The sequence below is a fragment of the Schistocerca nitens genome, chromosome 1, assembly GCF_023898315.1.
Source record: "Schistocerca nitens isolate TAMUIC-IGC-003100 chromosome 1, iqSchNite1.1, whole genome shotgun sequence".
Taxonomy (NCBI): Eukaryota; Metazoa; Arthropoda; class Insecta; order Orthoptera; family Acrididae; genus Schistocerca; species Schistocerca nitens.
Window position 1 is genome coordinate 655782405 of NC_064614.1, and position 72089 is coordinate 655854493.

The window sequence follows — 72089 nt, forward strand, 5'->3', positions numbered from 1 at the left end:
TGGTTGTGGAGGCTTTTGAAATGTGGTTACATTAATGTGAGTGGAACATTGCCACGAAAATACTAGTTCATCCTTTTAGAGGTTTCCAGTTCACTCAAGATTTATTGTTGCAACAGTGAGTATGGAGTACAGCAAATGATTAACCTTGGAGAACAGTATCAAGGGATTTTGAGATATCTGGTATCGAGCCAGGTTGAAACACTCATATTAGTATGTGGTTTGGCATCCTGGGGCGGAATTCCAGGCGCTGACTCTGACATCTAGTCGACCACACAGATATCGAATACTGCCTAGGCATACGCTATGCCACGCCTGTCCGATCTGTTCACGTAGTTCTGTTAGAGTTGTTTCTTGACGAGTCACATCAATGACTTCTCGTTCCATTCATATCAACACACGACTTTCCAGTTGTAAGGAAAAAGACGGGTTTCACAACATTCCGCACGTACCGAGTGCAAGTTAACGTCCGCTCCAGAAACAACAAAGGTGAACGAGAGCTGCAGATCATTCCACCCCAGAACTTAAGGCCAGGGTTGGGGCCTGTCTCTTGGACTAACGCATCCAAGAGACAGTGTTTACCAGTGCTATGTGCTACGCACAAACGACTATCACTTGCGTGCAGGCTGAATCTGATTTCATCGCTGATGCAATTGCTTCTTCCAAATGGTACTCTGATGGTAACAGTCGAACCGTGCACGTTGATGCTGTGGCACAAGTGGAAGAAGGGTTAGAGGTGTGCGTGCCGGTAGTCCCACTGCTAATAACCGGTTCTCAACAGTACACAGTGACACGTCTGGGTTCACAAGCCCTCTTATCTGTGCTGTGGTAACGGCTGCCATGCAATATGACTACCCTGGCGTGTGTCTGTACTATGTATACGTCCACAACCTCGTCTAAAGGTGTGAGAACGTTCGTGTGACTACTGATACCAGAATAGTTGCACAATCCGAAAGGACCATCCCACCATACTGAAGGCCAGCATTTGACCCCTTAGTTGAGCAGTTCTAGGCGCTTCAGTGTGGAACCGCGCTTCTGCTACGGTCGCAGGCTCGAATCCTGCCTCAGGCATGGATGTGTGTGCTGTCCTTAGGTTAGTTAGGTTTAAGTAGTTCAAGGCTAGGGGACTGATGACCTCAGATGTTAAGTCTCATAATGCGTAGAGCCATTTGAACGTTTTTTTTTTTTTTTTTTTTTTTTTTTGCATCTCTGTGGCATGTTTGCCTACTTACTTGACACATTTGCAGCACCCTGACACTTCTGGCTGTGAGCGTTCATTATTGGAGGGTAGACACAGATGGTGCTCAGGTTGATATGCCACTGCTCTATCTGCTGGCGGACAGCGTTGAAACCATTGTCAGTAAATCCACTATCTCTGATGTGACATATGCCATCATCGGATCGAAACTGACGTCGACTGGCAGTTTATTTACCGAAGGGGGTCGGAGAGAGCCTGTAACGTTGTCGTCCTTTCTGATTAATCAGAGGTTCTTGCATTTCCCTATGCCCCAGGTCAAAAACAATGTTTGCGTCCACACCTTGGATAACTTGAATCAAGTGTGTAGAGGATGTGCAGAGGGCTGGTGTCTATTCACATAAATAAGGAAAGCTAATAGCGTGTGGACGGCCCTGTGTGTCGGCAGGCGGGGCTCGCCGTCGTGATGGCGGTGAGGGCCCGCGGCTGAGCGCGGCGGCCATGGTGGCGGCGAGGCCCGCAGGGGGCAGCGGCCCGGGCTGAGCATGCGGCGCGCGGCCGCCGCCTCCGCCTCCGCCCCCGCGCCCGCGGCCCCCGCCGGCCCGCCCCCGCCGCCGCCGCCGCCCCCGCCGCCTCCGCTGCTGCCGCTGGTGCTGCTGCTGCTGGCGTTCGCCGCCGCGACGCTGGTGCCGGCGGCGGGCGCGGCGCCGCCCCCCAAGTACAGCACGCGCGTCGTGCGCACCAAGTACGGGCCGGTGCGCGGCCTGGTGCTGCAGCAGACGGTGGAGGCCTTCCTGGGCGTGCCGTACGCGTCGCCGCCCGTGGGCGCGCTGCGCTACATGCCGCCGCTGACGCCGTCGCCGTGGAGACACACGCGCCTCGCCGACGCGCTGTCGCCCGTCTGCCCGCAGCGCACGCCCGACATCTCCAACCGCAGCGACGCGCTGCTGCGCTTCCCGCGCGGCCGCCTGCGCCAGCTCGAGCTGCTGCTGCCGCTGCTCGCCAACCAGAGCGAGGACTGCCTCTACCTCAACCTCTACGTGCCGCGAGCCGGTGAGTAGCCGGCACCTCTTACACTCTGCATCCCACCCACGGATGGGACACCAAGTAGCGTGAGGTAGTAAATAAACCAACTCAAAAGAATGGAAACGCATGTCTTTGACAATGGTTAATACTGAATACCAATACACCCATCTGTGCAAATGTTTGACTCCTACCAAAACCAAAGTACAGTTCGTCATGAACATAGCACACTACGGAAAAGAAAACTGACCTATTCAACATCTTCCGTACCTATTTTAATCTGCTCTTTCTACGTGTCTCATCTGTAACGATAACTGGGTACTGGCGTACTTGGTTGTTTGTACTGGGACGAGCAATGAATACTACAATTACATCCTCCAATAACACGCTTCTCAATATCTCCAAGCTCTCGCAGTTAAAACAAAATAGTTAAGTTATACAGAATAAAATGTTATCTGTTTTACAGTCACATCCAGCCATAAAGCTTTCGATACCTTTTTTCAACTGCAGATATCGAGCGAGAGCAAAGACAAATGCCTGACACTTATGAGAAGGCGGGAGCGACATTAAATAATATATGTTAAAAATGACGAGTTACAATATCATATTCAGGCCAATACTTGTTGACAGCAACCGTATGTGTCTAACACTAGCTAGGCGTGTTCCATGCGGAGAGCAGGTAGTAACTGTAGTAGCGTTAGACACATACGGTTGCTCTCGACAAGTATGGGCCTGAAGATGATGTATCAACATCGAAACTAGTCGCCTGTAAAACCAACACCTTAATACAGCTGGAGGAATTTCGTCATTGTTTAACATATATTATACTAGCCGACGTTCCAAATCGTCCATTTCAATTATGGATATACGAAGACATTAAATAATGTTCCTGGCGCATAGCGTCACTCCCCCATTGATCCGCCGCTACTCAACTCGCCTTCCAGCATATGCGTTACTAGTCCTAAGCAGATGGTACAGACAGCCGTTAAAAGCTCTAAATGATGAGCCTTGATGGCCAAGAAGATTATCTTTAAGGATTCCACAGCCGAAGACTCCCAGGTAAGGCATATAGCTATTTAAAATATTCCAAAAGGGGTAAACGTTCTGTTTAAATGATTTTCAAAAACATATAACTGATACTAATTTTATGTTACAATAACGTATTGAATATTTGATTCACGACACAGTGATTAAACAAAGTGAATGTGGAGAACAAATTCTAGCAGAAGGCACATCCATTAACTACAAAATCCTAACGCAACCAGAGCAAGAAAAAGTCAAAATTACTCACCGCTTTAATAACTAATCTTAAACAAATGTATCGCTTAGAAAGAACTTTTGTTTTACGTAAGAGTTCATTTCCGACAATTCCCAAATGCTTAAGTCAACGAAAGAATGATTGAGTGAAACACTGCCTGCGAGTCAAGGCACACACAAAGAAAGCAATCACGAGCTTTTATCGGCCGCAGAATACAAGGTGTTTATAAGTAACCTAGACAAAACAAGCAAAGTTTTAAACGTGGCTGCTTGGTTCAGTGACCATTTCTAAATTAAAACTGAAACAAATGAGCCCTCGGTCACAATTATTTTTAGTCTTATTGAGCAGGTTTCAACACTCTTAGAAGTGTTGCATCCTGGTCAATAAGACTAAAAATAATTGTGACCAAGGGCTCATTTGTTTCAATTCTATAGAAAACCAATCTTTACGTGTCGAAAAGATACGTTTGATACAGCACTGAACGCAATATTTCTTCAATCGTTCTACAACTGTTCAGCATACCTACCTTTTGTAACACGACTTATGTCCCATCTGCCCATTTGCTGCCAAGTCCTATGATGTAAGTCTTGATGTACGGTGACAAGTGCTTGTATTACCCGCTGTCACAACTCTTCGACGTTTCCCGTAAGTGGAGGAACAAACAATCTGTCTTTAATGTCTCGTTAATTTTCCCGGTCTACAAATGTAAGACTGCCGACCTTGTTCAATGTCTGTATCAGAGATTGCTGACAGACGCTGACAAAGCGTCCTTTACGGCATACATCTAGTTTCGATGAAACGATTGTACTAATTAATAACAGTTCGTTTTTGGGGTGGTTTCCTGCGATATTTAATGCTGAATTGTCTCTCAAATGTAGTAGCGGATCTGGATTCATGAGACCATGGACAATACTACGCACGCTCTGCACCGTTATACGACTTCATGGTGGTAGAAAACCATTCAGCAGCCAAGATCGCATAAAATATTTCATTATTTATGACAACCGGTTTCAACAGACTACACTGTCGTCTTCAGGTCTTAAAATCTTTTTTGTTAAACATGTTCATTTTACGCTGAAACACACGCACAAGACGTCAAGAGAATAAAAATGGACACCTGTAAAACGTCTGCCATCGCTAAAATATATATAAAGAATACTCCTTGTGTAAAAGGCTATATTCATACACACATTGTTCACAAGTGCCTCTTACATCATATAAACACGGCACATAACAGCACGTCTGTTTATATATGCTATGTAAACAGATGTGCTATTGTGTACCGTGTTTACACGATGTAAAATGCAACTGTGATCAACATATATATGGACATGCCCTTCCGAACAAAGTGTTTTGTATACAAATACTATGTAAACAGATGTGCTATTGTGTACCATGCATGGTGTAACAAGCACCTGTGAGCAATATGTATATGGACATGGCCTTTTGCACAAGGCGTTTTACGTTTTTTCATATTTTAGCCATGACAGATCCCTTACAAGTGGTGATTTTTATCCACATACACCTTGTGAGTGAGGTTCAGCCTAAAATGAACATGTTTCACAACAAAGATTCTAAGACCTGAAGATGACGGTATAGTCTTTTGAAACCGATTGTCTTAAATAAAGAAATATTTTAAGCGACCTTGGTTTTTTACAGTTAAAATAGATCGCCCTTCAGTATTATCAGAATGAGAAAATTAAACCCACTTAATGATTACTGATGGAATAACTCACTTACATGTGCCACCTTGCAGGAACGTCGGGAACTAAAAGTGTTAGGTGGGAATAATCTCTAGCATATACTGCATTCAGTGACTTATGAGACATTTATGTGAAGTATTTACCCTTTCGACAGCGAAAGGTTACTTTTGCATAAATAATTTATAAACACCCTGTGTTCAGCACAAGTACTGGAAGCGTTATACAGATGCTCCACTAGTACGAATACGAAATGCAATACTCATGGATTCGAGACAAAGACTCAAATATCCACACAAAACAAATCGATAAAAACTCCTTCGTAAGATATGTGGCACAACTTTAAATAACATAATACAAGCATTGATCAAGAGTTGGGGCAGCTCAAATTTTTTTTTTTTTTTTTTAATTTCGCTGGGGACCACGTGGCACCCGGAAGACAACATCATGCAATAATTGACCTTGGAAACACCAAGTAAAAACAATAAACAATACCAGAAGATATTTTTAAAAGTAAAAAATAGAACTCAGTGTTTTAACTCCTCTTTGGCACAAGCTAACCAGCACTGGCACTACGATGTAACTGCGTTCACCACGACCAGCTCGAATGCCCTGGATCTCAGAACAAGTGTGTTAAAACGATTCAACTTCCGCTTGCCCGCACAGACCGTTGTCCCACGCTGTTTAGTTCAAAATGGCTCTGAGCACTATGGGACTTAACATCTATGGTCATCAGTCCCCTAGAACTTAGAACTACTTAAACCTAACCAACCTAAGGACAGCACACAACACCCAGTCATCACGAGGCAGAGAAAATCCCTGACCCCGGTCCCACACTGTTTAGTTCAAAATCCAACAGACAGAACCTCTCTAAGATGGCGGTGCAGACCTCACGTGTCTCAAAACGTGACATTCCTTGGCGAGCATTTCCATTAGTTGGAATATTTTCGACAACAGTTGGGCCCCAGTTTACGACGTGATTGCAAGACGAAGCCGCAAGAGCTTTGACCCAATTTCTACACGAATATGATGCTCTCAGTTTTAGTTCACAAGGCTTGATAATATTATTGGAAACTAGCTGATCTCTCATGTTGGAAAGGTTTTCACTGTGATTGCAGATAAGTGATATCAGTCACTTTATTTCCGTAAAGTAGTTTTCGAGCGTTTTAATATCACCCATCGCGTCGATTAGAGGTAGCGGTTAAACCAGTGGGGGTTATATTTATTTAGGATACAGCTGGGTAAAAACAATGAAAACACGCAGCTACGTATTTCCAGAGTCACGCTTTCATCAGGTGGCTGTGCATTCTTTAATATTAAACATATGCACCCTAACATGCGGAACGGCAGTCACCAAACAAAACCATTAATACAGAGAACACTATTCTTACACAATACCCACGAAGTAAAATGATTAGCATGTTAAATTATCGTCTTACATTGATCTTAACGTTTGTCCTCTCAGGTACATCAGTCTTCTGTACTGATAAATACCGCAGGATACCATTGCGAGAGAACTAGGTATGATTTACTAGACGGTTAAGTTTATTATATAACGTGTTGCGGTTATAAATGCAGATGTTTTTATGTGTCGTACCTTAATATATCAACACATCCTGTGTTGGCTGTTTTTCTCTGCATTGCACAGTCTTCCCATAAACACAACTTTACGACCTGATGTTTTCTGCACAGTCATAAATACACCAGTAACTACACCTGTCAGTATGGACTTTGGGTTTTGTATCCACGCATACACACTTCAGCACCTGACCAGCTGCCCAAGAGAAGATACGCGTTAATGGCTTGCTCCTGCAACATGTACTTGCAGATATTAACTTGCTGGTCCTAAAGATATAATTATTAGTGTGAAAACGAAGTAAATACTGAAGTAATCTTGCGCCTATAGAAATATCTGCACCTGTACCAGTTACATCCTGCATATATACGAGGACTTTTCAATAGTGATCATAATGTTTTTTTTGTTTTTTTTTGTTTTTTTTTGAGAAATTACCTTTACTACCCATCCCGTGAAATGTTCCATATTCCAAGAAGTGTTCGTAAAGTTTCTTGTCTATTCTCTCTAACACAGACAACAACGGTGTTGTTTACTTCCGTAAGAGAAGTCCACCTTCCTTTGAAACTGACTGTTTTTGCTCTTGAAACAATTTAAATCATCTTCGAGCTGTGCTGTAGGGAAGACTCTCCACAGACCTCCCGTAACATTGCATAGGCCTCAACTGAAGACTTGTAACAAAAGCAGAATTTCGAAGCCGCATATTGTTCATCGCACGTCAGCTCCATTCTTGCGGCAGGCGATACTGAACAGCTTCGCTGTCTCTCACAGGCGTGGACCAGTGATGACAGCAGTGAAACTATTACGAAGTATGTACTACACTTTAGGCTAGTAGTAAATTATTAAATTCCAGCGCGAGAAACTATGGGGCCAAAAAAAAAAAAAAAAGGATGTTCTTTCTTGAACAGCCCTAGTATATCCAAGAATGTTATATTAGATTTTCAGGTATATGTCTTAACTCGTGGCACACTTTGAAATGCTCCGCTCGACAGTATCGTAGTACGTCACTAGAGGACCCAAAACAACATGGCGCAGCGCATGGATAAACTGGAGTATCGTGGGGTAATTCAAAAATGGTTCAAATGGCTCTGAGCACTATGGGACTCAACTGCAGAGGTCATTAGTCCCCTAGAACTTAGAACTAGTTAAACCTAACTAACCTAAGGACATCACAAACATCCATGCCCGAGGCAGGATTCGAACCTGCGACCGTAGCGGTCTTGCGGTTCCAGACTGCAGCGCCTTTAACCGCACGGCCACTTCGGCCGGCGTGGGGTAATTCGTTTTCGGCAACAGCGGAAATGTGGCATTAGTGTCAAATTTATCAGGATTCGAAAAATGGGATGGAGACTTGACGAACTTCCAGCATGCTGGATCAGCTGTGGGTCAGCAACTTTTGTTAATAAGTAAAACGAAAAACCACTCCAAAGTTGCAAATTTAATATTCATTCGATGACTAGTTTCGGACCGAGACCCATTTTCAAATCGTCGTAATATGGTCAAAAATGGTACGAGGCGTGATTTTTAAGTCGGTACCGTTTTGAAATTAAAAAAGACGTACGAAGATGTCTCAACAATTTTATTTTTACATGAAAGCCTGTACCTTAAACTACTTTTCTACATTATTTCCGTCTATATTGAGGCACTTGTCATAACGTTGTACAGCCCCGATCTTGCACCCAGTGACTACCATCTCCTCCTGCACTTGAAGAAACACCTGGGCGGTCAGCGTCTTCAAGACGATGAGGAAGTCAAATCAGTGGTGATGCAGTGGTTAACAAGTCAGGCGGCAGACTTCTATGAGGAGGGTATTCAAAAACTGGTACAGCGTTATGACAAATGCCTCAATATTGACGGAAATTATGTAGAAAAGTATATTAAGTCTCAGGCTTTCATGTAAAAATAAAACTATTGAGATATCTTAGTACGTCTTTTTTTAATTTCAAAACGGTACTTACTTAAAAAACACGCCTCTTATTCCCGAAGACATGAAAAACCATGACCAAAACTCAGTATACGCTGTAACTGTTCGTTGCACATCTTCGGAAATACCATTTTTGATTATGTTACGATGATTTGAAAATAGGTCTCGGTCCGAAACTAAACATCGAGTGAGTAAAAAAACTAAAATTTGCAACTTTTTCGTTGATATCATTCTTGACTTGTCTCCTTAATTCATTTATTATAGCTCCTGGCAGCATAGTACATTTGGACATCGGCGTTGTGTTAGGAAGGAATCTTCCCATTCGCGATGGGCGAGTAGCGGCTTGATGCGCCGGGCAGGCCTGCAGCTTGTAATTTGGGGCCACGTCCCTGGACAGCAAGGAGGCGAACGCCCGGCCTCCGCATCAAAAATTCATCACCGCCAGCCGCAATGTGTGTCCGGGGGGATGCGCAGTCCAATCAACACCAAAGCCGCAGCGCCTAAATCAGCCCGACGTGTGCGCTGCTGCACCGTGCTGTACCGGACGGCGTCCGATAAATGTGCCATCGTTTCTGAGCTTATTAATTCCAAAACAATGTTGTTGGTAAACTTTTAACGAACTCCAAGTGCTGCTGTATGTGGAGAAAAGAAGTTACGAATTTTACGACTTCATCATCAGGTTCCAAAGTCTACTGTGAGAAACAATAGATGTTGTGTTACCTAGATGTGGAACAAGGAACAGACCGCCATGAAATCCACATCGTAGCTGGAGAACGGCTAGGCAATTACCGTCCCATGCGCAGGCTGCCTCAACACCGCAACAAAAACGGCAGCGCTTAGAGCGGTGCCTTGACCAGGAAGCACGGACTGCAGACGAATGACGCCGCGATTTGTTCAGCGATGAATCACGGTTCTGCACTGCTCTGGATGACCGTTGTTGGCTAGTATAGCGGCGACCTGAATAGAGGTCCCATTCTGCCAATATTTTAGAGGTACAGCGGTGTTACTCGAGGCGTCGTGCTGTCGGGAGCCATCGGGCATGACTTCAGGTCGCGGCTGGTACAAATTGACGGAACGCTGATGGCACAACTGTACGTCACGGTTACCACGTGTCCTCATGGGACAGTATTGTGGTGCCTTTTTCAACAAGACGGTGCTTATCTGTACACGATACGTCTCTCTTTGAACTGTGTGGCAATAACTGGGGCGTCAACTACTTTCTAGTGCAAGTTTCTAGGAGATCTTTATCCAGTTACAACAGTTCTGGGCCAGCTTGCCTGGTGAGGAAATAAGAGCTTCATTACCTCCCTCCCAGGCGAATCAGCGGAGGGAGAGGGGCAGGGTTACATTGTTAGTTTTAAATTGGACCCGATTTTACAATTATTGACATAACATTAAATACCCTCTCAACCAATGATTTTATTTTATTTATTTTTTTTTTTTTTGCTCGACTTCTGGGAGGAATAACTTCTTTTTGCAGGCAGTGCACTTATAGGAAGTAAATCACGCTGCAGTGTGACTAAACTATCACATAAGTTTTAGTGAAAGCAGCGCGTCGTTTCACCGACGGAGAAGTTGCAACAAAGTGCTTTGTCGTTGGCGCAACAGTTTTACGTCCAACAGAAACCCGTCTTTTCGAAACAGTTTCTCTTTCAAGCTGAACAGACTGCAGACGTATTGAAGAAACGGCGGAGACGTGGTGTTGAGCAACAGCACTCGTGTAACTTACGTTGCTCGTCTTACTTTGTTCGTGACAGGTTTTGATTCTGAGTTGGACTTGACGGAGAATCTGCTTGACTTGATCTTATTGCAACCACGTTTACGGTGGATTAAGAATTTTATTGCCAGGAATACACAGTCGACAGACAAGACATTTATTGAGAAAAACTAATCTCGATCACTGCAGTGATGGGTGACAGTTCTGGTACTGTGACTCTGGTGTTAAAATAGTTGTAAGGAGTTTGTGTACTGTAGCGAATACCAGTAGTACACCACGTTCCTTATCGTGTTAATCTACTGGCAGAATATGCCAGGCTAAGTTCATAAAGGACGTAGATGTGTAGTGTAGGAATCCCTGGGAGTGGTAAGTGGCTGGTTGTGGACGGGGCGAAAATACTCGCAAATGTCAATACATCTGGAAAGTTAAGGCTAATTATGCAAATCATATTTAAAAGAGGAAAGAAATATTTAATTTAAAAAATGGTTCAAATGGCTCTGAGCACTATGGGACTCAACTGCTGAGGTCATTAGTCCCCTAGAACTTAGAACTAGTTAAACCTAACTAACCTAAGGACATCACACACATCCATGCCCGAGGCAGGATTCGAACCTGCGACCGTAGCGGTCTCGCGGTTCCAGACTGCAGCGCCAGAACCGCGCGGCCACTTCGGCCGGCCTATTTAATTTAAACGGCACAGAAAAGGGCTACACGATGCTGAAAGATGGGGAAGGATAGACTATTTAGTGGCCACTACTGTGTAGCGTCTGACGTTCGGTGGGATGTGGAGACCTTGGTGCTGGACACTGGTGGCTAGGGAAACACAGTTGTAAGGCAAAACACGAGGGGGGCCCGCTGACCATTCCGGAAGCCAGCTGCTAGTGGATTTCCCAGTTGAGATTTCCGCATCCAGCATTTCTAATATTTGTTTTGCCCATTCAGCGACATGGGGCAGCGTGCGGCAAATGGTAGCTGAGTGTCCACTACCAGAACTCTCGAGGAGTCGTCAGGAAACGGATCAAGAGCTTTTCCCTTCCGATAGCAACGACGGGTGCTGGGACTCTCATCTCGGCGGCAGATTGCAAAGAATTGCACTGCACTGTACACTGAGCACCACCGTCAGAGGCAGAAGTTCAGGGAATGGGTATAGCGCACGGTGCCAAGACCGGAGGCGGCAGACTTGGCATCTGTAGCTCGTCTGGCACAGGTCGTCGACCAGTCTGGCATCGGCTACTTGTTGGCCCACGTTGACCAATCACACGTTTGTTATAGTGATGCACGTCTTCCATTTACGTATGAATCATCGGCCCATGGCTTAACATTTTGGAAACCCCTGGCCCGTCCTACAACTGGGTGCTCTTCCGTTACCTCGATAGCGCTACCAGGCTTCAAGCAAAGGGCGGACAAGCCCATCGCAGGGTGCAAGAATCCATCACCGTAATTCGCGCCACAGCTATAAAGACAGTCAACATACTGTCGGCTCCCACGATTTGGGGCATCGGAAGTTCACATCTTTCTTGACACAAGCCACCAATGAAATGGTGTGGTGCCATTCTTTTGGTCACGCTGGCTGAATAGAGGTGTTTCCGAACGTTTCTCTGAAACTGCACAAATACACAACGCTATTAACAGATACAAAAGAAAGCCAACAAATGTGACTCGCGATTCTCTGACATTAGGACCGTTCTTAGTTTCAAAAGAAGATGACTGTTGTGGGTAGAGCAACGTTCGAAAACATTGCGTGTGCACTTTCTAGATAGTGGATTAATTACAAGTGAAACAAATCCATAAAAGGAGGCACTGAAGAAATGTTTTTAAGGATTTATTATACTGCTCTAAAGGCCGTAAAATGAAGCTTCGACAATAGATTTTTCAGTATCCAACCTTGATTCGGATTCTACGCTCAGCCCGAGTATCAATGTGGAGAACATGTTAGAGTTACCCGAGCTTCAATTACGGGACGTTGCTTGCTCCTGTTTGAGGCGCCGCAGCTGCAAGTGTATCATGTGATTCTGTCCACTGACACGAGAGAGTTTGTAAATACTGTGGCTCCCAACTTGTTTCTCTAGTTCCATGGAGCCTTACATGCACCGTCGATTAGCAGAGTGACCTTTTCAGTACTACTTTTGGATTGATATTACCCTCTGGACTGTTTGTGCACGCTTAAGTCAACTCGCTACGCTCCGGCCCTACTTTTTGAGCAGCCGTTCATTTCGTGAACGCCGTCATCGATCTCAGAAAACGCCTTTGTCTTCCACCGGTTCCTGCGTTACTGACAGTGCAAGTAGTAGTAATCAATGTTCTACCTACACGATGTAAGAGGCAATAGAATTAGGGACTTCAGTCAATTTGAATTTGATGTCAATAATTCTGAAATTTCTTTTGCAGTGGAATTCAGTCGGAACTGGCCGGATTACCATTTAATCGTATGGTGAGCGAGAGTGTCCAAACTACAGAAAATTTGGAACTTTCTACGTCAAGTATCGTCGTGGTCAGGTCCTGAAATTGTTTAATACTACAAGTTTCACTCTAAACATAGAGAAGTCAACAGAAATATTTTTAAAATAAGTTATCCAAATAAAACGTTCCTTTTTCGCAAGCATAAGGCCTGCCGCGAAATCGACATTTCTGTCTAAGATTAAATGAAATATGTTAGTACGCAGATGTTTACTAAATATGATTTGTTCTTTGATTATAGTGTATGGTGTGTTCTATTTGTGCTGGGATCGTGCGGCTACGCCGGTTGGTACTAGGCGAAGGGATCTGCTCACACTAAGTCACCAACGTATCAACCTGATATTGCGGGCGAGTGTGGGATGTCAAAATTTTTAAGTGAGACCAAAACTGGCTTGCATTCTCAGAACGCATCTCTGGCACGATCCGTTTCTGGTCAATGGATGTTTATACTTTGAGAATTAAACCAGAAACTGCATTCAAATGGTTCAAATGGCTCTGAGCACTATGGGACTTAACACTATGGTCATCAGTCCCCTAGAACTTAGAACTACTTAAACCTAACTAACCTAAGGACATCACGCAACACCCAGTCATCACGAGGCAGAGAAACTGCATTCGATGTATTTTGGAGTGACTTTTCGACCGATAAAGTGTTGCAGCGTTGCCTCATTGCTTTGGTGTGACTGGTATTGTAAAATATCTAAAGGACGCCAAAATGCTCTACCGGAAATAATTTTGCCAGCGTAGTGGAAATTATGAAATAAGAAGGCAGGAAAGAAAATTAAGTGTGTTTATTATGGAAGTTTCTATCTGTATTACCGAGCTTAAATCCTTGTTAGTTCCCATTTAGTTTTCTCCCCGAGAGTTTTCATCCAATTAGATTTATAATGTCGTATATGTGGGCAAGAATGGTAGGGGCAGGAAATGTAGTTTCTGACTACCATCCGTATGCGCCATCGTCAACAGTTAATTCATTCGAAGAAGGTAAATTAGGTTTAGCCTCGGAGTACCCTCATATGAGGGCGTGCTGAAAAGTAATCCCTCCGAATTTTTTATGCGATAACTTCAATAACATTCTGCCTCTTTACTCTTCATGTCTAAATATTTTTTTCTCAACGTAGTCACGCTTGCGATGAACACATTTCTCCCAGCGAGAGACCAGCTTTTGTTCTGTCACTGTAGAGTGTAACTAACAATTGTTTTCTTTAAAAAGCTTTAAGACTTTTCACATAAAAAGTCTGGACGCATTACTTTTCAGCTCGTCCTCGTACAAGGGTTTGTCTACATTGAATATGATATGCTATGCTACCTCAGGAGCAGTTCATTGCTGGCAGTGACCCTCGAGTGAACATTACAAGTCAGGCAAGTCTTAGTAGTCTATTAGTGTTTGGTTCCCATCTTAATCTTACTGCAATTGTAGGTAGTTTCTTTGGAACCACAGTACGCCTAAGACGAAAAAAAGAATAATTTATATGTAAGAGCTACCGCGGCAGATGTCCATCCAAACAAGCGTATTGAGTTTCATTAGTTTCATTTCAATATCCATTAGAATACATTCAACTGCCTGTGACATCACATTAAAGTTTTAGAAAGCAACAGAACAACACTGGACCATTGTAAGCATCCGGAGACACATTTTAACGCTAGTGGTTGTAGCACGTAATTATTTGGAGCCGGCCGCGGTGGTCTGGCGGTTCTAGGCTCTCAGTCCGGAACCGCGCGACTGCTACGGTCGCAGGTTCGAATCCTGCCTCGGGCATGGATGTGTGTGATGTCCTTAGGTTAGGTAGGTTTAAGTAGTTCTAAGTTCTAGGGGACTGATGACCCCAGATGTTAAGTCCCATAGTGCTCAGAGCCAATTATTTGGAGTTGTAACTGAGAGTATCTTTCCGTCAGATACCGAGCGAAATATTACAAAGGTAAGGTGCTGCAGGCCACCGTAGGATAGCAGCTCAAATTCTCATCCGACCACACAAGCCTAGGTTTTCCGTGGTTTCCCCAAAACACTCAAGTCAAATTCCGTGATCTTACGTTTAAAATGTTGAGGCCTGTTTCCTTCCCCAGACATCCCCAATCCGAACCTGTACTCCGTCTCAAATGACCTCACCATCGACGAGCGCTAAACCATAACCTTCCCTCTGCAAGAAGGCAGAGATTACTGGGTGCTAGTTCGAGACCGATTATCTTAAAACTTCTGATTTTCCGTCAAGTGAAGCAAATATACTCAAATACACTGGAATGGAATGAGACATACCAATGAAATGGTATCAGTGAGATCATTTCAGATGTGACCACTTTCCTTAAGGGTTCTTTACAAAGTTGTAAGTAGAACGCAAGTGACAATGCTAAGGTCGAAGCTGGGAGCATTTTCAGACATTCTCACTGGATAAGGCCACGACAGCCTACGACAGCGAGTAATTCTGGCACATATCCCAGTCTGGGAGACATTTTCATGTGTCATGGCATATTTATTTGATGCTTATTCGAAAAATATACAGAAATTTTCGGGTAGTTTCACACTTCATCAAAGAGTTCTAATCATGTTCTGAACTGTGCATACACAGCTGTTACGACTTCAGGATCCAAGTTAAACACCATGTTGAATATGTAAAGAGCATCAGTTGCCCTATATTATGCACCGGCGGGAAACATACGTATGTTTGCACTGACCACATCTTTGTCAGGGGAAAATTATTTTTGGTAGCTTGGCTGTCCGTTCGATAGCATACAACACACAATTGACCATAGAAAAAGCGAATTTTGCGGTCTAGAACTGGAGAAAGAACAGTCAAACTCAGGAACAAAGTATTGCTTGTATCTAAAGAAGACGATTATGTAACTATTTCAAAAGCATATAATGGCCATACATTCCAAACATACTTTTGAAAACCTGTTTTGATAGCGCGTTGACAACAGACACATTTTGCTTTGGAAGAAATGAAGGTCGTCTTAACGTCTTAGTCATCTTGGACGCTAGAATATAACACCAGACAAGGAATGAAATGCTCTTTTCTGCAGTTAGAGTCCAAATGATTGTTCATGAATTTATCACATTGTCTAATCAGACGTGTCCATTTCCATTTGACGCCGCGCCATGTGATTGGCATCACCTTCGACAGTGCTGCTTTCATTTAGACGTCTCCGTGAAATGATTACAAAAATCTAGTTGAGTGATGTGGAATTATGTTACGAATTCTGTTAGAAATTCGTTATTTGACACGTAATGTTATCGAATGAGCCAATGAGGGTCGAGGCGAAAGCTTTTAATTAAGGTTAATTACGGTGCTGACATATGTCACCCATGTTAATGAGAAATGGACATTTGTCCTACGTTACGCGTACGGCGGGGCACCTGATGCATATTAAAGCTTCTAGTGATGGAGTGTTTTACTAACCGGCTTTTGTGCAAATACAGGCTGGCAATCTGCGAGCCAAACAGCACTTTACACAATTTCGTAAACACGGCGCCTCGCCAGCTTTTGTTAACCCTGTTGAATGTATCCCTCCTCCTCTTTATGGACTTCTTTTTGCTGTCTCTATGCCAACGTACTTTGCTGTTGTGCATTTTCTTATGTTGTTTCTGATTAAGAGCTGTACTTGTTCGTTTCCATGTTTGCTATTCCTCACAGTAACTGAATATTTAGAATATGTAACCCTTCTGAAAGAAACTTCTGCAGTTAGACTATAAATTGCTTTTCATTTATTTCACATAATAATATTTCGGCATTTTTATGGAGGCGGAAAAACTAAAAATATTACCTACCCTAAAGCACTTGAATAATAAGTCACCAAAATAAAATGAATATAATTCATACTTCTCTTTCATATATCTTCCAGTTTCAGTAAATCTATTCATGAACAATAATAAAATAAATAACATTTTTTCTATCAACTGTAATTGAACAAGATAAGTCATTCAAATTTTTAAACGATATTCCCCAAATTATTTTTTTTTGCGGCAGCAAAGCGCCGGGTACTGCATAGTTGATACATAATAAACCGTCTTGGCCAGCGTTTGCCTACGCCAGCTGTGCAGGCTGGATATTTTTACAACATTAAAACTTGCAGCTGAGAATGGCTATAAAGACGAAAGCATGATTAACTGAAATAAATGAATAGTAATTTATAATGTAACTGCGGAAGTTTTTTTCACAAGGGTTACGTACACAGCGTGATTACCACAGACCGCGGCATTACCTGTAGCATCGTGTACTCGCTCTCCCTTAAAAGCGAGGCGGGTCCACTTGCACCCGACAACAGACTAAAGTGGTGAGCCGGCTGCGGCGAGACCCACGGGTTGAGTCTACGGGCACACAGAAACGGCGAGTTCGAAGATGACTGAAACTGCATCGATGTTGAGGTTGGAGTCGAAGTCAGAAGCGAAGCAAGGTGCTGGCGGTTGTCATGTAACAAGCCCAGTCTCACATCAGGGTCAATCAATAAAAGAAATGGCTTACACTATCAAAATGAAGATTCATGTAGCATCACATAGGGACTCAGAAGACCAACGCGAGAGCTCACTTGGAGCCGACAGGTAGGGCAAGTTTGTACCACGCCAGAAGAGGTGTTTGTCGGAGGCACTTGTCTACACGCTCGTTTCTCAGATAAATTGTTGACCCATCCTTGATGAGTTCGCCCGTCTGCTGCGGTCTTCCGCAAGCTCATCCAATTTGTCGCAGCTAATACGTCCACATCGCGCTAGACACAGCCTTTAAGGGGACATGCTCGTGAAATTGGCCAAAAATTGGAAAAATATTTTCTTGGTCTATTAAAAACAGCATTTTATGCTGATTTCAAAAATGAATAGTTTATGGGAATTATCATTTTCCGTTCGTGCTAAAATAGGGGTTGAACGTAATGTTGCACAGGGACCACGGCCGTCTGTCAGTTTGAAGAGCGTCAGGATACGTGATACATTATATTGTTCTTCCGTTTCTTCTGTCGTTAGTTACAGATCGTAAACACAGGTGTATTCTAGAAGGGACTGACTCCTGGAACAAAAGTACAGGTATGTATAGAAGCCTATGGTTCGAATGTAAACAAAGATCTGAGAATATATGATTTCGGAATTTCATACGCGTGTGGTTTTTTAGTTATTGTGTGTTGTTTTGTTTCTGTGTGCTGCAAATGCCAAGAGTAAAGAAATTTAGCCTCAAACGAAAATTTCGTGACAACCAGTTCCAAACACAACCGAATAATACACATCGGTTGCTTCAAAAGTCGCCCGCGGAAACTGTGTCTAGGAATTGTTTCTAGACGTAAACTTTCGCTTTCTGAACGTAGTAAGAACAAGCCTAGTAGTACTGTGAGAAGCAATAACGACGGAAATGCTGTTGTGGAGCTAAATATGCTTTCAAGATTAGGTTAGGTTGTTTGGGGAAGGAGACCAGACAGCGAGGTCATCAGTCTCATCGGATTAGGGAAGGACGGGGAAGGAAGTCGGCCGTGCTCTTTTAAAGGACCCATCCCGGCATTTGCCTGGAGCGATTTAGGGAAATCACGGAAAACCTAAATCAGGATGGCCGGACGCGGGATTGAACCGTCGTCCTCCCGAATGCGAGCCCAGTGTGCTAGCCACTGCGCCACCTCACTCGGTTCCTCTCAAGACTTTTCAAGAGTGATGTGAAATGTAAATATTGCAATTGTGAAGATAGTATTGACGTTTCTGAGGACGTTTCAGCAAGTAAGGGCCTTTGATGTCGGTTAGTGATTGCCTGTAACGTGTAAGATGCACAGCGATACTGTGTCATCGGCAGTAACTGATAGCCGACATCAGAGTGTGAATATTCAGCTTGCTTATGCAATGCGACGAAGTGGAAGGGGAAGGAGAGCTGTCTAGAGTTTTTGTGCAGTGATGGATTTGCCTCCACCTCCACTGAGGTTTGACAGATACAATAAATTAAAACATAATGCTTTATGTGGTGTAGGTGAACATTCAATTGAAAGAGCAGCAGAAGGAGCAGCAGCCTTGTCTGAGAATGCAGACATTGTAGCAGCATTTGATGGATCTTGGCAGAAGAGAGGTCATACTTCTCTGAATGGGGTTGTAACAGGCACATTTATTGAAACTAGTAAAGGAACTAGATTATGAATGTCTAACAAAGCACTGCCAAGGTGGTTCAAGTAAATTTATTCATATTTATGTAAAGAGCTTTGATGGCTCAAGTGGAAACATCGAAACGAAAGGAGTTCTAAGAATTTTTGGAAGATCAGATGCCAGTCATGGTGTGAGGTATGTAGGCTACCTTGGGGATGTACATTGTAAAGGACACAGTACTCTGACTATTTTTCCAAGCTGTGCAGTCAGTAGCTCCAAAGACAATGGCACTGCAGTGAAATAGTGTTCCGTTTTTTATACTATTATAAATATTGTTGTCAGTACCAAAATATAATAAATATCTCACTGATTTTTTGTGAAATGCATTGACTGATGACCCTAATTGTGTCTAAGAATTTTGAGCTATCTCTCATTTATAGATCGGTTGCATTAGGAGGGTGAAGATAGTGCTAAAAATGCAGCCCGTTCAGGGGCGTACCCCTTAAAGCTCAAAGTAGGACTTCTAAGAGGTCTCTTGGCTTGTAGCGTATGTGTAAAGTCGTAAGGGACCAAACTGCTGAGGTTCAAAAATAGCTCTGAGCACTATGGGACTTAACATCCGAAGTCATCAGTCCCCTAGAACTTAGAACTACTTAAACCTAACTAACCTAAGGACATCACACACATCCATGCCCGAGGCAGGATTCTAACCTGCGACCGTAGCGGTCGCGCGGTTCCGGACTGAAGCGCCTAGAACCGCTCGGCCACTTCGGCCGGCAAAATGCAGAGGTCATCGGTCCCTAGACTTACACACTGCTTAAACTAACTTATGCTAAGAACAGCACACAAATCCATGCCCGAGGGAGGACTCGAACCTCCTACGGTGGGAGGGGCCGCGCAATTCGTGAGATGGCGCATCGAACCGCACGGCCACTCCACACGGCTTTGGCATGTAGTGTGCATCGCGGCACACGGGAGTGAGCCATATGATATAACCGTTCTAGGCACCGCAGGAGACGTTCTTTGAGAGTTGCAGTGCTATAGCGTGCAGGGTTATATCATCTGTCACATGGTCCCTCCATGTTATTCCTAGAACGTTAGTAAGCACCGCAGACGAAAAGCATCGTGCTTATGTTCTTGTTTGGAGTATGATGTCCAGGTTTCAGCACCATACAAGGTGGTGCATGCACCCATGCTTGATAGAAGAACATTTTAGTGCTCACAGTAAGATTGTTTCTAGCACCATATTTTTATGCGGAGCTTCTAGAAACGGTTCGCAGCTTTGCTAATTCTTGCGTTTATTTTGTCGTCTGGAGAAATATCTTGTGACGCTAACGAACCGACGTAGCAGAATTTGTCGACAGCATTCAACAACGAACCATCTAATCTTATGTAAGGCATATCTGTGTAAGACAGGGATGTAGGGTTTCGCCTCTACTGTTCAGTTTATGCATCAGGGAAGCAGTGAAGGAAATAAAAGTTCAATAGTGCTGTTAAAATTCAAGGTGGAAGGATATCAATGATAAGATTCGTTGAAGGCATTGCTACCCTCAGTGAAAGTGAAAAAGAATTATGGTTTTTGAATGGGATGAACTTTCTAATGAGTATGGACTATAGATTGAGGGTTAATCGAAGGAAGACAAAAGTAATGAGAAGGGGCAGAAATGAGAATAGCGATAAACTTAACGTTAGGATTGGTGATGACGAAGTAGATGAATTTAAGAAATGTTACTATCTACTATCTGGGCAGTAAAATAACCCATGACGGTAAGAGGAAGGAGGACATAAAAAGCGGACTAATAATTAGCTAAAACGGCATTCCTTGAGAAGTAGTATCAAACATAGACCTTAATTTCAGGAAGAAACTTCTGAGAATGTTCGTCGGAAGCGCAGCATTATATGGCAATGAAATATGGACTGTGAGAAAACAGGAGAGGAAAACAATCGAAGCATTTGAGGTGAGGTACTACCGACGAATATTGAAAATTAGGCAGACTGATAAGGTAAGGAATGAGGAGGTCCTCCGGAGAATCAACGAGAGCAAGATACAGTCGTGATCAAAAGTATCCGAACGACCTGAATTGCATTTCGCCTGATTCGCATGCAACCCACATAACGCAGCTGTCTAGCAGGTCCTCTAATCGCTCCTTGGTACAGTCCTTTGACTACTGGAAATGGTTCCAACAAGTCACCACTAGAAAACACTGCTCTGTATCGCATAACTCAAGATGTAAAGTAATACTAAGGTACTACAAATACCAGGGAACACCTTATCACAGATACTGTCCTTAAGGCTTGTAAGCTCACATTTATTACCGTAAATGGCATACCTGAAATGTAACCAGTCTCATTGTTACGTCATAAGGGTAAAGCACGTAGTAAGTTCGTCGTATTCATGATTTACTCTTCAAAGTAACATACCGTACTTACTATTTAACAAAAAATGACATCAAAAATTTAAGTTATTCACGAGCAGCTAGTTGAGAATATGTATGAACTACAAATGACACGACAAACCGTCTCGTTCTGCATATGGATTCAAACCCAGGTCATGCAGACTAAGCAAAGATTTCGTGACTGACGGAAATTGAAAGTCATTCCTGATGAGGCATACAGAGAGTGATATAACTCGATTTTAGACAGTATCAGTTAGCAAATATCAACTTTAAATTACATAACGCAAACAGTTCTAACGGACGCGAATTCCTACCCAGCACCTATTGTCCCTGTTAACGAACTACGAGAGATATTAAATATTGCTTCTTAACAAGTAACTTACTTGAAATGCTGTGAGGTAAAGCTTTGTGTTGGACAGGGACTCGAACCCAGAACCTAATAACATAGATATCGAAGCACAATCAACTGTGACATATCGCATTTCCTCGGCAGTAGCTAGATGTTTTAACTGAAATGACGAGACGAAACATTAATTTTTTCCTTCCCAGGAGTCCAACACAGCACCTATTGCTGTTTTATTCTAGAGAAAACGAACGTTAAGTATGGGTTTGTTGCACCAGCAGCGACATATGAGCATGTTTGAAGTAGAAAATATTTGACGAAGAGTTCAGTGCTGACTGGGAATAGAGCCCCACACATATCGTTGTTGACTACACACAAAAAGACGTCAGATACCGAATTTTTCTCCACCAGCAGCTCGGAATAACGTCTTGAACTTACAGTGATCACGCAAATAGTTCTGTGTATCACTGGGAGCCAAAAACGTCAAATATCGTTAATGTTGACAACCAAAAAAAATACATTAAAAATCGAAATTATTATCCACCAGCAGATAGGTGTTCTCATGCTAGATCTTGATAATGCATAATGACATCTTTAGCGCCGGGCCAGGAATCGAACCGATTCACGCGCAGTATGTGGAGATGTTGAGGAATCTGCAGTTTTGAACAAACAACAAATTGTAACCGAGCTGTACTGTCACGAAGGGATCAAATTCCACGTTAAGGGTGGTCTGAGTTGCATTCCAAGTTCAGGACCAATTTTATCGACATACAGAAGCTCAGATAAAAGATGGAATAAGTGTACTGTGATCCTACATAGCGTTTATTTCGTCACTAGAAATAAATAACTTGTATACGAAAGTTTCTACATGTCGCCACTCCAGAATTTATTGTATCTCAACCTAACGTCTACTTGGTAGAGAAGGAATATCATTTTTAATGTGAATTTCAGACCACAATGCCATTATATCTTCTTCACTTGGTATAGCCAGAAGAGAATGGAATCTGTCTCTCTAAAATCACTGACCGAAGTTGGAACCGAACCCAGACCATAGACATATGAGCCTATCATCAGCCCAACACACCACCATATCCTCTTTCCTGCTGCTCATTTTTCTATCATAACGCCGTTGTGCCACACTGGCTGAGAATTCTGACACACAGGCTCCCTGTATCAATTTGCAGCATGTTCAGTAAATTCATTTACTTGGTTGAACGAATAGCCTTGAACTAGCTACCTCGGCTACCCAGTGCATACTTTCAAATTTATTTCGTAAACACCAAAATAAAATCACGTAACTGCCACCAACACAGAACTGCCAACAGTGTATGATGCAGAATTTTAAATAGGAAGTGTTACTTTTCACTCTATTGCGCTATCTGTTTGTTGAAAACGTCGTGCAGTGCAAAAGGAAAGGTATAACTGTTTGTCTCTCATAAGTATTGACCTGGCCGTATGCATTATCCCACAGGGCTGTGGAATGCCGAAGTTCTGGAGGAATTGTTGACTTCTGGAACTGTCATAGTACCGCGTCAGCTAGTAGCGTAATGGTAAGTATTGCGCACGGTAGGTAAGATGTCGCGAGTTCGAGTACATTCACTGCTGTATTTTTTAAAACGCAATTCTGCTGTCTGCTAAAGTTATCAATCTAATGGAACTTTCAACATAATTCCCTTCACTTCTCAACCCAAAATAGTCTATGTGGAAAAAGGGCTAACTTCTGCGACATTTTGTTCATTTCAGGTTTAACAGACAGCCAGTCATTAGATGCATCTCGAAACTTTTGTATTATGTATGGTAGAGCGCATAGTGCCAAAATACGTCGTAAAAGTATTTTCTACATTAGCTGTCGTATGGTAGTGGCATTTTATTCTTCTTCAAACCTTGTTTGAGAGCTTTAACTCAGAACAAGTTTTCTACATGCATGTAATCAATAAACTGCATGTGCATTTTCAGACTGTTATAGATAATATCAGAGAATTCGCATATATCGCTGATGATTAATTTCTCTCTCATGTTTACTATTGTTTTAACCACACTAAAGGAAACCTTACGAAAATTGTGAGCTGTATTATAAGAAATGTAATAAAACCATCCACAATAACCTTACGACGGAAGTCTGTTTTAATAAAACTGAGTATCTGTACACAAGCGTGCCTCTGTCAACACGAATTGGTAAAATACTACTCACTGAGATTTTGATTGGGTCTGTGTTTAATTGATATGCTGTGTCATACTCAAGAGGTATGCAAAAGTTATCTATTCCTAAAAACCCAAAATTTGCTTGTCAGTAGTGGAAAGAGGCGTTACCAGTTGTGCAGCATTGTGAGTTTTTCACCATTGCACTATGAGCCGAAAGTAATTTCTTTCGATTTCCTTATAGATATTTGATCTGATTGCTTGTAGCTCTTTCACAGAAGGTATAAAAAAGCTACACTCCGTGAGACTGGAGCTGCGAATCATAACAGACGCTTTTTCACAGGTCAGCACGTTACCACAGATCTGGCGAAGAAGTATGCGTCTTAGCTTCCTCCTACGACACCAATACTGGCTAGAACTCGTAAACCGCTATTTAAAAGACGAGATTAGTTGCGATTTCCACGTGATACGACTTTCCTGGGCTGAAAACCGTAAATTTACAGTCTTTTGCTACACCTCAAGCGATAATAACTCAGATTATTCAATGGAAATGACAGGTAAAATCAAGTGAACTTTGAGGCTTAATTCCGTGCACACCAGGAAGTAACTCGTCGATCACAGAGTTGCCAAACATACGTACATTGCCTTGTTGCCAAATCTCAGTTACAATACCATCAGGAAGAAGACGAACCGATGTAATGTTACAGCGGGCTGGGTGGTGACGATAACGGGTGTCTCCAAGTCGTGGCTGCAACGGCTTGGAATACGTAATGCGTCTGATTCGCATTTCTGTAACTAGGTTCAGGGACTGTAGCGTAGTTACTAATAATACTCGGAACTGACTGCAAACTAAGCACCATAAATCAGTAACTGTCATAGTTGTTTTTATATTTATTTGATAAGTGTACTCAAAACTAAGAAATTCATTCCCAGACGTTTTCGTGCCTCGCCGATAGTCGAGCACAACAACCAAATAAAAATAAAAAAAGAATGTTTGTGTATGTGTGTGACAGAGTGAGAGAGACATAAAAATCAAAAAGAATGAGATAGAGAGAGAGAGAGTAAAAAATTGTAAAGAAACTGAATCATGGTATGTAAAGAAATCTTTCATTAAAATGACACGTTCCATTACGAAATATCGTATTCATGATCTATGAAACAAGAATTAATTTAATGTAATCTAATCATATATTGATGACTAGCCATTAAGAGTCATGAATTATCGATGTTTTTGCCAATACCAGTAACCAAATCTAAACTTGAAAATAAAATACGACAATTTTTGCAATAAACCGGGACTTCTGTCAAGACCCTTTCGTCCCTGTTCATTAACTACGAAAGGTATCTGATATACCTCCATTCTGAAGTAACAAAGTGTGCATGCATTTAAAGATGAAGTGCGTGATGTGAAGTTCTGTGACAGAGATACGAACCCACCATGGTTCTTTCCCTGTCTACGGAATTCTTTTCATGTTAATATCAAACATCAGTAATTAGTCGTAGATTACATTAAAACTAAAGTAATTGATGAAGACGTTAATTGATAACAAAAACGCGCTGCCTTTCTTCATTTACTTGCGCCTAGAAATAGCTATCGAGTACTTCCAAACCAAAAGGCAAGAGATCTTACTGCCTTCAGATATACGTCATTGTCAGTTCTTCCATATGATTTTGTTGACGTGACCTGTTTCAAGTTGTGTATGACAGACAATGTTTTAGAAAATCAATTGTTTTCCTTTGCAATAAACAGAAAGATTTTCATTCTAAGCTATCCAAGTACAAAACTTTCGCATTGTGGCAGAATACGGCCGGTAAACGATTCACAAACCACGATTTAGTGCCGTTAAGACGATTTCTTTAAACATTGTCGTAGCTGAGGGAATTTAGTTTTGTCTTAAATCGTGTCAAGCAGCAATGTTCACAGACATCTCAAATAGGAAAAAGCTCATTATCCATGTACAAAGGTTGTAAAACATACTTCCCACAGTATATGTCAGGTTGATCTTTTCGTGTGATAGCACTGCGTAAGTATTTTGTCTATGAGGTATCACAAGTAGTGTTCCTGTAGCTGTGAGAATCATTGGTTGAAAACGAGTTGAACACCAATGGGTACAGTACTGCTAAATATTCAAAATGATTATCAACCTAAGTTCATCCGCAAACTGAGGAGAATTTATAATATTGAAGCTAGACTGCGTATCCTTGTCTTCCTTGAGTGGGCATTGGAAGGCGTTTACACACACGTATAACAATACTATGAATACTTCGAACGCTGTAGTTAACGTTGCTCTCATAAACTACTTTTGTTTTTTAATTCTTCTGGGTCTTCAGCGTGCAGTATGTGTTGTAGATACAGTCTTAGAGCAAAAAATTGACCCCCGAGTCGTTCACGTAAGGGGTGGGCAATACTGTCGTGCTCCTCTCAGAATCCTATGTCCGGCAATATGCTCGATCTGGCAACATTGTCGACTGCGGCACTTCCCAGAGGAAGTCTTGACATCAGTCTGAGTACTTTATTCTTGTAGTCTTGAGGTAAAACGCGAGACTAGCTAATACTACGTCTGGTAACTAAAATCACACGTCGACAAAGTTTTTATCGCCCCTTTCCTCTCGGTGCTAAAGCTATGAGTGTAATTCAAGCGAATCTACAATAGATTTCGCTTTCTTTCACACTGGTAATAACAGTTTGGTCCAGCAATGTTTTAGCGAAAGATTTCTTTGCCGACCATCTGCCTCTGAACACCGTATGCGTCTGAGTTCTCTGGGACCCGTTTACTGCCTACCGGCGGGGGCTGAGGCACTGCATTGTCTCGCCTAGTGCCGACAACGTCTGCTCCACTCCGCACTCTCGACCATGTAAAATGCTGTAATGTTGTGTAGTGGTGACCCATAAAATCTGTCTATAATTTGTGTTTCACTCTTGACAGCAAAGGAGGCACAAAACCGTTTTTATTTGATGATTATTTTATTACACTAGAATGCACAGAATTAATTTCATTGTTTCTGATCCAGTGCACTACAGTTAAAGTGTCACATTCTGTTCTTTTTCCTTTCACCGGAGGTTCCTCAAATAATTTAATATTGTCATGGATTCATATGTGTTAGTGAAGGAACAGAGAGTAAATGCAATGTAATGTGTTTGATTTCTTTCTTTGATTCTCTATCGTAAATGGATGCAAAAGATTGTGTCAATACCTATCAGAACCTGCTCTATAGCTACTCAGACAAATTGCTTGTTTTGAGGTCTATACCTTAATTAATGGAGAAGTTAATGCTGTTCACAAGTGATATTTAAAATATTCAATTGGATTTAAGGCGACAAAATTGCCCATATTTGAAGCTACCCAGAGAAAAAGTAAGTTGCTAGAGCCGCCGTTAGCAAATGTCTGCAGGGAGTTCCTAATTGCTACTGTGGAAATTTAGCATAGAGGCCCTATAGTAATCAAGAGGTTTATTTCCTTCGTACTTATCACCCTGGCATGTGAGTCTGAAGGTCAACATTAAAATTCGTCTGAAGTGAAGGTCAACAGTAAAATTCGTATCGCTGATGGTCGATTCGAATTTCTTCAGAGATGCTGGTATTGCGAAGCAGCTTGGCAGTCAGAAAGCCAAGATGTGTGACCATTAACACCAAGTCGAGCTACCAAGAGGATTTGATGTCTAAAGGTTTTCTTCCGATTTCGATACAGAATTTTTTCTGGAAATTCGCAGCTCCATAAAACATATCAGAAATAAAGCTCTCATATGCTGGCCCCTACCACGGTAAGAACTGACAACTGACTGAGCCGTTCTGACCCGAGACACGGGCGGTACCACCGGTCTACGGACACACTGCTGCCTGTACGACACTCTCATCATGGTATTTGTCGCTCAGCCTCATAACGCATCGTGAATGATAATAAAAGTTGTCACTTATGTGAAGAATAGCAGTTCTTTAGGCAAACAATTGAATTTTCTGTCTCAGTGTCTTAGTTTACATGAGGATTATATAGCACGAGTCATTCAAATGGAAAGGGAATATCAACTGAATTTAGCGAGTCAATTCAGTACCATATGCTGAAGTGATTACACTGTCACAGTGTTGGCTAATGTTTGTGACGGTGTTGCCAATTCTAAGCTGTGTTAGGAACATCTCTGTAGCGTTATGCGAGGAGAATCCCGTGATCGTGTCATAGGAGGATATGGAGAGGAGGCGCGGGGTTTGGTTAATATGCAGCGTTTTCTCCTATCAGTTGTGTCAAACATTCAGGTGTATAATCTTCCATCACGATTACAGTTTCCTACAGAATATATACGAATAAAACACTTACCTTGTTACTTTGTGACAAAAGATTATTTGAAACTTCCTGGCAGATTAAAACTGTGTGCCCGACCGAGACTCGAACTCGGGACCTTTGCCTTTCGCGGGCAAGTGCTCTACCAACTGAGCTACCGAAGCACGACTCACGCCCGGTACTCACAGCTTTACTTCTGCCAGTACCTCGTCTCCTACCTTCCAAACTTTACAGAAGCTCTCCTGCGAAACTTGCAGAACTAGCACTCCTGAAAGAAAGGATATTGCGGAGACATGGCTTAGCCACAGCCTGGGGGATGTTTCCAGAATGAGATTTTCACTCTGCAGCGGAGTGTGCGCTGATATGAAACTTCCTGGCAGATTAAAACTGTGTGCCCGACCGAGACTCGAACTCGGGACCTTTGCCTTTCGCGGGCAAGTGCTCTACCAACTGAGCTACCGAAGCACGACTCACGCCCGGTACTCACAGCTTTACTTCTGCCAGTACCTCGTCTCCTACCTTCCAAACTTTACAGAAGCTCTCCTGCGAAACTTGCAGAACTAGCACTCCTGAAAGAAAGGATATTGCGGAGACATGGCTTAGCCACAGCCTGGGGGATGTTTCCAGAATGAGATTTTCACTCTGCAGCGGAGTGTGCGCTGATATGAAACTTCCTGGCAGATTAAAACTGTGTGCCCGACCGAGACTCGAACTCGGGACCTTTGCCTTTCGCGGGCAAGTGCTCTACCAACTGAGCTACCGAAGCACGACTCACGCCCGGTACTCACAGCTTTACTTCTGCCAGTACCTCGTCTCCTACCTTCCAAACTTTACAGAAGCTCTCCTGCGAAACTTGCAGAACTAGCACTCCTGAAAGAAAGGATATTGCGGAGACATGGCTTAGCCACAGCCTGGGGGATGTTTCCAGAATGAGATTTTCACTCTGCAGCGGAGTGTGCGCTGATATGAAACTTCCTGGCAGATTAAAACTGTGTGCCCGACCGAGACTCGAACTCGGGACCTTTGCCTTTCGCGGGCAAGTGCTCTACCAACTGAGCTACCGAAGCACGACTCACGCCCGGTACTCACAGCTTTACTTCTGCCAGTACCTCGTCTCCTACCTTCCAAACTTTACAGAAGCTCTCCTGCGAAACTTGCAGAACTAGCACTCCTGAAAGAAAGGATATTGCGGAGACATGGCTTAGCCACAGCCTGGGGGATGTTTCCAGAATGAGATTTTCACTCTGCAGCGGAGTGTGCGCTGATATGAAACTTCCTGGCAGATTAAAACTGTGTGCCCGACCGAGACTCGAACTCGGGACCTTTGCCTTTCGCGGGCAAGTGCTCTACCAACTGAGCTACCGAAGCACGACTCACGCCCGGTACTCACAGCTTTACTTCTGCCAGTACCTCGTCTCCTACCTTCCAAACTTTACAGAAGCTCTCCTGCGAAACTTGCAGAACTAGCACTCCTGAAAGAAAGGATATTGCGGAGACATGGCTTAGCCACAGCCTGGGGGATGTTTCCAGAATGAGATTTTCACTCTGCAGCGGAGTGTGCGCTGATATGAAACTTCCTGGCAGATTACAACTGTGTGCCCGACCGAGACTCGAACTCGGGACCTTTGCCTTTCGCGGGCAAGTGCTCTACCAACTGAGCTACCGAAGCACGACTCACGCCCGGTACTCACAGCTTTACTTCTGCCAGTACCTCGTCTCCTACCTTCCAAACTTTACAGAAGCTCTCCTGCGAAACTTGCAGAACTAGCACTCCTGAAAGAAAGGATATTGCGGAGACATGGCTTAGCCACAGCCTGGGGGATGTTTCCAGAATGAGATTTTCACTCTGCAGCGGAGTGTGCGCTGATATGAAACTTCCTGGCAGATTAAAACTGTGTGCCCGACCGAGACTCGAACTCGGGACCTTTGCCTTTCGCGGGCAAGTGCTCTACCAACTGAGCTACCGAAGCACGACTCACGCCCGGTACTCACAGCTTTACTTCTGCCAGTACCTCGTCTCCTACCTTCCAAACTTTACAGAAGCTCTCCTGCGAAACTTGCAGAACTAGCACTCCTGAAAGAAAGGATATTGCGGAGACATGGCTTAGCCACAGCCTGGGGGATGTTTCCAGAATGAGATTTTCACTCTGCAGCGGAGTGTGCGCTGATATGAAACTTCCTGGCAGATTAAAACTGTGTGCCCGACCGAGACTCGAACTCGGGACCTTTGCCTTTCGCGGGCAAGTGCTCTACCAACTGAGCTACCGAAGCACGACTCACGCCCGGTACTCACAGCTTTACTTCTGCCAGTACCTCGTCTCCTACCTTCCAAACTTTACAGAAGCTCTCCTGCGAAACTTGCAGAACTAGCACTCCTGAAAGAAAGGATATTGCGGAGACATGGCTTAGCCACAGCCTGGGGGATGTTTCCAGAATGAGATTTTCACTCTGCAGCGGAGTGTGCGCTGATATGAAACTTCCTGGCAGATTAAAACTGTGTGCCCGACCGAGACTCGAACTCGGGACCTTTGCCTTTCGCGGGCAAGTGCTCTACCAACTGAGCTACCGAAGCACGACTCACGCCCGGTACTCACAGCTTTACTTCTGCCAGTACCTCGTCTCCTACCTTCCAAACTTTACAGAAGCTCTCCTGCGAAACTTGCAGAACTAGCACTCCTGAAAGAAAGGATATTGCGGAGACATGGCTTAGCCACAGCCTGGGGGATGTTTCCAGAATGAGATTTTCACTCTGCAGCGGAGTGTGCGCTGATATGAAACTTCCTGGCAGATTAAAACTGTGTGCCCGACCGAGACTCGAACTCGGGACCTTTGCCTTTCGCGGGCAAGTGCTCTACCAACTGAGCTACCGAAGCACGACTCACGCCCGGTACTCACAGCTTTACTTCTGCCAGTACCTCGTCTCCTACCTTCCAAACTTTACAGAAGCTCTCCTGCGAAACTTGCAGAACTAGCACTCCTGAAAGAAAGGATATTGCGGAGACATGGCTTAGCCACAGCCTGGGGGATGTTTCCAGAATGAGATTTTCACTCTGCAGCGGAGTGTGCGCTGATATGAAACTTCCTGGCAGATTAAAACTGTGTGCCCGACCGAGACTCGAACTCGGGACCTTTGCCTTTCGCGGGCAAGTGCTCTACCAACTGAGCTACCGAAGCACGACTCACGCCCGGTACTCACAGCTTTACTTCTGCCAGTACCTCGTCTCCTACCTTCCAAACTTTACAGAAGCTCTCCTGCGAAACTTGCAGAACTAGCACTCCTGAAAGAAAGGATATTGCGGAGACATGGCTTAGCCACAGCCTGGGGGATGTTTCCAGAATGAGATTTTCACTCTGCAGCGGAGTGTGCGCTGATATGAAACTTCCTGGCAGATTACAACTGTGTGCCCGACCGAGACTCGAACTCGGGACCTTTGCCTTTCGCGGGCAAGTGCTCTACCAACTGAGCTACCGAAGCACGACTCACGCCCGGTACTCACAGCTTTACTTCTGCCAGTACCTCGTCTCCTACCTTCCAAACTTTACAGAAGCTCTCCTGCGAAACTTGCAGAACTAGCACTCCTGAAAGAAAGGATATTGCGGAGACATGGCTTAGCCACAGCCTGGGGGATGTTTCCAGAATGAGATTTTCACTCTGCAGCGGAGTGTGCGCTGATATGAAACTTCCTGGCAGATTAAAACTGTGTGCCCGACCGAGACTCGAACTCGGGACCTTTGCCTTTCGCGGGCAAGTGCTCTACCAACTGAGCTACCGAAGCACGACTCACGCCCGGTACTCACAGCTTTACTTCTGCCAGTACCTCGTCTCCTACCTTCCAAACTTTACAGAAGCTCTCCTGCGAAACTTGCAGAACTAGCACTCCTGAAAGAAAGGATATTGCGGAGACATGGCTTAGCCACAGCCTGGGGGATGTTTCCAGAATGAGATTTTCACTCTGCAGCGGAGTGTGCGCTGATATGAAACTTCCTGGCAGATTACAACTGTGTGCCCGACCGAGACTCGAACTCGGGACCTTTGCCTTTCGCGGGCAAGTGCTCTACCAACTGAGCTACCGAAGCACGACTCACGCCCGGTACTCACAGCTTTACTTCTGCCAGTACCTCGTCTCCTACCTTCCAAACTTTACAGAAGCTCTCCTGCGAAACTTGCAGAACTAGCACTCCTGAAAGAAAGGATATTGCGGAGACATGGCTTAGCCACAGCCTGGGGGATGTTTCCAGAATGAGATTTTCACTCTGCAGCGGAGTGTGCGCTGATATGAAACTTCCTGGCAGATTAAAACTGTGTGCCCGACCGAGACTCGAACTCGGGACCTTTGCCTTTCGCGGGCAAGTGCTCTACCAACTGAGCTACCGAAGCACGACTCACGCCCGGTACTCACAGCTTTACTTCTGCCAGTACCTCGTCTCCTACCTTCCAAACTTTACAGAAGCTCTCCTGCGAAACTTGCAGAACTAGCACTCCTGAAAGAAAGGATATTGCGGAGACATGGCTTAGCCACAGCCTGGGGGATGTTTCCAGAATGAGATTTTCACTCTGCAGCGGAGTGTGCGCTGATATGAAACTTCCTGGCAGATTAAAACTGTGTGCCCGACCGAGACTCGAACTCGGGACCTTTGCCTTTCGCGGGCAAGTGCTCTACCAACTGAGCTACCGAAGCACGACTCACGCCCGGTACTCACAGCTTTACTTCTGCCAGTACCTCGTCTCCTACCTTTAAAACTTTACAGAAGCTCTCCTGCGAAACTTGCAGAACTAGCACTCCTGAAAGAAAGGATATTGCGGAGACATGGCTTAGCCACAGCCTGGGGGATGTTTCCAGAATGAGATTTTCACTCTGCAGCGGAGTGTGCGATGATATGAGACGAGGTACTGGCAGAAGTAAAGCTGTGAGTACCGGGCGTGAGTCGTGCTTCGGTAGCTCAGTTGGTAGAGCACTTGCCCGCGAAAGGCAAAGGTCCCGAGTTCGAGTCTCGGTCGGGCACACAGTTTTAATCTGCCAGGAAGTTTCATATCAGCGCACACTCCGCTGCAGAGTGAAAATCTCATTCTGGAAACATCCCCCAGGCTGTGGCTAAGCCATGTCTCCGCAATATCCTTTCTTTCAGGAGTGCTAGTTCTGCAAGTTTCGCAGGAGAGCTTCTGTAAAGTTTGGAAGGTAGGAGACGAGGTACTGGCAGAAGTAAAGCTGTGAGTACCGGGCGTGAGTCGTGCTTCGGTAGCTCAGTTGGTAGAGCACTTGCCCACGAAAGGCAAAGGTCCCGAGTTCGAGTCTCGGTTGGGCACACAGTTGTAATCTGCCAGGAAGTTTCATATCAGCGCACACTCCGCTGCAGAGTGAAAATCTCATTCTGGAAACATCCCCCAGGCTGTGGCTAAGCCATGTCTCCGCAATATCCTTTCTTTCAGGAGTGCTAGTTCTGCAAGTTTCGCAGGAGAGCTTCTGTAAAGTTTGGAAGGTAGGAGACGAGGTACTGGCAGAAGTAAAGCTGTGAGTACCGGGCGTGAGTCGTGCTTCGGTAGCTCAGTTGGTAGAGCACTTGCCCGCGAAAGGCAAAGGTCCCGAGTTCGAGTCTCGGTCGGGCACACAGTTTTAATCTGCCAGGAAGTTTCATATCAGCGCACACTCCGCTGCAGAGTGAAAATCTCATTCTGGAAAAGATTATTTCATTACAATAAAAAGTCTTTGGAAATCACTTATGCCCAACTGTGACAAAAGTAAGATAACAAACACTTTGCACCTCGAAATCGATTGCACCTATGTGCAGTCTTGTGACGTTTAAATAAATCGTCTTAACGGCACTAAATCGTGGTTTGTGAATCGTTTAGTGGCCGTACTCTGCCACATTTCACTGGTTGGAAAGCAAAAAGCTTACTTTCCTACTTTTAAATTTCACTGAAGGAAAGGAGGGACGAAATGTCTCCCACTGGAAGGTCATGTTGTTTTATTTAAATGATTACAAAATCAGGTAAAACGAACAGTCAGGTTGTCAGTATAAGCACATTACTGTTGTCAGTATGATGTTGCACTGCCCAGGGCCTGTGATGATAAAGGGCCCGTTAGGTCAGGCATATTGTATACAGAAGTGGAAGAGAGAGCACCACTAAATTCTAATCCGGATGAATTGCATACACACAGAAATTACTGTTACAGTGTACTTGTGGAGCCAAAGAGTGAATTGCGTATTTTCCGGTGAGAAAGAGCACTGGCAAACAGTCTTCGCTACGTTACATTACTTAAACTGGTGTCACTCAGAGCTAGAATTTATGGTCAGCGACTAAATGTAAGGTCAATGAGTCGGATGAGAGTTTTGCAACTGTGAAATACTTTCCTACATTATAGAAGCGAATATTACATTTGAACTAATATTGCGAAAATTTTGTACTTGAATAGCTTAGAATGAAAATCTTTCTGTTTATTGCAAAGGAAAACAATTGATTTTCTAAAACATTGTCTGTCATACACAACTTGAAACAGGTCATGTCGACCGAATCATATGGAATAACTGACAGCGACGTATATCGGAAGGCAGTAAGATCTCTTGCCTTTTGGTTTGGCAGTAGTCCACAGCCATTTCTAGGCGCAAGTAAATGAAGAAAGGCAGAGCGCTTTTTGTTATCAAGTAACGTCTTCATCAATTACTTTAGTTTTAATGTAATCTACGACTAATTACTGATGTTTGTTATTAACATGAAAAGGATTTCGTAGACAGGTAAAGAACATGTTCTTGGGAAACAACTTCTGTAGTGACCAAAAGGCATCAAATGATCTTCAAGCACATGAGTTCCAGCAGCGGTATGAAGAAAATGGTAGTAATAATGACGGTAATAATCGAAGTATCCGGTAACTTCAGACTTCCCAGTGGATTTTCTCGAACTAAGAAATTTGCTGAATTTGTGATAATTTCAAAACCTCTTCACAGCGAGCCTATGGTGCCTAGAAGAGTCTTTACATAATGCTGACATGAGAGTAACATAATTTCCGCTTCAGAAGCTTGCTTCTACTTAACCATTTAATAGACTCGCGTTTTTTCCACCGTGACTCATTTTGTAAGTTAAGCACATCATCTGTTACAGCACACTCCTGGGGCTGGGAAATGTGGCCACAATGGCCTGGCGGGACGAACTATCACAGGGGCAATGCGTGGGTTCAGGCGTTTACTTTTAAGAGGCAAAAACAGATTTACTTTACCCCTGGTAACGTCAACAGAAAGACGTTATAATCCAGAATCCGCATTAAACATCACGTTCCTTCATTACCAACTGGGCAGAGCCGGTTTACGTTGACAAATGACACAGCGGAAGTCATGGCAAACAGAAATACAGTCGCCAGTAAACTTACTTACATTAGAAAATTTTATTTGATTTGATGAACCGATAACCATTTAAAGGAACGGGGCTCTTACTTTACTGTACTTCATTCAACTAGAGACGTTGAAAAGTTTGGTGCTGGACTGTGATTCGAATTCGTATCTCCTCTTTCGAGGATCTGAATCTCTCGGAACATTATAGTTCAATCATTTCGTTCCTTTTCTCTTCTCTAGGTCTCCTCCAAACGTAAGTATGTGGGTCCGAATCCTGACCCAGTACAAAAATATTTATAATTTCATTTCAAGCCCTATCACGTGCACACCGACCTGTTAGTGAAAATTAACGTACATTTTTAATGTCTGTTCATGTGTTGCCAACAATCGCAATAGGTGTCGTTATTTCTCGTCAAACACGCACACATCTTACTATTGGCGAGTAAGCAACTGATACTTAAGCTATATTCGTGGATGCACGGTAGGTGTGCATCTCGATTGTCGCTTAGGAACAAAAGTTTGTATCCTTATTTTAGATTCAGACACCTGGCAGCTGGTGAGAAAACCCGATAAGAAACATTTGATTTTACTTCGTTAACAATCCGATTACGTGTTGGGTTCGTATCTCTATCACAGAACTTCACATCATGCATTTCATCTTTAAATGCATGCACACCTTGTTACTTCAGAATAGAGGCATATCAGACATCTTTCGTGGTTAATTAACAGGGACGAAAGGGTCTTGACAGAAGTCCCGGTTTATTGCAAAAATTGTCGTATTTTATTTTCAAGTTTAGATTTGGTTACTGGTATTGGCAAAAACATCGATAATTCATGACTCTTAATGGCTAGTCATCAATATATGATTAGATTACATTAAATTAATTCTTGTTTCATAGATCATGAATACGATATTTCGTAATGGAACGTGTCATTTTAATGAAAGATTTCTTTACATACCATGATTCAGTTTCTTTACAATTTTTTACTCTCTCTCTCTCTATCTCATCTTTTTGTTTTTTATCTCTCTCTCTCTCTCTCTGTCACAAACATACACACACACACAAACATTCTTTTTTTATTTTTATTTGGTTGTTGTGCTCGACTATCGGTGAGGCACAAAAACGTCTGTGAATGAATTTCTTAGTTTTGAGTTCACTTATCAAATAAATATAAAAACAACTATGACAGTTACTGATTTATGGTGCTTAGTTTGCAGTCAGTTCCGAGTATTATTAGTAACTACGCTACAGTCCCTGAACCTAGTTACAGAAATGCGAATCAGACGCATTACGTATTCCAAGCCGTTGCAGCCACGACTTGGAGACACCCGCTATGGTCACCACCCAGCCCGCTGTAACATCACATCAGTTCGTATTCTTCCTGCTGGTATTGTAACTGAGATTGGCAACAAGGCAATGTACGTATGTTTGGCAACTCTGTGATCGACGAGTTACTTCCTGGTGTGCACGGAATTAAGCCTCAAAGTTCACTTGATTTTACCTGTCATTTCCATTGAATAATCTGTGTTATTATGGCTTGAGGTGTAACAAAAGACTGTAAATATACGGTTTTCAGTGGAAATCGCAACTAATCTCGTCTTTTAAATAGCGGTTTACGAGTTATAGCCACTATTGGTGTCGTAGGAGGAAGCTAAGACGCATACTTCTTCGCCAGATCTGTGGTAACGTGCTGACCTGTGAAAAAGCGTTGTTATGATTCGCAGCTCCAGTCTCACTGAGTGTAGCGTTTTTATACCTTCTGTGAAACAGCTACAAGCAATCAGATCAAACATCAATAAGGAAATCCCAAGAAAATATTTTCGGCTCATAGCGCAATGGTGAAAAACTCACAATGCTGCACAACTGGTAACGCCTCTTTCCACTGCTGACAAGCAAATTTTGGGTTTTTTCGAATAGATAACTTTATTTATGAAATGCCACATTTGCATACCTCTAGAGTATGACACAGCGTATCAATTAAACACAGACCCAATCAAAATCTCAGTGAGTAGTATTTTACCAATTCGTGTCGACAGAGGCACGCTTGTGTACAGATACTCAGTTTTATTAAAACAAACTTTCATCGTAAGGTTATTGTGGGTGGTTTTATTACATTTCTCATAATACAGCTCACAATTTTCGTAAGGTTTCCTTTAGTGTTGTTAAAACAATAGTAAACATGAGAGAGAAATTAATCATCAGCGATATATGCGAATTCTCTGATATTACCTGTAACAGTCTGAAAATGCACAAGCAGTTTATTGATTACATGCATGTAGAAAACTTGTTCTGAGTTAAAGCTCTCAAACAAGGTTTGAAGAAGAATAAAATGCCGCTACCAGACGACAGCTAATGTAGAAAATACTTTTACGACGTATTTTGGCACTATGCGCTCTACCCATACATAATACAAAAGTTTCGAGATGCATCTACTGACTGGCTGTCTGTTAAACCTGAAATGTAAAAAAATGTCGCAGAAGTTAGCCCTTTTTCCACATAGATTATTTTGGGTTGAGAAGTGAAAGGAATTATGTTGAAAGTTCCATTAGATTGATAACTTTAGCAGACAGCAGAATTGCGTTTTAAAAAATATAGCAGTGAATGTACTCGAACTCGCGACATCTTACCTACCGTGCGCAATACTTACCATTACGCTACTAGCTGACATGTCGCTATAACAGCTCCAGAAGTCAACAATTCCTCCAGAACTTCGGCATCCCACAGCGCCGTGGGATAATGCATATGGCCCGGTCAACACTTATGAGAGACAAACAGTTATACCTTTCCTTTTGCACTGCACGACGTTTTCAACAAACAGATAGCGCAATACAGTGGAAAGTAACACTTCCTATTTAAAATTCTCCATCATATACTGTTGACAGTTCTGTGTTGGTGCCAGTAACGTGATTTTATTTTGGTGTTTACGAAATAAATTTGAAAGTATGCACTGGGTAGCCGAGGTTGCTAGTTCATGGTGATTCGTTCAACCAAGTAAAATAATTTACTGAACATGCTGCGAATTGATACAGGGAGCCTGTGTGTCAGATTTCTCAGCCAGTGTGGCACAACGGCGCTATGATAGAAAAATGAGTCACTGTAAAGAGAATTAGGTGGACCATATATCTATGGTCTGTGTTCGGTTCCAACTTCGGTCAGTGATTTTAGATAGGGAGAGACAGATTCCATTCTCTTCTTGCTATACCAAGTGAAGAAGATATAATGGCATTGTGGTCTGAAATTCACATTAAAAATGATATTCCTTCTCTACCAAGTAGATGTTAGGTTGAGACACAATAATGTCTGGAGTGGCGACATGTAGAAACTCTATCGCCAATAACCTTTCGTATACAAGTTATTTATTTCTAGTGACGAAATAAACGCTATGTAGGATCACAGAACACTTATTCCATCTTTTATCTGAGCTTCTGTATGTCGATAAAATTGGTTCTGAACTTGGAATGCAACTCAGACCACCCTTAACGTGGAATTTGATCCCTTTGTGACAGTACAGCTCGGCTACAATTTGTTGTTTGTTCAAAACTGCAGATTCCTCAACATCTCCACATACTGCGCGTGAATCGGTTCGATTCCTGGCCAGGCACTAAAGATTTCATTATGTATTATCAAGATCTAGCATGAGAACACCTATCTGCTGGTGGATAATAATTTCGATTTTTAATGTATTTTTATTGGTTGTCAACATTAACGATATTTGACGTTTTTGACTCCCAGTGATACACAGAAATATTTGCGTGATCACTGTAAGTTCAAGACGTTATTCCGAGCTGCTGGTGGAGAAAAATTCGGTATCTGACGTCTTTTTGTGTGTAGTCAACAACGATATGTGTTGGGCTCTATTCCCAGTCAGCACTGAACACTTCGTCATATATTTTCTACTTCAAACATGCTCATATGTCGCTGCTGGTGCAACAAACCCATACTTAACGTTCGTTTTCTCTAGAATAAAACAGCGATAGGTGCTGGGTTGGACTCCTGGGAAGGAAAAAATTAATGTTTCGTCTCGTCATTTCAGTTAAAACATCTGGCTACTGCCGAGGAAATGCGATATGTCACAGTTGATTGTGCTTCGATATCTATCTTATTAGGTTATGGGTTCGAAGCCCTGTCCAACACAAAGTTTTACCTCACGGCATTTCAAGTAAGTTACTTGTTAAGAAGCAATATTTAATATCTCTCGTAGTTCGTTAACAGGGACAATAGGTGCTGGGTAGGAATTCGCGTCCGTTAGAACTGTTTGCGTTATGTAATTTAAAGTTGATATTTGCTAATTGATACTGTCTAAAATCGATTTACATCACTCTCCGTATGCCTAATCAGGAATGACTGTCTGTTTCCGTCAGTCACGAAATCTTTGCTTAGTCTGCATGACCTGGGTTTGAATCCATATGCAGAACGAGACTGTTCGTCGTGCCATTTGTAGTTCATACATATTCTCAACTAGCTGCTCGTGAATAACTTAAATTTTTTATGTCATTTTGTGTTAAACAGTAAGTACGGTATGTTACTTTGAAGAGTAAATCATGAATACGAGAACTTACTATGTGCATTACCCATCTGACGTAACAGTGAGAGTGGTAACATTTCAGGTATGCCATTTACGGTAATTAATGTGAGGTTACAAGCCTTAAGGACAGTCTTATCTGGGATAAGGTGTTCCCTGATATTTGTAGTATCTTAGTATTAATTTACATCTTGAGTTACTGTGATGCAAAGTAGTGTTTTCTAGTGGTGACTTGTTGGAACCATTTTCAATAGTCAAACGACTGTACCAAGGAGCGATTAGAGGACCTGCTAGACAGCTGCGTTATGTGGGTTGCATGCAAATCAGGCAAAATGCAATTCTGGTCGTTCGGACACTTTTGAGCATGACTGTACATATCGAAAACACTAATAAGAAGAATGAATAGTATGGTAGAACGTCTGTTAAGACATCAGGGAATAACGTCCATGGTACTAGAGGGAGTTGTAGAGGCTAGACATTGTAAATACAGGAAGACAGACATTGGAATAGATCGAACAAATAATTGTGGACGTGGGCTGCAAGTGTTACTCTAAGACGAAGAGGCTGGCACAAGGGAGGAATTCTTGGCGGGCCGCATCAAACTAGTTAGAAGACTGATGACAAAAATAAATAAATACATAAATAAATAAAATTAAATTTAAGAAAACCTGAGTACACTTGCGTCAGGATACGACAGGTCTGACGACGGCTGTGCAGAGACGTGTCCCCTGCCTAAGCCCGAAGTGCAAGTGCCAGTTAGGGGTCAAGCCGCATGGAGGCATGACACGTTTGGCTGAGAGGCCCCAAGTGGAAGATTCAGCCTCCAAATCAGAAAAGTTCTTCACTATACTTCATGAAGTCAAAGATATCTGTGTTAAGTGTATGTTATACGTGAAAATGCTTGTAATAAGCGTGAATATAGCGTGGTGTCTTTTTTGCAGTGTAGGATTATAAGAGAAGTGGTAGCACCAAGGGGCCGTTGAACTTAATGTCCCCATCCGACGAACGGTTCACCATGTCCTCACTGCATAAGACCTGCGGAGAGGTTTGAAATTTAATCAAGGACATTATCGCTAAGTCTGACTATCAGGAACTATGCGCCACCACCCCTCCTATCCTTCTTTACCATGTTTTCTCACCGCCCGGGGTAGTCACGCGGTCTAGGGCGGCTTGTTAGCCCCCCCCCCCTCACCCCCCGGTCGGAGGCTCGAGTCCGACATCGGGCATGGGTGTGTGTGTCGTCCTTAGCGTAAATTAGGTTAAGTTAGACTAAGTAGTGTGTAAGCTTAGGGGCCGATGACCTCAGCAATTTGGTCCCATAAGACCTTACCACAAATTTCACTGTCATGTATTGGGCTCACAACTCTGAGCAACGCTACAGCCGAAACGAGTTTCGTGGACTCTTCTTACAGGATCTAGTATCGTTTCAAAATCGTATAAGTAGTCCAAGGCATTTCCATTTTGACAAACTGTAAATTGGTCGCTGATGGGGTTCCGTCTGTTTGGATACAAGCATTTCATTTGTGCAGCAACATCAAAAAAATGGTTCAAATGGCTCTGAGCACTATGGGACTTAACTTCTGAGGTCATCAGTCCCCTAAAACTTAGAAATACTTAAACCTAACAAACCTAAGGACATCACACACATCCATGCCCGAGGCAGGATTCGAACCTGTGACCGTAGCGGTCGCGCGGGCAGCAACATCATACTGTTGTTTGTCTCTCATGTCCTTTCACTTCAGCTTGACACGAGATCTTTCATTACTTGCGTGGAAGATGTGTACTGCATAAACAAGGGTATCAATATGCAACAGGAGTGAAGCTACTCGTGGGGATTCATAGAAATCGCATATGAAAACAGCAGATTCCTGTTACGCCACTTTTAGATATGACACTGAAATCAAAGTCGATTTAATTTGTGATGCCCCCTTTAGATTAGCCTCATCCGACTGTCACCTCGTGGTAGAATTTCGAGTCACCGATCCTGAATTCTGATTCACGAATTTGCTGGACACCTGTTGAGATAGTATGAGTAAGGGAGAAGCAAGACGTCTGAACTATACATATTATAAATTAAAGACCTCCACCGCGCTTTCTGTCTGTATCGTCAGGCTAATGTGAGACAAGACTTTGGGATTTTGCAGCGGCTTTAACTACTAGATAGACATTCACGAGGAAGGCGTCTGTATATAATCTGTAACGACTAAGTAACGATGAGTCTTTAATATGTATATTGGTATGTGTTATATATTTAATTAGCGTTTGGAGCTACATCCCTTGGGAATGATGTGAGGTGGATACAGAGGAACAGTGAACAACCGGTACAACTCCAGAGAACAGCCAAGCTTGCCTGATGACCGACTGTAAAGCGAGTACAAGCAAACTGAAATCTCACGGGGACGAATCATGGGCACAGAATGTTTTGGTATATCTTTCAACTTGGCATTTACCTCCGAAAGATGTGCGGATTCGCCAGAAACGATACGTTATTGGGACTGAAGGAAAACTTCGAAACAATTGAGAGGCGGGCTACTAGATTTGTTACTGCCAGGTTAGTTCAAATGGCTCTAACCACTATGGGACTTAACGTCGTCATCAATCCCCTAGACTTAGAACTACTTAAACCTAACAAATCTAAGGACATCACACACATCCATGTTCGAGGCAGGATTCGAACCTGCGAACGTAGCATCAGTGCGTTTCCGGACTGAAGCGCCTAGAACCGCTCGGCCACAGTGGCCGGCGCACGTCATTCGGATTTCAGCTTAAACTGTAGGTTTTCTTTCCGTAGTAGAATAACTGGCATAGGTTATGGGCACGCAAATCGCTGTAGTTATTATTACCATAGTCTACGCCTCAGTATATATCTTCTTCTTGTGAACATATTATACATTTTGGTCCCCCAACTGCGATTTTCTGCATGTGCGTGAAAACTAATCACTTGAACTAATATAGCGATATCGATACGGTCCATACTAATAGACTGATTCACGACTGAGGTTTATGTATATACTCTATAAAATGTGGTGAGAATTGATTGAACTACGTTTATTTCAAGTTCCCGCCGCGTCTACATGTAAAGAATAATCTCAGGAACTAATGTACGGATACTGATGCGGTTTTCAGTAACAGACTGTTTCACGAGGAAGGTTTGTGAGTGTGTACGTCAAGCAATTCATCCGGTCATTGACACTTAGTGCTACCCGTGCTAAGAGGGGGTGGGACGCTAGCAGCACAAACTTCAGCTGGGCTGTAGCTTTTGACATACATCCAAACACCAGCTATGTTACGTTTTCTTTTATCGCACCAGCACAAACTCAGAACTTCACTTATAAAACTACAATATTTACAGTAACTGTTACGTCCCATTAACTAATCAATGTGGGGTGCAAGAGTGAAAATGTTGGAGTATTAGCTTTTAAAATGAGTCTTCCGGGAATTGTAAATAGCACCCAAGACATTACATAAGAACTTTATACCTGTGCTTTTGGGGACGTGGTACGTACACAGAAGACAGGTGATAGTCAACTTTAAACACCTGAGTGTCGCTCGTAGTTACACTCGAGCAAGAACTCGTCTGTAATGCGAGTCACACAGCAACACTTGCCGTATCAGACGTCATGTCTCATGAGGTGGCGTCATTTTAGTTGCGTGTGTACCCGTGACATTCTGTGCGCGTCACAAGTGGAGCTGTAACACGCAGCCGCAATAAATGACGGCAGGCGGCCGGTGAGTGGAGGTCGGCATTGTTATTCGAGGCCGCGCGCGGTTGAGCTTAGCGGGCTGCGTTACGCTAGGAACCCGGGCCGCTCATTCCCCCGTGACCACGCAGCCGGCGCCACGCCGAGGGCTGCGTCCCGGCGCCGACCATTGGAATGGAAATACAGAGCAGGGAACCACCGTTGCATAGGTAACAATGCGCCGCTGCAACAGAAAGCCGCCGGTGCCGGGCGTGCCGCACTTGAGGCGTTTTACGGCGGAAGTGTTTTTGTAATAAGCGGAACCGCAGCGACGCGACTTCATCAGGCGCGGGACGCCGCCGTGAATATTTCATGGAAATCGGCGGCCTCCGCACGTGAGGCAGCCATTACTGCCGGCTCCGACACCCCCGCCCACAGGTGGCGCAACGACAGCGCGTGCCTCCGCCGTAAAGGGCCGCGTCTGGCAATTGCTGCTACGGTACAACTTCTATTTCGGCGGCGCGCAACGGCACCGTTGTGCTGCGTGCACCACCGGATTTGCTTCACAACCCGAACCCATAAATGCCGTTTCGTTTTACTGATCTTCTCGTTGAACAGAATATCAGGTCAAACCGTGGCCTTTCCAAAACTGCCAGCTTTAAGAGTCCACAGAGGATCGTTGAACAGAATATCAGATCAAGCCGTGGCCTTTCCGAAACTTCCAGCTTTGAGAGTCCACAGAGGATGAGAGACAAATATATTGCTAATAGCAAACTTTTTTGTAAATCTTACTCAGGGGACGGGGTGTTGTTTCCACAGGTTAGAGAACATACCACCTACATCTTCATGCACCAGGCATGGATACAGGGTCATGTTCTGTTAGGAGTCACATTCTCTTTGTGATTTAGGAGATTTTCCGAATATTTCATGTTTTGCGTCTCTGTATGGAGGTTGGAGGACGAGAGTGGCGCTTAAATCGCCTCCAGAGTTTTCCTGCTGCTGGTCACTATGTAGTTATTATTACCGTAGTTTACCCATGTCAACAATGTCTGTCTCTCTCCACCAATGTGCCCCTTCCTTCCTTACAAATATAAATTATTATGCTAAGTTATAACATACCACAGATGGCTTCAAATGGCTCTAAGCACTATGGGACTTAACTGCTGTGGTCATCACTCCCCTAGAACTTAGAACTACTTAAACCTAACTAATCTAAGGACATCACACACATCCATGCCCAAGGCAGGATTCGAACCTGCGACCATAGCGGTCGCGCGGTTCCAGACCGTAGCGCCTAACTTCTCGGCCACTCCGGCCGGCTTGCCACAGATGCCTTGGACTTAATTATAGTACAAAAAAAGGATACAATTTTTAATGTAGTGATTTACTTCCATCAGTGCTTAGTACATCAGCATAGCATAATTTCAAAGAAATCGAAATTCAGATAAATACATCATTTGAAATGTATTCGCTACAAAATGTGACAGATTATGGTTGCGATTGATTTAAGAAGTATAATAGCAACTATAACAGCAGCTCTCATAACTTTGGGAACGCCATAAGTTATATGGTATAAAACCAATGTTTGTACTCAGCTTTATTAGCACAGTCTGTGACCAAAAGCACCTGGATACCGGTTAGTCCAGCCTTCCCGTTTATGACGGCCTTACCTCTGACGGAGACACCTTCAATCAGGTGTCTGAACGTCAATAGAGAAATTGCATTAACATTTGTCTTTGTGTCCTCCCTCTCTGGAGACTCTTGGTGTCTTCACGCATATAGGATGGAGGGATTTGTGTAGGGGCGGGAGCTCGGCTTGTGGGACTTGGGTGAAGGGTAACTTACCGATACTATGTCTGCTCCCTATAAGTAACACCCTCGTCTCTGCGTCTTTCTGTTACCCCATCACTTTTGACTGACTGAACGACGGATATTCCAATCGCTGACCAGTGAAAATTTTTCTTAGAAGACGCTGGCTACCTGCCATTTCATTTCAGGCAGTTAACCAGTAGAAAGATACCTAACACTTCTCATCTCGGAAAGTCGTGTTTTCTGCCGGCAATCTGCGTCGTACTTGCACGATATTTCGAACACGTAAGTTGCAGTCTTTATCGGGCGAAGTGAGTCCAATATTTATGCATGTGTGGGGCTAGACTTTTCGTAATCAGTTCACGCCGTGCCTGGCGCTCCGTCCGAGGAACACACCGGTCAACAGCAGCAACCTTAGTATTTTCTAGCCGCAACTATTCCGGCTGCTGTGCGAGTACTTTTTGGCTGCATTATTGACTCACAAAAGCCAAAAAATACATGCACAGCAATCAGAGCAGCAACAGCCAGAAGATACTACGGTTGTTGCTACTGACCACAGCTTATCTCAAACTTAGCGTCAAGAGCTGGAGGGACCGATGACGGAGCTCGTAGGAATAAATACTGGATCCGTCCCGCATTGAATTTAACTTCAGGGAGCACCTGATGAATATTGCGAGTTACGTGACTGAAATATCGTACAAGTACGACGCGAATGACAGGCAGCAAACCCGATTTTCCAAGATAAGTGTTAGGTAGCTTTTACTGGTTAATTGCCAGAAATCAAAGATTAGGATGCCACCGTCTTCCAAGGCAAATTTTCACTGGTCGGCGCTTGGAATCTCCATCGTTCAGCCAGTCAAATGTGACTGGGTGGCAGAAAGACGCTTGTAGGGAGCAGACAGTAGTACCGGTAAGTTACCGTTTATAAAGTCCCACCAGCCCAGTGCCCCTACAGCCTGGCTTCTCATCAGCCAGGCTCCCTTTCGAGCAAACGTCATGACCAGGGGACAGGCCTTTTCTGACTGATACGAATTTAGACGAAGGCGCGAGTTGTTCGTAAGAAACCGATGACTATTCTGCAGCCATTTCAGCCTCCACGTGCAGATTCACATGATGGGGTCGAATCACAATAGCTAGATGAATTAAAGAGACATTCGAGTGATTATTACCAAGGTTAACTAGTATCAACCTTCCTTCAGAAGACTTGCACGCTGATTATGGATCAATGTGCTTTAAACTTGGGCGATTGCTTTCTGTCTTAAAACACTACATTTCGGTGACCACAGTATAACTACCGTGAATATAATAATTCAATCCTCACACATGTTCATTTGAAGCATATTTCAGCTCTTCTGTTCAGGCTTGCCAAGGCGTTAACTTTTAATTTTCAACGCTTGTCAATCCATTTGTCATGTATTTTAATGTAACAAACTGAGTTAACTGTGATTCTTGTTTAATTTCGTTGATAAGGATTCCTCGATCATTATTTTTTAGGGTAACGATTTAACCATGTCATACAAAACAGGGCCTCTTTGCATGTATCTAATTAACACAACAAGCATGGAGATCCACTGACCATTTACCGTTCCTTTAAACCCATCACAGTAATATAGTACATGGGAATTCGGAGAGAATTTGCCATTCTAACCCATGCCAAAGGGGTTCCATTAGCTTCATATCGGAACTGTAGCTAATGACTCACAGTTGCAGCTTCATGACAGGATGTACGTATTTTTTATGTTGATAGGATCAATTATCGCCTCAGAACAGTTCCTATATTGTACACATTACACAATGCTGTAAAATGTGTTCATATCTTTTAGCATCTGTTTTTTTCTTGAGCGAAATAACCGGACTGCTCCCTAACCACGATAAACATCCCCATGCCGTAACACCATCTTCTCCTCCCTCACTGCCGGCACGACACATGATGGCACTGTCACAGGAAATAGCGTGATGCAATATCCCAAATATTTCGTTTCCAGTCGTCCACGGTCAAGTGGCGTCGTTTTTTAGACTACCTGAAGTGTCGAATACAAAAGCGTATGGCTGATGAAGACATCCTCGGTCGTTGTACCTCATTATTGTTGACTACCTACACACACTGTTCTAGCCGAACTGCTGCTTTTGCAGCTCTAGAGTGATAGCTTACGCTGATTTCATGCGATCTTTTTATAACCACTCTTCGCAATGCTTGATGGTACTTGTCCGTAAATAAGATATCCCTAGTCTTGATTTATCTGTGGTGGTTTCTTCGGGTATCCACAGTCATCAACAACCGACTTGGGCAGCAAGGCTGTCTCTGATGGATTTACGAACTTCCAGCATTCTGGAGTAGCTGTGGGTCAGCAACTTCTGTTAACAAGAACACTGAAAAACCAGTCCAAATTGCAAAATTCCAAATTGCAAAATCTACTTCTTTTTATTCACTCGATGACTAGTTTTGGGCCGGGACCCATTTTCAAATCGTTGTAACATAATCAAAAATGGTATTTCCGAAGATGTGAAAACCATGTCAAAAATGTGCAACGAATAGTAAAAAAAAATTTGCAGCTTTGGATTGGCTTTTTGGTGTTCTCATGGATTTGTTACTCAGATGATTTTCAATGACTAGTTCACATTAGAAGTCACTGCGTTGTCTCGATCCACCCACTCTGCTGACGATGCGATACGCCCCACCTCCTGTTATACTGGCGGGTCCACTTCTTGTGACATCATTACGTTAGCTTGTTCCGATATATTTAATCAGATATGTATTTCACTTATCACTACGATTTTAAGTAGAGGTCTGTAGACTGTGGATATGCCAGCGGCTAAATGGGGAGAATTCTGTTTGTCTTGCTTGTTTTCTTGCGAGCTATCTCTCAGGCAAGCAACTAAAAGTGGAGTTCCTTGCCATACTCAAGACCATTACTTTTCATCCAAAATTATTCGGTAGGCGATTGTGTAAATGATGCGAGTATTGTTACTTTCAGTCGTTCCTGCCTAAGTTCGGGAAAGTCAGTTTTTCTGTTAGTTTTATTTCTTAGCTCATGGTCTTTCGTTTCAGTTTTGCTTACTCAGCTTACCGTGGTTCGCCGGCGCTACTCTGTGGACTCGCGAACCGTGCCGATTTCTTTTGTTGATAGTAGACACGGTCAGTCTTTGTGCGACTTTTCCTAACTGCAATGATCTCTACAGGTGGTCAGACCGCAAGCCTATCCATGTGAGCAACAGCTGTCGTAAGCAACTGAAAATTATCCTGTATTACATACAGATCGTAATCTTTACAGGTTTTCGGCATTTTTAATTATGAGGTTTCATGCCAATGTATTCTCCATTATCTTTGGAACTGCTTGATAAGTTTGGAAATTAATATACGCATTTCACTTTAAACCCCATAAGTAAACTGTGTTTTGTGTGGGTAGGGGGGGGGAGGGGGGAGGAGTTTGAGCGGTCATCATCCCCATAGCCCCCTCCCTTGGAGCCGCGCTAGGACTACTTTACATGCTACATGAAAACGGTGCTGTCCTACAGGTACAGCTCTTACAAAATAACGTGACCCACGCACAGAAACATATTATCGTCCCCAGTGTTGCGCAGGGTCAATCGTTTGTTCAGAAGGGGCAGGTGTCTCAGTTGATTGTCGCCTACTGACCTAATCACTTCGATGTTCTTGCCCGTTCTTGTTTAGTACGCGCTGTGGCACTACAGTCTTCTCGTAACGCAGGCGCGCTACCAACTCTTCATAATCAGGCGTGTAAGAGTGTGTACAATTTCGTTGAAATTTTGTTGGAAAAGCTAAATGAGGAAACTAAAATAACATTAAAAACTGTGCTTGGGAAGGTTGCACGAAGAACTAGTTGATTCAAACCGCATACCAAAGAGAATAAAAGTAGAGGGGGAAAACATTTTTGAAAGTTCTTCCTGAGTCTTCTCTAATTCAGTAAAGATGCCGAAAAGTAAGAGCAAAGTGCACATCTACGTAATATTGAAGAACCGGTAATTGTGGAACTGACATAATTTCCACGTGAGACGTGTTCTAATGTTACATTCTCAGTACTGTAGTATGCAACGTTACCCACTGTGCATCATTTTTAGACCTTTTCTGTTTTATATGATCTATTTTGGCAGATTTTGGTTGGACCTTAACATCTCCGCCAACACCCGGTATCGCTAGTGGCACCGAGGTGCTGCACATAGCAGTTGACAATTGCCACCTGATGAGTACGTGGCGTATCACGTGGTCCGAGCCGCTCACAGCGACAGGGCCACACAACCAGCCGTGATTTTAGTCTATCACAACCTTTTGCATGAGCTACTGTCACTGACACGATTCTGCCTATTAGATTGTGAACCTGCATCGTACCTGGACTTATTCTTGTTATCAGCTTTCATTCAGCGTTCTGCTCCTAGTAAAACTGACTTTCTTTATGGAATATATGTCCAAGTCGGAAGCCAAATGCAAAAGGACTTATTTTGATTTAGATTGATCCTCTGTTTATGTGTCTGTTCTTTTTCTGAACTGTAGTGAGGATCCAGCGACAATGATTCTCAATAACTGTCGGATATGTGACATGACCTATACTGAAAATAAATCTGTAAAATTTTCGTCTCTGTCTTTTTCAACATGCTTATTCAAAAGTACCATACAAAATTTCATGGGGGTGTAGCCGGTAATTTGAGTACAGCTTGAGGCACTATACAAGCTTTATTTCATGAAAATCAGATCACTGAAAAAGTCGTGATTTAAGATTTTATCTAAAGCCATCGTACTTCTCTGTTTCTCAATTCGAATACGTTGATCGCTTTCACGGGGTTTCCACGAGTAGCTTGAGCATAGATTGGGGTACCATGTAGGCTCTACTTCATCCAAACCGGATGACTGAAAAAGAAAGGAAAGAGATATCGTGTTTTAAAATTTAATCAACAGCTGTCGTACTTGTCTTTTTCTCTTTCAGAATCAGTTAATCTCTTTTGTGGGTTTTCAAAGGTAATAGAGCATAACTTGTGGCACTTTCTAGTATTCATTACATGAAAATCGGATAAGGAAAATTTATACCGTTGCTAAAACATTTTTTCATACTAATATCATAAATGCGAAAGTAACTTGTCTGTTACGTTTTCTTGACTAACCCGCTGAAGCATTTCTATGAAACTGGGTGTTGATAGAACTTGAACTACGGAGACAGCTTGAACCCTGAGGAAGATATAGGCTACTTTAGAATGCGTGTAGTATTACTTATTGGACTGAAAAATATTGCACGATTTAGGTACAAATATTTACTTTTTGACTTTTGATGTTCATCATATTTGTGAAAATGCGTTTTTTGCTTCATATGTGCTACGGGATACTATTTGAAGTAATGAATACAATGCTTACACAATCTTCATTCTGCTTAATTCATATTTTCACACTATTTCTTGCTTAAGTACACGTTGTATAATGTATAGCTACTTCAGCAGCACAATACATACGTGTTTCCTCCTGCCCACGTCCTTCTTTATGCCCTGCTTGGCAGCGACAGTGTGCATGCCAAAACATCATGCGTTGACGCAGCTTCAGAGGTGGGACAGTGGGGTGCGCATCACGAGCTAAGCTTTCCCGAACGTAACAGGTAGACACATGAGGGCAGCTGATGCTATTGAACGTACATTTGCTTACTAACATAACAAAACTACTGATACGGGAGCACATCTGTAGGTAACAGCTAGTCTCTTAATATAACCTTTGCCTATTCGTTAACTGCAGCTTACAAATTAAGCGAGGTATGCGTTTATGTGTTCTACAATCCAACTGCGCTTCTCCTACCATTCTGTGTCCATTCATAACGGAGCACTCACAATCCCCACACCGCCTGTGCGCGTCTGGGCCAAGTCATTTTGTGCACAGTCTATGACCAACGAGTTAGACATTTTTTCTCTGTTTGGAGGAACCAAGTGAAGGTCATGAGCAACCCAGCGCTGCTGGTCTCTTTGATTGGAAATCGAACCTCCGATCCGTGCGTGCCTCTGTCGTTCGCCTGCTGAGGCTCCTGTCTAGAGGCACTCGGCGGCAATTTAATTAGCGCGTACGCCACGCAGGGGACTGCAGTAGGCAGCCAGGAGACGTGGGAAGGGCTCATTAACATTTCATCGCTGACGACTGGGGAACGCAAGTGGTTGGGTGCAGGCCGCTGCCGTGGCTGCACGCAGCCCCTGGAGGTATACTAGCCGCGCTGCGCTCCACGAAATCTGGTCGCCCACCTGTCCGCGAGTGGCTTTTTACGGCGCACCCGTAATTGAATCGCGCCGTGTTAACACGACACTGCAGCGTCCCCGGCTGCAATTAGTCGCTCAGCACTTGACGCAATCGGCTGTCGGGCCGCGGGTAGCAGGCGTTCGCCTTTTAATTGCCCTTTTAAAGAGAATGTATTTCTTGCGCTTCGCCATCGACAAAGCGGCCGCTGGCGAACCAGCTCTCCGCTGCAGTTCAATATATCGTCCTCCGCGCCGCCACTGCCGTTTCACAGCCGAAATTGGCTTTTTGAGATGACTGTCATCGGCTCTCTGTATGTTGCCGACTTGAAATCAGTCTCATTGCGATACGCCTTTATTCCGATCAGAGAGAAGCACATTAGAAAAGTGGGATCGCTATTGTTCTCGGAACGCGGAAGTCGTTGTAAATATGGTAGACATCAAAGTGACAGGCGACAATGTTAACGAAAGAGCGACGGTTTTTCACTGTTTTTCAGACTGTACTTTGTAATCACAAAACACAAAAACGCAGCAATTCTGACCGTATCTTCAGCATCTGTGATGCGTTTTTCGCAAAACTTCAGACAACCACACCAAAACTCTTTCAATTACGATGTTCTCAATAAAGTGCACTTATTTTTTTCTTTATCAGTATTTCGGCAGGATACTGTTCAATGGTTCAAATGGCTCTGAGCACTATGGGACTCAACTGCTGTGGTTATCAGTCCCCTAGAACTTAGAACTACTTAAACCTAACTAACCTAAGGACATCACACACATCCATGCCCGAGGCAGGATTCGAACCTGCGACCGTAGCAGTCCCACGGTTCCGGACTGCGCGCCTAGAACCGCGAGACCACCGCGGCCGGCGCAGGATACTGTATATTGTTTTTGGCAGAGCTGATGGTAGAGTTACCCCAAAACATGTAGTGGTGAGATTTCAATAAAAGTTTGGCGACGTTTGTGACGACTAGCGTATTTCCGCATGTTCATTCGATGCAAAAGATGGTCGCAGATCTCCAAAGGGATTCACTGTCGAAGGTTACAATATTTCTCTGACTCAAACCAAATTTCAAACTCGTGAAGCGTATTTGTGATAACAGAGCGATTCTACATCCACAAAGTTCGAGGGATTGTAAGGGATGTACTCAAGAACAATTTGAGATGGGACCCATGTGCGGAATCGTTACGCAACAACGCAACAGAGCCAGCGCCTGCTGTTAGGCCAGCCATTCGATTTCCAATTGATTTTTTTATGCTGGCGGACCAAAAGCATTCGTTGATTGTGTAGAGACGATAGGTACCTTCACACCATCTGAATTCTTTCATACCATCTGAATGCTTACAAATACAAGTTTAGTATTGGAAGAGAGGTGTAGTGACAGCTGATATTTCTTAAAATTTCGTGTGTCCCCATATCTCTGGTTTAGGTTCTGGAAATGGGTCCCTGTCCTCAAATCGTTTCTCAGGGCTTCCATAATAATCCCTCGACGTCTGTTGGGATTGTTTCGTTCCTCGGATAGAAGGCATGAGAAACACGGCACGACACTGTGCACTTGATGTACGGCTATCGAGTTGGAACTTGCACCAGTGTACATTAAACGTTACGTCTGCAGAACAGGCACCTTAAAACGGGCCGAATTAAGAATGCGAATAAAAATACCTCTGCATGTATGAGATGGAGGTGGCCATTACGGGACGGTGCGTTATTGCCATGTGGTTTGGAACACGATACATGAGGACGAGAAACTCATGTTTGGGAGAGCCAAGAAGCAAGTAGAAAGGAAGTGCAACTGGGTCTGTGCTGGCAATAGTTACTACTGACAATAGTTGAAAAGAGTCAATTTACCACTAGACTCTTTTCTTCGTTTTTGAATTTAAGTGATCAAGTGCGTCAGAGCAATATGCCTGTAGCTTACACGTCATTCATACATTCTGCATCATTGCTGCCTTCAATAGAATCCAGGAAATATGAACTGACGTTGGAGATAATTTCCCAGACGATGGATAGGTGTGTGATGCGACCTAGTATTCCCAACGAAATTCGGATTTAATACTGTAGACATGTACGTATCGGATATTTGCCACGCAGAACGAAAAAATGGTGCAACTTCGGGAAAAATTTTAACAACACATACAGTGAATATTTCGACACGTAGATGCGAGATGAGGACATTTAATCAAATGTAATAACTGATAAATTGATAAATTCCCACTACATGGCATCTTTGAATTTGCTAAAAGTGTTTACAAATTTGTGATTTCTCTTTTGCAGTAAATAAATCGTTCACGCCCTCATGGAGTCTTTTATTTTCTATTTTTTAAGGAGAATATTTGGTACCAAACAGTTTTGTGTTTAATTTTCCACACGTGCCTCAAAAGATTCCCCGAGCTTGCTGAAGTTCAAGTACCGTGTCGTTTCAACCAAACGTTACCGACTTTGTCTTCATTGTATTTGTTTAGTTGCTAAAGAACTTGGAGTTTTATAGACACTGAAAATCGATGTAATAAGAGGCCCAACACAGTTATTGAACAGGGTTCAACGAGAAAATTGACCGTTGAGTTCTTGCTGTCACTGAGTGGTTTCAGGTCCTCGTCTAGTCTCCTCGAATTATGTTTTCCATCGATCAACATAGGAGAATTCTGAAATTATTGCTTAAAATATCTTCCACCAAATGAGCTGATGATCCATTTCCAGTGGGGATGAAATCGATGGGAAGTTATCGCTATACTTTTAAACTATTTGAACGGATTTAATCATGAGAAACCTTCAGCATCCTGATAGGACTCGAATTTTAAACCTCCTCAGTTGACATCACGCGGCTGAGTGCACCCCGAAAAATTGCAACAACGCACGGCAGGGCGGATGGTCACCCACCCACGTGCCGACCACGCCCGACAGCGCTGAACTTCGGTGATCTGACGGGAACCGGTGTATCCACTGCGGCAAAGTCGTTGCCGCTATTTTCATAGTCAGAAAGAAATACTGTTCTACCAAGAAAATACTAAAAAGTCCAATTATACGCGATTCGTGTTATAATCGGTCACACACTGAATCGGCGGGTTCGGTTACAAGTCCTTTGTGTGACTGAGCTATCGGGGAATACGTAACGACCCACTCTAAGCTTACATCTTACAATGATTCCCTGGTACGAAAGACTTAGTGTAAACAGTTTAACAAGTAATTTCAGAGCTGCAGTGATTGTGCATGTGTGAAAAATTTTATTGCAACACTGTCGAGCAGAATAAATTTCTATTAATACAAACAATTTCAGCACGCCCCCATTACGATAGTGGAATGGTCGCTATGGAGCGCCGCAGCTAGAACTGATACCAGGCAGTCACAAGTTGGTCCACCTCTGACGTAAATGAAACTAGTGGTGTGGTCTGTGTGGGACAGTCGGTTATATGGAATCAGCTCAATGGGGTACCTCCTCGTGTTTCGGCGTTTCATGACCATACCGAGAATGAAGTTATCCTATTTTCTAGGTGTCAGCGAGAACAGTCTAACGTGTTTACAACGAACTGTACTCACAGTCGTGTGGTATGGCGTGATAAGAGCTGTCGTTAAAGTGTCTTACCCAACAGCCACCGGCGATGAATGGCATGCCTTGGCAACGATTATATCTTACAAACCAGGCAAAAATTGCTGTTATCAGTGAATGCAGCAGGAGAATCTGTTTCTTAACGAACAATGTGAAGAGAACTGTAGGCATTGAACGTTTAGAGTCGGGTATCTCTAAAAATGATGTTGTTCTCAAGGGCACATGAAGCTCCATGTCTTCAGTGGTCCAAACACAAACTGGACAGTAGTTGACTGGAGGCATGGAGAGTCTCCCGATGAGTTGCCATTTTGCCTCTTTTCAAATTATGCAACATTTCAATTGTAACGATGGCCCAAAGAGGCTATTATCTCACGGTGTGTAGAGGATATAGTTCAAGGCAGAAATTGTCCCGTCACGTTTTCGCAGTGTTGTTCGTCATTTCAGCGTTATAGGTGACCAAAGGCTACCCTTTCTTCTACATTATAATGGGTAAGCTGTGGACACTCTCATCTTCAATATGACAATAACCGTGTTCACAGGGCTGCACACACAAGTTCCTTGACTCATGAACACTCGGACATTCTATCATTCCTCGGCTAGCCATCTAATTCTTCCGACGTCAATTCTATAGGAAAATGTCTGGTACTATTTGGACAGGGAATGAAACAGCAATTAATATCTCCGAAATGCCGTTACCTCTTCGGGTAAAATCAGATAGTTGATTCAAATAATGTTGAATTTCTTAAGATACTTTTGGAGGATTTGAGGATGTTATCTAGGCTTGATGTAGTGTTTCACGGTTCTAGCATGCGCTAAATTTATGTCATCTGTATGTTTATCAAGGCTCGCCACAGTAACAAAGCCAGAGTGATAGCTTATGTATCGCCGCACTATACTTTCGTTAATACAAACGCTTATGGCAGAATTCTACGGCGATTCCATCAGTCTGTGATGCATTTGTCAACAGCCAGTCACATTCGTGCTTACGAATGCGACCACAGGCATGAAAGACATACCGAAGAGTACAGGAAGGTAACGTTTCTTGAGGTAATACTGATACATTCCTAGATCCTTTGCCAGTTTCGTGGAGTTCATCTCCTATAGATGTTCGTTAGGCTACGCCTAGTAGTTCCGTCAACGGATACAAGAAGAGGGCACAGTTGTGTCGAAACTGTTATAGCCACATGTTTTACCGAAAATATAGGGTTTCTGAGACTGTTGCTTTATAAAATTGTTCAGAAGAGTCTAGAATGACATTGGTAAAAAAATGAGAGTCTTTGTCTGTAACACTAGCGGCTCCGGTCAAAGAAAACCATCATAACGACCGGGAGAGCGGTGTGCTGACCACACACCCCTCCTATCCGCATCCTCAACTGAGGACGACACGGCGGTCGGATGGTCCCGATGGGCCACTTGTGGCCTGAAGGCGGGGTGCTCTTTTTATGAAAATAGCAATTATTAGCTAATATATTGAAAGAGTTTTCCTTCAAATGTGTTCAATATTGTACGGGAGACAACATTTAGCTAATACTGGAAGGCCAATATTTGGACAACTATGGCACTGCGTAGTAATGAGGCCACAGTATCGTCCTTCTGGGCGGCAGTACCCTGCGCAACCTCGCTGTCTCGTGTAGTATAACACGACACCACATCTCTTATCAGAAACCTGAAGCGTTTGTCGCTCAGTTGAGCCCTTGCATTCAGTCTTCACTATTACTATTCTGATATCTCAAAAAATATTTAATTAATTTGTTGGCCATGTGTGACGTAACGGGATATATTGTTAAATTTTAGGCAGATGATTTACTTCATTTATTTATTTATGGTAAGGACTATGGTACCAAACTGCTGAGGTCATCGGTCCCTAGGCTTACACACTACTTAAACTCACTCACGCTAAGGATAACACACACACGATGCCCGATGGAGGACTCGAACCTCCGACGGGGAGAGCCGCGCAAACCGTGACATGACGCCTAAGACCGCATAGGTACCCTGCAGCTGATTTTATCATGGACCTCTCTCCAGAGCGCGATAAGGATAACGACGCTCTATTTGCAATAAATTCGGCTCAAAACAAAGAATAATTCTCCGAATAATCACTTCACTGCCTACCTTGTAGTTTCATCCTCATGTCACAGTTTCAAACATGTCCGACAGCAGTAACAGTAAATAAATTTTCAGTGCAGCCAACCGGCTGCATAAATTCGTTGTATAAATCTTTACCAGGTTTTAGTACCACTAAGGGTATCTTCTTCAGGAGGAAAGTCGTCTATACGGTTTTAAACATATTATAAGGTAAACGACTAAAATACTTATTACCTCACAACACTGAAATTAAGTAAATGGAACACACTAGCACTTAAATAAATTACACGACTTTAAAATTCTAAATATATGTGGTGATTTAAGCAGCTCAAGTCGGACAGCAGACATTATGGTATAAAGTACTCCATGGAAACAGTACGAACTGTTACACAGGCACACCTTGATATAACATAAGACATTGGAGTGAAGGTGTAGCAAGTGATCGCGATGTCAGGTAAACGTGACATGGAGCGCGCTCCACACTGGGAATTAGTATCGTGATAAGCGCTCAACCATATGAAATATGTTCTTTATTTTTTGAACGTAATTGTAATTAACAATCTTATTCATTTTATACTATATATTGTCGTAGTCTTTTTCATAATCATTTTATTCCTTTTGTACCCTTTTGTTCACCATTTCTTTCCTACTACATACAATTTACTGTGTTTAAAACATCTAGATATGTATCACACTGACGTATTACTGTAACAGTTGCGTGTTTCACACGGTTGAGCGTTTATCACTCTACTAGAGCTCAGTAAAGAGTGTACTCCACATCATGTTAGCCTGGCATCGCAACCAGATACCACACGTTCACTCCAGTGCAAGTACCAGTTTTATTCAATGTACTCCATTTCAGTGTTGTAAAGTATTAAGACTTTTAGACGTTTATTTTGTAATGTGATTAAAACATTATAGGTGACTTTCCTTTTGCACAAGATATCCTTATTCATATTGAAACCTGGTATAGGTTTTTACGTAAACTTATCTCACCTGCTAGCTGTATATTTTATCTCTTCAGAAGCGAATGGATTGTAAACTGGTCTAATGTTGCCTTACTACAGCTCCTCTGTAAACGATACTAATTCTACGCAAATTTTTGGTTGCCAATTTAACTTCAGTATTTCACAAGTAATTTTACTGTTACTAAAATGTAGTTATTTTGTTATAATTATTCTGTACGTTCTACTTGAAATAACGATGGATGCAAGTTGTGATATTATGACGTAGGTCAATGGCTACTATCTTTCAAATTTGCAGTTATGAATTAATAAAAATTAAATAACCGAAAAATCAGTGAAATTAATCTAAAGATCAATATCGGTAAATAAGTAGGCAGTGCGGCCAGTATACTTAAGATAAATACAAACAGATGTCTATTGTGTTTCTTCAGTTTTTCCAGGTGTATTTATTGATAGAACGGATGACGAGCGTAATTCCGCTCCGTAGCTGCTTTTCCTAGAAAAACAATCTTCCAGTGCAGTGATTTTGGAAAATTAATATGATTTTTTCACCATTTATTTTAAGAGAAGACTATTTAAAACCTGTGAGAAAGAAAGATGATAGTGTTTACGATAGCAGTAGAATGAATTTAACTAATAATTTTTAGTAACATAATCTATTCCATAAAGGCTTATGAAGTTTACACTGCAATATTCAATACAGTTCCACTCACTAAGATTGAATGAAAGTTCTTGCCTTGTTTATCGTAATTGTTGTGGTGCTATAGTTAAAGATTAGAGAACGATAACTGGCTATGCTCTTCATGTCTCCTCAGAGATGGAATTAATTTATTACTATCGCGTTGCTTACGGTAGCTATTTTTATTTATTTCTTTATTTTTTGATTTAGCTAAGGTTTCAAATTCCATCTCGCTTGCCAACCCGCAATTTCCGGAGACGACTTTGCAACGCGAATGCTACTGCCGAACCAACTTTCTCTCAAATCTGAACTCAGTAAATTTTAATATCGCCAGACATGGCACAGCTGCGTTCACACACCAGGCCACTGTGCGTCACTTTGAGCCAAGAGCATCCACAGAACACGGGTTGAAAAAGCAGAGTGGATATCCGTCTTTATTATTAGTTCCCTCAAAAATTTACTACATTTCCAAATATCACCTGAATATTATAGTCATAAGCATTACAAACTTTCATTATTATGCTCTTAATTTGTTTAATAAATTTTTATTACTTTATTTTCTTTTAAGAGTTGGCGACATTTATCATATTATTGCTAAAAATTAGGCTTGCCAAAATCATTTGTAAATCTTTTTATTGATTAAGAGTTTCTACAGATCTGTGATGTCATCATCGGAACTAAAAGTTTAACAAACAAATATTCCAAGTCAAAGTGGCTAGCACATGTATGATTTCACATAATCGGTGTATACGTTACTGAAGCATTAGAACGATCCATGTAAATATTAACAGGAGTTCACAAACTCGCAAGCCACACAATGATGTTGCTCATTTTACAATAAAAGGTAGCATCTAAAAATTTTTATATGCCGTCTCATTCTGTCAAAGTAGTTTTATTGAGATTGGAGTGAAGGAAGAATTTGTATTGAGGTACATGTAGTTTGAAATCTATGAGAGTATACATCGACTGTCGAATATCGCAGTATAAACAACCGTATACAGGCTGATCTGTGCAAATATTTTACTAGCTCAGTCGCTATTGCCGTGTTAAAGCGTATTTTACAATAAAAGGTAGCATCTCAAAAATTTTAATATGTCATCTCATTCTGTCAAAGTAGTTTTATTGAGATTGGAGTGAAGGAAGAATTTGTATTGAGGCACATGTAGTTTGAAATCTATGACAGTACATATCGACTGTCGAATATCGCAGTATAAACAGTCGTATACAGGCTGATCTGTGCAAATATTTTACTAGCTCAGTCGCTATTGCGGTGTTAACGTTTGTGCTAGGACATCGCCACAGCGCGATCTGTGTTTTATATTTGACATGCTGATATTGCTTGCTACCCTTTACTGTAAAATGAGACGACATCGCTATGTCGCTTGCAAGTTTGTAAAGATCGTAAACTTCACTTAGTATGTTCCAAGGTACATTCTAATGCATCAGTATAGTACACAGTCTCCTTTACACGAAATAATTTATGTATTATCGGCCTTGACTTGGAATGTTTGTTTATTAAATTTTCAGGTCCGATGATGACAACAGCACGGATCGATCGAAACTGGTATCATTAAAAAGGTATACAAGCTATCTTGGAGTACCTGGTTTATAAGAGAAATGCAATAATCCAGATCACTCCCAACAGTCTTCACAATGTCAAACACATATTTAACATAGGTTTTGAAACCGATATCTCAAGTATCGATTGTTATGGTCACAGTTTAATCGATCACTTTTATAATTTTTTGTCAACTTTAGATCTGTTACATTGTACATCCCTTGGGGAAGGTTGAGATTACGTTCTGGCCCGTTTTACATTTGTAATGTTCCAGGAAGACGATTATTTTAGATTCAGGAGGAAAGTTCTTCTCGAGTAGAGAGTTTCATACACTACTGGCCATTAAAATTGCTACACCACGAAGATGACGTGCTACAGACGCGAAATTTAACCGACAGGAAGAAGATGCTGTGATATGCAAATGACTAGCTTTTCAGAGCATTCACACAAGGTTGGCGCCGGTGGCGACACCTACAACGTGCTGACATGAGGAAAGTTTCCAACCGATTTCGCATACATAAACAGCAGTTGACAGGCGTTGCCTGGTGAAACGTTGTTGTGATGCCTCGTGTAAGGAGGAGAAATACGTACCATCACGTTTCCGACTTTGATAAAGGTCGGACTGTAGCCTACCGCGATTGCTGTTTATCGTATTGTGACATTTCTGCTCGCGTTGGTCGAGATCCAATTACTGTTAGCAGAATATGTAATCGGTGGGTTCAGGAGGGTAATACGGAACACCTTGCTGGATCCCAACAGCCTCGTATCACTAGCAGTCGAGATGACAGGCATCATATCCACATGGCTGTAACGGATAGTGCAGCCACGTCTCGATCCCTGAGTCAATAGATGGGGACGTTTGCAAGACAACAACCATCTGCACGAACAGTTCGATGAATTTTGCAGCAGCATTGACTATCAGCTCGGAGACCATGGCAGCGGTTACCTTGACCCTGCATCACAGACAGGAGCGCCTGCGAGGGTGTACTCAACGACGAACCTGGGCGCACGAATGGTAAAACGTCATTTTTTCGGATGAATCCAGGTTATGTTTACAGCATCATGATGGTCGCATCCGTGTTTGGCTACATCGCGGTGAACGCACATTGGAAGCGTGAACTGGTCATCGCCATACTGTCGTATTACAGGGCGTGATTGTATGGGGTGGCATTGGTTACACGTCTCGGTTACCTCTTGCTCGCATTGACGGCACTTTGAACAGCGGACGTTACATTTCACATGGGTTACGACCCTTGGCTCTACCCTTCGCTCGATCCCTGCGAAACCCCACATTTCAGCAGGATAATGCACGACCGCATGTTGCAGGTCCTGTACGGGCCTTTCTGGATACAGAAAACGTTCGACTGCTGCCCTGGACAACACATTCTCCAGATCTCTCACCAATTGAAAACGTCTGGTCAATGGTGGCCGAGCAACTGGCTCGTCAAAATACGGCAGTCACTACTCTGGATGAACTGTGGTATCGTGTTGAAGCTGCATGGACAGCTGTACCAGCACACGCCATCCAAGCTCTGTTTTTACTCAATTCCCAGGCGTATTAAGGCCGTTATTACGGCCAGAGGTGGTATTTCTGTGTACTGATTTCTCAGGATCTATGCACCCAAATTATGTGAAAATATAATCACATATCAGTTCTAGTATAATACATTTGTCCAATGATTACCCGTTTATCATCTGCATTTCTTCTTGGTGTAGCAAATTTAATGGCCAGTAGTGTATTTAACATAGTTATTGAAACCGATATCTCAAGTATCGATTTTCATGGTTACAGGTTAATCGATCATTTTTATAATTTTTTGTCAACTTTAGATCTTATACAGTGCACATTCCTTGGGGAGGGTTGTGATTAATTTCTGGTCCGTTTTACATGTGTAATGTGTCGGAATATGATTCTTTTAGATTTATGAAGAAAGTTCTTCTCGAGTAGAGAGCTTCATATTTTCGCGTCCTACGTTTCACTAATACAGATGACGTGCTTGCTCGAATCGACCGAGTTCTCCCTCGGCCCAAAGACAAACTGCTGCAGCGCCATGACCCACTTGGCCCTAGTTGGGGTACGTGTGTCGATACAGACGCACCTGACGTCAGCTCGGTCCTGTAATTAATTGGAGTCGTCGCGGTTTAATAAGAGCGGCCCACAGCAGCAGGAGCAGCAGCAGCAGCGGAGCTAGCAGCCGAGGCGCATTAGCGCGGCTTACGTCGTCAGCCTGCCCGCACGAGACGCCGCCCCCCCCCCCTCCGCCGCCCCCCCCCCCACCCACAGAAAGGCTTAATGAAGAGCTTTTGTTCTTAACAATGGCACTTCTATCTTTTGCGGCGCTCGCGCCTCTCATTATGGCCATTGTGCCGGCCACACGGCGTGTGCGCCCCGCTGCCGCCGCCCGGGCTCGTCGCCCGCCGTCTAGACGGGCTCAAGACGCGCCGCGCCGCAGCACAGCGCCTGCCGTCTTCGTACCGTCTCCCCGACTCTGTCGGAATCAGTCACATCGGCTGCAGCGTCACCGACCATGAAATGCCTGGGCTAGCGGGACACAGCGGATTAGGTTGTGGAGAGGGGCCAAAATGAGTTCCGGGCAGTTGCAATCAATATAAAAACTTTATTTACCAACACACAATACTAAAACAAGGTTGCAAAACACTCAAAACTTTACTCAATCTCCTTTGATGAACTTTAGATCTCCTGAAGCCTACATCCAAAATCCAATACACAGGGCATAAGCAAAATTGAAATACAAGGTTGTTCTCGAGGTTTCACCCAAGAATATTTTCTAAATCTTCAATCTAATCGCCTGAAGGCCTTAGCAATTTAAGTTTAATGAAACTAGGCTGGAGGTAGCACATTAAGCAATAAGAGGAGTTTCAATAAAAAGGCAGAAGGCCTTATCTTAAAAGATTTCATGCAAATTGGGCTGAAGGCCCCATTCAAAACCATTACAAATGTTCAAATGTGTGTGAAACCTTATGGGACTTAACTGATAAGGTCATCAGTCCCTAAGCTTATACACTACTTAACCTAAATTACAAATACACACACCCATGCCCGAGGGAGGACTCGAACCTCCACCGGGACCAGCCGCACAAAAGCATTACAACCTCATGCCTTAAGGGCAAGACAAGAACATTAATTTAAGAGATATTAATACTCAGCTGAAAGCCACACATCAACCAAATAACTAAAAATCCAAACAGGGAAATTACTACATAACATACTAGGAACGGCACTCAGAGGTTTCCAAGGATCGGGCTGGGATTGCAGCACTAACTCCCATTTCGGTCAGACAGGCAGCTTGTCCAACGACTTCTTAATCTGGAGGCAACCCAACCGACATACAGCCGACCGTCCAATCAACCAAATCAGTTCCGCTACACGCAACCAGCAAAACGAGCACAAGATTTCAATACATTCCACACAGAATATTGGCGCCTATAACGACCAACAACACCGCAGCTGTCAGACTATACACCGCGCCGGACAGCAACAACACGACGAGGAATATACACTGCTGAATATTGTGTCTACGACCAGGGCAGGTAAGCTGAACGTCAACGGCCACAAAGCAGAAGATACCGCTGGTGGACTTCCTTAACAGGGAATTTCACGGGAAGACGGCTGTAATCTTGGCCGATTTAAATACACACACGTTGTTGCTCGTGGGTATGTCCCAAAAGTGAAAACCAGGGTCAAACGAAGAAATGTAAACAGTTGAGGCACGATAGTAAGTGAGTGCTCAACTTTTATGTCCAAGATCGGTGGGCGACGAACTCCGTAGCACTCGCAAGCAGCACCTCACACTCCAACTGCGTGTGCACGCCGCCAGTGGCTCCAGCCTGACTGCGCGTGACGGGGGCTTGCTTGCTGCTCCACGCCAACCGACCGACTGGACTGTTCGTCCGTTGCGCGACTGCTGCTCCGTCGTGACTGCACTGCTGGTGCGTCTCCCGCTCACCCACTATCCGACACCCGACGACCCGGAAATACCTTTCGGTCGCTCCAGATATGGTACAAGCCTCCATACATGGAGGACTTCCTCCTTCAGCATGAAAACGGCAGACTGCACACGAGCGCTGCCAACATAGGCGGCAATCTGACGCCTTGCTTCGCCGTCATCTATAATCCTCCATACTGTCCCTATTTGGCCCCATCTAGGTTTCATCTGTTTTCAAAACTAAAGAATACCTTCGAGGATTTCACTTTGATTGGGACGAAGTGACGCAAGCACAGGTGAGGTTGTGGCTTCGTCAACAAAGTCAAACATTCTAGAGTGAGGGTGTCAATAAACTGGTCTCTCTTTTGGATAAATGTGTTCGTAACCAGGCTTGCTTTGTTGAGAAATAAATAGGTATACGTGAAAGATAAATATGTAGAATGTTAATGGAATTTGTTGTATTTAAAGAACTTTAAGTGTTTTCACATAAAAAATTCGGAGGCGTTACTTTTCAGTATGTTATCTGACGTTCATCTTCTTTATTTCAGGTGAGTTAATTGACATCGTCGAATTTCTGGAGGACCATATAAAGCAAATAGTGGGGAAGTAGATGCCAGATTCAGGTTCATAGGAAGAATCTTAAGGAAGTGTAACTCATCGACGAAGGAAGCGGCTTGTAAGGCGCTTTTTTGACCCATTCTTGGATACTGTTTATCCGTATGGGATCCCTGCCAGATAGGACTGACAGGATAAATGGAGAAGATCCAACGAAGATTGGTACGTTTCGTCACGGTATAGTTCAACGGGCACGAGAACGTGACTGAGACGCTAAAAAAACTCCATTGTCAGACGTTACTAGAGCGGCGTTGTGCATCACTGAGAGATTTACTATTGAAATTTCGAGAGAACACTTTCCGTTACAAGTCGGACAACCTATTACTTCCCCCCATACATGTATCGCGTAATGACCATGAGGAGAAAATCCGAGAAATTAGAGCCAGTACAGAGGCTTACCGAGTGGAACAGGGTTCGAGAGCTCAGTTAGTGGTACAAAAAGTACCCTCCGACACACACCATTATGTGGCTTGCGGAGTATCATGTAGATGTAGAAGTAAATTTGGCCTTTCTGAGATTGGAATCTATACAACGTGCCTTTCTAAACACTGTACTCGTAAATGCATCACAAAGTTCTGGGTAGCTGACTATAGTCCTATATCCACATCATGCTTATGAGAGGGTATGTGTTATAGTTCTGTCTCCAGTTGCACTCCATGCACCTCGCGCCACCGTTGCCATTGGCAGACTGACCACAAGGCCATCGAGCCCTATTGAAACAACGGCTAAGCAATAATTTCCAGGTACAATCTTCTTCTCTGCAGCAGAGTTTCGCATTGTTTCGAAACTTACTGTTAGATGAAATCTCTGTGCCGCACGTGTTTCGAACCCTGGTCCTTGTCTGTCACGCACAATGTAGCTACAAAGGTTTTCTCGTTCTATTTGGTTACTGACTTTCTTGTGCTCTTTTATGTTAGTACTGACCAAGTTGGATCACGTAACAACTGCAGTTCCTCCACCTTTTTCGTTATTTCCTATTTTTCCTGTACATTCATCTTGTCCCTGCGTTGTCTCTTCCTTTCTTCCTTCCTGATTACTTATTCCTCCTACCACGAAAGTCTTCTAAATTAAATGTTCTGTTTTTAAGAAGTTTTCTGTTTTATTTCTGAAATTTTTCTGCATTATATTTGACGATAATATTCCTTTTTTTATCAAACAACAAAAACCAAACACAGTCTGATGTTCAAAAATAATCCTCTTGAGAACTGAAAGTCTTTTAGACAAGTAGCAATGTGTCATAGCTAATATAAGAACGTAAGCATCAACAGCCAATGTCATTCTGAATGAAATCCTTTCACGTTAGGGTGCATCATTACGAAACTGTAACACTGACGTTTCGCCCCCAGTATTCCTCTTCTAAGCCCAACAGGGTGTTATTAAAAACCCTGAGAGAGTGAGGATATGTCTAATTGTCGATATGTAATGAGTGTATAATCTTCTTCCGACACATCGACCTGGCCGTGCGTGTTCTTTTGTATCCTCTGTACGCTGGACAGGGCTATGAACAATTAGTTCGTAAGAGTTTTTTGATGTTCATGATTGAAAATTGTTTTAATTTCTCAAAGTTAATTGCCTACGTCAAAATTAAAATCTTCTGTCGTCACTTTAAAATTCTCAAATTAGTAATACGTAATAAATGGAAATATAAGAAGAGTGAGATTGAAATACTGTATGAAATGTGTCAATGATGCTGATGGCGTTGTTAGGAAAAGTTACAGTTCTCGTTGGGTGAAATCAAGTCTAAAGAGTGCAGAATATGGATTGAGAGTAATGAGGAGTAACTGATGTGAGATTAACGGCAACCTTATTGAACGCAGTTTTCCGAAATTCCTTCACCAGGGAAGACGAATGGAATATTCCAGAATTTGAAACACGAACAGCTGCTAGCATGAGTTTCTTAGAAGTAGATACCTTAGGGGTTGCGAAGCAACTCAAATCGCATCGCTTGATACGGGCAAGTCTTCAGGTCCAGATTGTATACCGATTAGGTTCCTTTCAGATTACGCTGATACAATAGCTCCCTACTTAGCAATCATACACAACCGCTCGCTCACCGATAGATCTGTACCTACAGATTGGAAAATTGCGCAGGTCGCACCAGTGTTTATGAAGGGTATTAGGAGTAATCCATCGAACTACAGACCTATATCATTGACGTCGGTTTGCAGTAGGGTTTTGGAGCATATACTGTATTCAAACATTATGAATCACCTCGAAGGGAACGATCTATTGATACGTAATCAGCATGGTTTCAGGAAACATCGTTCTTGTGCAACGCAGCTAGCTCTTTATTCGCACGAAGTAATGGCCGCTATCGACAGGGGATCTCAAGTTGATTCCGTATTTCTAGATTTCCGGAAAGCTTTTGACACCGTTCCTCACAAGTGACTTCTAATCAAGCTGCGGGCCTATGGGGTATCGTCTCAGTTGTGCGACTGGATTCGTGATTTCCTGTCAGGAAGGTCGCAGTTCGTAGTAATAGACGGCAAATCATCGAGTGAAACTGAAGTGATATTAGGTGTTCCCCAGGGAAGCGTCCTGGGACCTCTGCTGTAATTTACCGTCTAGTAAAGTCATCCGAAGACCAGTATCAGTTGCAAAGCGATTTAGAACAGATTGCTGTATGGTGTGCCAGGTGGCAGTTGACGCTAAATAACGAAAAGTGTGAGGTGATCCACATGAGTTCCAAAAGAAATCCGTTGGAATTCGATTACTCGATAAATAGTACAATTCTCAAGGCTGTCAATTAAACTAAGTACCTGGGTGATAAAATTACGAACAACTTCAGTTGGAAAGACCACATAGATAATATTGTGGGGAAGGCGAGCCAAAGGTTGCGTTTCATTGGCAGGACATTTAGAAGATGCAACAAGTCCACTAAAGAGACAGCTTACACTACACTCGTTCGTCCTCTGTTAGAATATTGCTGCGCGGTGTGGGATCCTTACCAGGTGGAACTGACGGAGGACATCGAAAGGGTGCAAAAAAGGGCAGCTCATTTTGCATTATCACGTAATAGGGGAGAGAGTGTGGCAGATATGATACGCGAGTGGGAATGGAAGTAATTAAAGCAAAGACGTTTTTCGTCGCGGCGAGATCTATTTACGAAATTTCAGTCGCCAACTTTCTCTTCCGAATGCGAAAATATTTTGTTGAGCCCAACCTACATAGGTAGGAATGATCATCAAAATAAAATAAGAGAAATCAGAGCTCGAACAGAAAGGTTTAGGTGTTCGTTTTTCCCGCGCGCTGTTCGGGAGTGGAATGGTAGAGAGATAGTATGATTGTGGTTCGATGAACCCTCTGCCAAACACTTAAATGTGAATTGCAGAGTAGTCATGTAGATGTAGATGTAGATAATTAATGTGAAGTACATGAAGTGAAAAAAACGTATAACGAACGAAGCAAGAGGGACATCGAAGGCAGATTGCTACAGGCAAAGAGAACATTCCTGAATGATATTTTCATTCTGCAGCGGAGTGTGTGCTGATATGAAACTTCCTGGCAGATTAAAACTATGTGCCGAACCGAGACTCGAACTCGGGATCTTTGCCTTTCGCAGGCAAGTCCTCTGAAAGGCAAAGGTCCCAAGTTCTGGTCTCAGTACCGTACATAGTTTTAATCTCTCAGGAAGTTTCAGGGAATTCCGCTCCAAAAGAAGTCACCTATTATCAAACACAGGTCTTATTTGGAGGAAGAAATTTCTCACAATGTACGTTTGGAGCTCAGCGAATCATAGATTGCAGGAAACCCGGAAAATAAAAGGATCATATTGTTGGAGATGTTGAGCCACCGAAGGATTTCGAAAATCAGGTATATTGATAGGATAATAAATGAAGAGGTTCTACGTAGAATCGGCAACGAAGGATGATGAGACATGTGGTAAGACATCAACGACTAACTACCATGATCGTAATTCATTTGTCAGACTTCATGGTTCTTGATGGAGCCGCAGATGGTAGAACTGTAGGGGAAAACCGAGACTGGAATATGTCCAACAAATAATTGAGGACAATGGGTGCAATTTTTAATCTAGGAGCTCGAAGGCTGTCACAAGATTCGTGATACCGCTCCCCCAAAGCAAAGAAAAAATGTGATGTGGCACCCTGGAGACCGAGATGAGCTGTAGGTGCTAGCGTTGAACTACAATGCGCACGAGTGCGACGCGGAACTTGCTGTGCCTCGCGAGCGTGGCTAGTGAGCGCAAATGAACTGCGGTCTCGCATGATGGACGCCGCTGTAATTGGGTAACAGCTGGTGGCCCACCAGCCGGTGTGACTCGCCGGCTGCGGTCGCTGGCCGCGCTGGCCGTGCACAGACCGCGCCCACTGCCAGCAAGTCTCCACTCACCCGCGACGCTACCAGAACACGTTGTTGTCCATGAAAAATTCATTTCGCCCAATACTCACAGCCATAATTTACTTTGATACGGGATGATTTCTCTTACGCGCATGTAATGTAAAGGTAAAGAGGCGACACAGAATGTTTAGTATTTCCGTAACATGGAATTTTCTTAGAGAAGTGCCCTCTCATTTAGGACATTTTTCTCTTTTTGCCGGAATACCTGTTCTTGACAATATCTTAGATAAGAATATTCTCGGGACAACGTAAAACTACTTACATTGGAGTAAATGACAATGGGAAGCAAATGACACTGCTCGAAAGAGATCCTGAGGTATTGTTCGAAAGGAATGAGAGACGTATGGAGACCAAAGAAGTCGTTTGTGTATATGGGAGAGGAAGATGCGTAATGCTATAGCACCTCCAACAGCATGAGATTTCCTTTAACAAATACTATCATTTAATGAACATTGAAGGAGTCATATAATTTAAACTTTGATATGATGCTTAGTTTAGACTCAATAAAATTATATGACAGAAAATCTAAACATTCTGTTTCGTTGGACTGAGCGCGGAGAATATCACTAACATTTCCAGGTGCAGGAGTCAGTGAATCCATACTTTCAGGTTCATAGCGTTAGTGATTACTTCAAATCAACAAGATGGTGGCTGATGAAGCGCAGCAGTTTTAATGCGGCTCCCCGGTTAGGGCTTCTCTCCCCCACGCACAGGGAATGAGAATCAGGTACAGTACTAATGGAAATTGCCGGGACCAATGGTTGGCTGCAAGTGCTGGCGCCATCGGCGTTAGCAGAGTAATAGTTTGCAGATTTGGGTTTTTCGACACAGAGCCAGTAAAACTGCGAGCACACCTCACCTCACTTTCTTTCTGTGCCGGCGCTTGTTAATTAGCCTACGACAAACAATGCGTACCGTTTGAGCTGGGCGTCCATCTTGGTCTGTTTTCCGATACAGACTGATATGCGTGTTTAGCAAGCGTTAGGTCTCAGAGAATGTCGGACATTCCTTTGCTCATTAATCCGTCTTTTATGGAACATTACCATATTTTACGAGCCGCGTCGTGATTTTATTAGCAATTCACCGCTACCAGGACACCAAAGGCGAGGCCCAGCAAGACTTCGCAGCCAAGCCATGTAGACAGCCCATCCTTCATGTGAATTCTCATCCTTGCTACACCCACTCTTGCTCTTTCCAATCATTTATCGGTAGTTCTGCCTTGGAAACTAGAATTTCATTGCAAGCGTCCTTTGTACAGGGGATAAACTATGGTCAAAAACGATGATCGTTACATTAACAACGTTGCTAGCTAAGGGGACCGATCCTTTACCTTTCGTGATCAAAACGTACAGTTAAACTATCCCAATCACTCTATAAAAGCAATACCTTTTATACAGTGAACGGTACTGAATTTTGTTAGTATTTCCGTGCCTCGTCCTGTCTCATTTTTCATCGATTCATTATTTTCCATCTGTCTGGATACTTATCTCGATAGTTTCATGAACCCCCCATCCTTGCGCTCCCTTCTTTCCTTAACCCAAAGTCATATTCTGGAACAAACCTCTTATGCCTGTAAGTAAGTGTTGAATTGGATTTACAGCTTCTAGCAGGTTTCGCATTTAACAATTTTTCCTAATGCAAAGTTCTAGTCGGTATGAAGAGACAGAGATTCAGGAAGGAGTGTTACGTCAGGCTGTGCCGGTGAAAGCGGGTACATGCTCGCCTCTCTTCACGAGGAAAAGCATGCTTGTTGTTGAGACACAACGGCCAGCCAATCAGGCGTATAAAAGTACAGATGTTGTGATTTTTGGTACCTTAATATGTACCCACTCCAGTGTGTTAGTTGTTTTTCTCTGTGTCTCACAGTCTTCCCGCAAATACATCATATAATTGGTAACTGGTGTTTTCTGCATGGTCCTACCTGCACCGCGGAGCGGGCTACGCCTGTCTGTATAGGCTACCCATTATTCGTAAACGCGTCAACAAAACGTGGACTGCTGCCCAGGAGAAAATGAACATTGATGGTTTACGAGTACTTGGAGGTACTAACGAACTTAAAAACGTACTGCTCGTAATAGCTATAATTCTCTAAGTAAATACTGATGTAACGGTGTTCAGTACACTGTCTTCAGTCTTCAACAGAAATATCTGCACTTACTCTTCTAACATTTCCATAATCAGGGAATGGGAGTATGTGGAACACCTGCAGCAATACTGCCCTGCGGCTATGGTCTTAGTGGAGGTTGTTTTCCGTTGCCTTCCTCCTACTTGTTATGAAGCTTTAAGTGCGTATGTGCGTTGGGTCGGTGTCTGTGATGAGTGTTTGTACAGTGTACTGTTGGGTTTTGTGTCGACATGGATGGGTGAAATCCACTGCCAGCACATAACCTTCTCCTCTCGAATAGCACCAAGGAACTCACCGAGCTTAACGTGTCCATCTGATGGACCAATCACCATCAACAGTATCACATGCTCTTACCTCATGAGACGCTCCGGAGACTCTGGCATGAAGACTGGTGATCAGGTCCCGTGCCGACCAAATACTGACATAGAAAATTTCATCCACCACCAGGAGGTCGCAGGTTCGAATCCTGCCTCGGGCATGGATGTGTGTGATGTCCTTAGGTTAGTTAGGTTTAAGTAGTTCTAAGTTCTAAGGGACTGATTACCTCAGTATAGTGCCCAGAGCCATTTGAACCATTTGAACCATCAGCAGTTAGGACAAGTTTACCTTCAAGTAGAGTGCCA

The 72089-nt window shown here is 43.2% G+C and overlaps 1 protein-coding gene across 1 annotated transcript; it reads left to right on the forward strand.

Moving 5' to 3' along the window:
- The first annotated feature begins 1658 nt into the window (after positions 1-1658).
- On the forward strand, positions 1659-49637 carry LOC126193318 (neuroligin-4, X-linked-like). Its single transcript, XM_049932680.1, has 3 exons — positions 1659-1664; positions 1912-2245; positions 49483-49637. The coding sequence occupies exons 1-3, from the start codon at positions 1659-1661 to the stop codon at positions 49635-49637; spliced, it is 495 nt and encodes a 164-aa protein (XP_049788637.1).
- The last annotated feature ends 22452 nt before the right edge of the window (positions 49638-72089 follow it).

Coding starts and splice junctions, on each gene's coding strand:
- LOC126193318 (XM_049932680.1), top strand. Junction 2,246..49,482: donor CCTCTACGTGCCGCGAGCCG/GTGAGTAGCCGG, acceptor CTATTTTGGCAG/ATTTTGGTTGGACCTTAACA.